The sequence below is a fragment of the Zalophus californianus genome, chromosome 9 (assembly GCF_009762305.2).
Source record: "Zalophus californianus isolate mZalCal1 chromosome 9, mZalCal1.pri.v2, whole genome shotgun sequence".
NCBI classification, from domain to species: Eukaryota; Metazoa; Chordata; class Mammalia; order Carnivora; family Otariidae; genus Zalophus; species Zalophus californianus.
The window spans coordinates 76427437-76499304 of NC_045603.1; the positions used below are offsets into that span (position 1 = coordinate 76427437).

Genomic DNA, 71868 nt, shown 5'->3' on the forward strand with positions numbered 1-71868 from the left:
CCCTCTCCCACTCCCCTTGCTTGTGTTCCCTCTCTCACTGTGTCTCTCTGTCAAATAAATAAGTAAAATCTTTAAAAAAAAAATCCCTCTTTTGAACTTGAGGCACTTATTGATGGTACCACTCATTTATTCCATGGAATCATAGATCCACAGAATTCTATAGGAGTTCAGAGGTAGCAAGCTTTATATTGTAAATAACGTCTGTAATTCACTGAAATAAAATTTTTGCTTTTATTTTTGTGAATACCATCATTAGTGATGGGGAGTTAATCTATGAAGTATTTTGAACAATCTTTGGACTTACTCGTATGTGTCGAGATTTTTCTGATGTTTAGCAGAAATTTACATTCTTGTGATTTTCAAAACAAATTTGGTTCCTAGGCATAAAAGAACAAGCAACAAGCCCATTCTTTTTACTAATGCTGGTCCCTCAGATTGTCGAAGACTGCTCTCTTATACAATCAAAACACAGCCCCTCCTTCAATTACTGTTTTTATGCTGTGGTTTTTAGCTCCTTCATCATCCTGATTTACTCTCCTGTCAACTGACTCTAGTTTGTCAATGTCCTTTTTTTAAATTTTATTTTAATTTATTTATTTGACAGAGAGAGAGAGAGCACAGCAAGGGGAGCGGGAGAGGGAGAAGCAGGCTCCCCAATGATCAGGGAGCCCGATGGGGGGCTTGATCCTAGTACCCTGGGATCATGACCTGAGCCAAAGGCAGACGCTTAACCGACTGAGCCACCAAGGCGCCCCAGTCAATGTCCTTCTTAAAATAAAATTACTTTTGTTACCAGTAATTTTATTTTTTTAAGTACACTATTCAAATGTCATAAGATGGTAGTATAAGACTTAAAATTTCTATAAATTTAGAGGTTCCTCTAAGAATAAATTTGTGATGATTCTTTAAATCTTTAAGTTCAAAAATTTGAAAAGCTAACTTTAATTAAGTAATAGATATATTTTTCTGGCAGCTGTCAAACGGTTGTTGGAGGATTGCTTAGATCACATAACCAAATCTATTCCTTATAGCTTAAGATTATCTGGCTTGCTCTGACCACTTGCTAGTTGAACTTCAAAAGAATTTAAACAAATAAATAACAAAATACCACGCTTGTTTTGGTGTGAGGAAAAAGTTTAGTCCTATGGCTATTACCTGCTAGGAACTAAACCCAATGTTTAATAATAATAATCAGCTCTTTCCTGGGCTCAACAAAATGTTTGATGTGGTTGGTACAAGCCTCTGATGAGGGTATTAGCCTTCATTTAAAAACGATCATTAGTTTGAGTTGGCATTACAAACATTACTAAATTGCTGATAATATCCTTCATTACCAGGCAAGAATTGTCCTTTTCAGTCCTGTACATATAATTTATCATCCATGCCAAGAATATTATAAGAAATTGTAAAGTAGCTTAATCGTTCAGTCTCAAAAGAAGGCAATGAATCCTACAGAAGAAAAAGTAGCAAATAAAATAGAATTATATAGAAATAAGTTAGAAAACGTAAGGAGGGCTTGAGCTCCTCTACTTCTGAAATGGTTTTACTATCTGGCACATAGTTATGATCATTAAATGTTTGCTAGATGAATAAAAATGTTCAAGCGCTAGGAATAATTCTACAGTGGGGACAACAAATTATAAGGAAGGTAGTTGGCTTAACCAGAATATCTTGTAATTTATTTTCAATTTCAATTTCAATTTTTACTATTTATTTTTATTTATTTTTAAAGATTTTATTTATTCATTTGAGACACAGATACAGAGGGAGAGCATGAGCAGGGGGGGAGGCAGAGGGAGAGGGAGAAGCAGGCTCCTCGCTGAGCCAGGAGCCCGACGTGGGGCTCGATCCCAGGACCTTGGAATCATGACCTGAGCTGAAGGCAGGTGCATAACCATCTGAGCCACCCAGGTGCCCCTACTATATTTTTAATTTCAACATTTTTGAGAACTCAATATGAGTTCAACATAGCACTATAGTCATTAAAAATACTCAAATATTTTAACATTGTGTAATTTAATCTCTTATTATCCAAATTTATATATTATAAATTACTTCTTTTTTCTCCTTCCTTCTTTCTTTCTTTCTTTCTTTCTTTCTTTCTTTCTTTCTTTCTTTCTTTCTTTCTTTCTTTCTTTCTTTCTTTCTTTCTTTCTTTCTTTCTTCCTTCCTTCCTTCCTTCCTTCCTTCCTTCCTTCCTTCCTTCCATCCTTCCTTCCTTTCTTTCTTTTTTCTTTCTTTCTTCCTCCCTTTCTCCCTTTTTCTCTTTCTTTCTATGAAAAATTCACTTGGGATATTTAGGTAATAGTATTTTAAAGTAGCCCATAAATGAGCTATTGGACCTGGATAGAGACGGCCATAACAACATGTTCAAGCAACAAAATGAACAAAAGAACCTTTGGAATGTATCTGGTTGTTCAAAAATAGGAGGTTCTTTCTTTCCTTTTTTTTTTTTTTAAGGCTCTAAGAAACTAAAATTCCTCTTTAAGGATTTTGTTGCTACCTTTCCTACAAAAAATTACCCAGATTACTTCTTGACCTCTACTTTGAGAGCACAGGAAGTCTTGCTGTACAATATTAAGTAACTTAGCTCTGAAGCTTACAGGTAGCTTTTTTTAAAATTTTTAATTTCTTTTAAAGATTTTATTTATTTATCTGACACAGAGAGAGAGAGAGAGAGAGAGCACAATAGGCAGAGAGGCAGGCAGAGGGAGAGGGAGAAGCAGGCTATCCACTGAGCAGGGAGCCGACCCCAGGACTCTGGTATCATGATCTCAGCTGAAGGTGGCCGCTTAATGGACTGAGCCACCCAGGCACCCCTAGGTAGTTTTTTATCTGAATAGTATATCCTAAATACTGTATGTAATTCCTGAATTGCTTGTACATTTGAACCTATTCCATCCCTGGATTATAGTATATATTCCTTACATAAACTTTTAAGAGAAAAGGCATTCAAGGTACATTTTTATATTTTATATACATATATAATATATATATAGATATATCCTGTAAGCAATAATTGAAGTTTGAAAAATATTATCACACTTGCAACTTTCATACTTGGAAAAGCATATACTAATTTGAAATTATTTTTGAAAGATCTGTCATAAACCAAATAAGAATGTGAGAATCCAGGACAACTTATAAAAATTTTCTTCAAAAAGAAGTTAAGTGTTTATGCTAAGGTCCAGTTTGTTACCAAAGAAAGCCCAGAAACAGCTAGGAAGCCTACTCCACTTTATTTATTATGATAAGAACCATTTGAGCATCATAGGCATCATATTAATCGAGGTGATCACTATAACTTCCAAACTCATTTTAGAGTAAATACAAAAATTCTACACTAAAGTAAAGCTGTTTTGACTTGAGATAAGTCTGATAAATAACTTTGAAAATGTCCATCAATTTATTATTTTACAAGCAGTTTTTCAATTTTTCTGCTATGCACTGTTTTAGGCACTGAAGTACAAAAATGAACACAATATAAAATTCTTGCCCTAAGGGAGTTCACATTTTAGTGAGGGGTATCTTTTCTTTCTCTTTTTCACAGGTATTTAATATGTAGTTTTCATATACAGTTAGGGAAACAGTATGTTACAGGACCCAAAGAAAAAAAAGCAGCATTAGTTGAAAGACGTTGGAAGTGGGTTTGTCTTGACTGTACTGTGAATTGGTTGTTGAATTAAATTAGCGTTTCAGAAGTATCTATTTAAATCCATATTGTTGACATTACAGTGAAAGCAGTGAAACTTGTCAGCAGATGATTAAGTTTTATGGTTGATGTCCACACTTTTGTAGCTTGGGAACAATATCAAGTTTCTGGGAAAAACATCCTTCCTCTCTCCCCACCCTCCCTCTATCATTTCATCAGGGGCTCAGTCTGTTGGTGTTAGGTGTGTTCTCCAAATAAAGGTGTATCACAAGTATTCTTTTTTCATTTTTCACTTAAAATGAGAAGAGTGACTTCAATTTCTCAGTTTTTTTTTTCTTTCCTCCCGGGACAGGAAGCTTTTAAATTGTTGGCTTATTATATATTTCATTAGGCAAAGTCTGCACTTGACTGGCTACTTTTGCCATTCCCAAGACCACCAGTTAGTGGTATTAGTTCTGGGTGAGTGGAACACCTTTAACAAGCAGCTGGAGAAGGTATGCATGTTCCTAGATTACTGACTTTCCACCGACTAGTCTTTTAGGAAAGCTACACTGTTCCCACGGAAATTAACAACCATTCCACTCGGACAGGCTTGAAATCTTAAGGCCAAAGTGGGGAAAAATTGGATCGTTATGGGTTGGGTTACTGCTTGAGGAGGGCAGGCGGGAGTTAATGAATGCAGAGTGTCAAAATGGGACTTTATTAAACGTCTCATTAAAACTGTAGGAAAAACGAACCTCTCCTGGTCCCAGAGGACTAAAAAAAAAAAAAGCTTCAAAAACCCAACCAAACAAAATTTAGGAAATACAGGAGGCATAAATTCATTCTGGTTGCTTGGAAGACCACCTCCCCTGTCGCCTCCAGCCTGAAAGTGGGCACAAGTGTGACAATTTTGCAAAAACAGCTTCCAAAACTATTTTTCAACGAGAAACGGTGCGCCCCAAGAACTTCAGGGTGGAAAGCACGTCACTCAGCCAAACGTTCTCCCTCCGCCGCTAACCTTTCCGCCTTTCCCACCCCGCCACTCCCCCTCCGCCGCAGCCTCCAGCCAGGGGGCGTTTGTTTACGTGACGTCAGCCGTAGTAAGCAGTCCCCGCCCCCGTTTCCCTCTGGCCGCCTCGTTTCCCGCGCCGCGGCGCTTCTCCCCTTAAAAGGACAATAGAGGCCCCGGGAGCGCGCGCGGCCGCCGGGCCTTCTCCCCTCCCAGCCCTCGACGCGCGCGCGCCCGTATGCAAATAAGTTCGATTCAGGAGAATTTTGTACCGGGAGACGCGCGTGCGCAGAGGGAAAGCGGAATCTACACCTTCTCGGCCAGCGGTAGCAACTGCAGAACTGCAGGAGACAATCTTTCTAGACAAGGCAGTTGAGGAGGAGGGAGCGATTGGAGGGGGGGTTGGCTTGGCGTGCACTCCGCACCTCGGGAACGTTATTGCGTGTGGAACGGCTGCCTTTGGAAGGTGAGTGACTCTAACCATTACTCTGGTGCAAAACTGTCTCATGAGGCTTTAATTTCAGAGTGTTTTTTTTTTTTTCTCTTTTCACCTCCCCCACCTCCCCCAGTCCTTCCACACACATACGCACACACACACGCACGCACAGGAAGTTTTGTCTTGGAGATGGCATTGCTGGGAGCAATGTTCTCGTGATCTTCAAACCCCGGGTTCTTTTGTATACACGTTAATGTGTCTTTTTAATTGGGGAGGATAGTGGAGGCAAACCGAAAGTGTTGGGGTGGGGGAAGTGAGTGGAGGCTGCTAACGAGTGAGGAGTCGCCGGAGTTGAGGGATCCACGTTGAAGGTGACAATGACTTTTCTCAGCCCTAGTGTTCTCTGGCGGAAAGGAGCTGGGTGGCTGGAAGGCCCGAGAGAAAAACGACTTGCTGGCAATTGCGGAGGGGCCCGGGGCTGGTGCATCCGCGTGGGCGCGCGCCCCGGGAGTGGTCGGGCGCCGTGGTTGAACCTCGTGGTTTAGTTTCATTGCAGCCCCCCGCGCGTTTGAGAAGGGTGGACAATAAACGCCATTCGCTCGGAAACTTAAGTTGCCGTCTACTTGCGAGCTGGCGGGCGTGAGGGGGTTTTAAATCGGCCATTTGGGTCAGCGCCGGGGTGGCCGGGGTGCACGCGGCGTGGCGTTGTTTGCCGAACTCCGGAGGGATGCGGATGCGACAATGAGAGCAACACGCGGCCGCTCCGAAGCAGCCCGGCTCCCCAACGCCTCTTCCCCCGGGACCGCGCCCAGGCAGCGCGGGGGGCCGATGTGTCTGTGGAGCCTCAAGTTTTGTTCGCAATTTATTCACCTGTAGCGTAGATGTGGGCGCCACGGCGGGGGCTTTCTGGGGTAACCGTGTGCGGCTTAAGATGGCCAGTCAGAGCCAAGTTGACTTGGGGATGGAGGCAGCGGCGTTGTCTGCGCCGAAGGAGTGAGAGAACTCTTGAGGGCACTGCTTTTTGTGCTGAACATGACAGACCACGTGCTTGGGGCTGCGACCCTGGTTTTCGCCGGAGGTCTGTGTTGAGTGTCCGGCTCCGGGCCGGCAGTGAGATGCGGGTGTTGTTGGGGCCGGCCGGCTGGCAGGACAATGTGATTTGCTGATGATGGCGTCTTGCCAGTTTAAAAAGCAGAGTGAAAGTCGCCAACTCTCCGCTGGTGCGGGGCGGGTAATCGGGCGTTTCTCATCAAGGACACTGAAAAACTTTGATTAAATGGGCTTGCTGCTGAGGGGAGGAAGGGGGGACAGGCTCCGGGCTCTCAGGGCGCGGGGCCCGGACCCTTCGCCAGGGTGATCGTCAAGTGTCTCGCCTCTGAGAAACAATCCGACATCCCTGATGCTGCACGTAGGCAGCGCCCGGCTGGACAGAAAACAAAGAGCTGCATGTGCCCGTGCGGGCCCCGCCGGCGCTCGGGGCGGAGGGCCGTGCGGGCCCGGCCCCCCGAACTTCGGGCGAGTTTCGAGAGGGGCTTTTGTTCCTCAGCCCCTCGCGGGGAAACTTTGGCGGCGCTGCTGGTGTGAGGTGCCATGCTGGTGCGCGGGGAGGCGGCGTGCTCCGCGCTCCGGGCGGGCAGGGAGGCGGCGGTCTCGGGGCCCCGGCGCTTCAGGACGGGCGCCGAGTGCCGCGACGGCCGAGGGGCCGGGAGAGCGTGGCCCCGAGTTCTTGGCCCGTTACCCGTGGCCCGGAGCCTGTGTCTGGGAGGTCTGTGGATTCGCCTTTGAAGTCGAACTGTTGCCATGTTTGAATTACGTCAGGGCAAAGCCATGAGGAGGAACAAGCCCCGGCAGCGCGGCGTGCGGGAGGCGCGGCCTGCGGGAGGCGCCGGGCGGGCGGGCGGGCGTGCGCGGGGGCCCGTTGTTCCGGCGCAGGTGAGGGAGGAAGCGGCGAGGGACTCGGGTCACCTCCTGCCGCCTTCGCCCGGGCGAACAGCTTTCCGCAGGAACTTTCTTCCCGACCCAAGTTGTTCTATTTACCAACAAACCCACCGGGGAGCGTTTCTATTTGCTGCCGTGGTGCCTCTCTCTCGGCCGTCACCGCGTGCCGAGGTCGGGGGGGCGCGTTTGGGGGGGCCCGAGGGCCGCGGGAGGACTTGGGGAGGCATCTTGCTGCTTTCTGGGAAGCCGGTGCGTGCGGCGGGCACCCCCAACCCCCCGCAGCCGAGCCGTGGCCCGCACGTTAAGGGGACCCAGCCCCGACGACGCCCGAAAAAACCACCGTGAGGAAGTTTCGGGGCTCCCCGTTGTCCTACAAGGGGAAGTGAGGACTGTAGCTGAATTGTGCGTGCCGCTGTTTTCTTTGTGTGTTTACGTGTGGGAGGGGGATCCCGGAGGGGCGAGGTTTGTTTTGGTTGCGGGTGGGGTTGGTTTCTTGGGGTGGCAGGGCGGTGCAGTTTGTTCTGGTAACTAGACCTAGTAGGTTTCTTTGTTTTTATTTTCTCCGTCTAACCTGGGGTAACTCACTACAGGCACTGGGAAGGCTAGGAATTACTGATTAGACCAATACGGACCCTGTGTGAGGCAGTTTTACCTCAGCAATACTCCCCCAGTCCCCACGCCTCACGTTGTCCTAAGGAAGGCTGAAAAAACTTTTTTTTTCTTTTTCTTTTAATAATTAAAAATAAGAATTTGACCTTGTCATTAAAAGTACACTGAAAGCACCTGTTTTTGAACAGGAGTTTGCCGGACTTGAAAAGCCTTTTAATGATGTGGGTCGCAAAACCGAACACGTTTATTTAGTTGCTCAATCTAAAGTCTGGGAGTTTGTTTCTGGTGGAGTTGGAGAAAAGCCTGATGGCATTTAAAGTATTTATATAACCATTTGGGGAAGGGGGAAAATCTCTCTTAGGCCTAAAGGTATGCCTGGCTCAATGTTTGGTGATTGTTCACTGCGTTATCTAGGATGACCTTGAAGAAGCTAGCTCGTAGGGAGTTGGGCCTGCCTTGGAGATATTATACGGGGGTTGGGGAGGAAGCTAATCAGGGGGATGACAGGGTAAAAGGCTACAGCTATCCCTGCTAGCTGCTTCCTAGTTCCTGTGAACTGGGGTTGACCTTCTGGTTACCCCTCTTAGATTTTCTTTTCAAGCCAACTTTTTTCTTTTTTTTTTTTTTTAATGTGGCCCCAGGCATAGCTCAAAAATTATGCTGGTTTGACACATGGATGCTTCTTTGGTATTTGGGGTTTGCTTGCAGTCTAGACAGCCGATAAGCAGCACCGTATCTGCTGCTTCTTTCCTGATTTCTCCTGCGCTTGGATCATGTTTAAGGGTTAGAATCTAAAAGTGGTCTTACCAAAAAAATAGTATCCTTAGATGCCACGCCCAACAACAACAACAAAAACCCTCTACAAATTGTGCTTTTCATTGTTCTGTTATTAAATAGACATGTTTCTCCCAAGTTTTGGTTGACCAAAGTACAAATACTTAAAGGCAGCCAATACTAGTAACAGTACATTTCTCAAGTGGGTAGAAGGAACATGTCAAGAAAATGAAAAAGTTTGTATTCAATAACTTTATGAATTTCTTTTGTGCAGTTATTTCTCTGGGTTATTTAAGAAGCATAAGAGATGCTTTGTAAGTACACTAAGATTCTTTGATTTGTTTTTCTTAATTAGTATTTTATATCTGGGATACAGCTAGAATTTCAGTGTTCTGGGAGATTTCAAATACAAAAGAGCTTAACAATTTTTATTTCAAGATTTTATTTATTTGACAGAGAGAGCACAAGCAGAGGGAGAGAGAGGGAGAAGCAGGCTCCCTGCTGAGCAAGGAGCCTGTTGTGGGACTCGATCCCAGGACCCTGGGATCATGACCCGGGCCGAAGGCAGTCGCTTAACCGACTGAGCCACCCAGGCATCCCAACAGTTTTTATTTTAAATATCACATGATATGTGCAAGGGAGATTTGATTTATCAAGGTGAATGAATGGAGAGTGGGAAAGACTGACAGACAAGGTCTACCGCCTTTCTTTTTGCATTACTTTTTGAGGGAGTTTGGAGATGAAATAGGTAGTGCATTCTGGAACTTTGGTGGGCAGCAGGCCTCAAGACTGCTGTTGCGTTGTATTCTTAACTCTACAGGTCTGGAAGCTGGATGGTCAATTTATTTTCCCAGTTGTAATCAGGCCCTGGAAAAACCTGGCTCGTGGGGCTCAGACTCCAGCAGATTTATGTCAGAAAAGCAATTTGAGAATGATTTTCCATGTAAAATAAGTTTTTCACTGGTGAAAGCTTAAGCTTATTTGAGATCTAAACCAACTGCATCAGCTGTTAGGAGGACAAATTAATTTACCATGCTAACACATAGTAGGTTGTTTTTAAAATATGACCATTTATTTACTTATACTTAAAGGGAATATAATTGGCTGAGAAAGAAGGGAACCCATTTGTTGAGGCACTAGGTTGGTTGGTCGGAAGTTGGGTTAAAATGCCTAGGTTTCAAAGCTGTGATCATGTTAAATAAGTCACTTTGTGGTCCAATTTTCTCCTCTGCAAAATAGTAATAATAATACTTAACAAAGCTATAAATAGTTAAGTAATGTACTTGGTAAATATTGGCTGTTCTCACAACTTTGGGAAGTAGACATTTTACAGGAGGCAAAACTGAGGCCCGGGGCCAGTAACATTGCTGCAGGAAATATTCAGTAAATGTTGAGTGGAAGGAATGAGTGTCTTTGGCCCTCTCCCCCCACCTTCAGAAACTGGTTCTGGGAAGACATTGTCTTCTACACCAGGTTGCCTGTCCAGTTCTGATTGAACCATTTTATATCAAAAACTTGTGGAAATCAAGAAAATGCCATTTTCTTTCTTCCTGATTTCTCTTGTCCACAGGAGTCCTGGATTTCCCACACTTAGTTTTGACTCTGGAAGATAATGAAAACATTTCATTGTCTTTTGGCTCTTCGGTTTCTTTTTTATTTATTTATTTAATTTTTAAAAGATTTTATTTATTTGAGAGAGAGGTAGAGAGCACAAGTAGGTAGGGAGAGGGAGAAGCAGACTCCCCGCTGAGCAGGGACCCTGACGTGGGGCTCGATCCCAGGACCCTGGGATCATGATCTGAGCCACCCAGGTGCCCCCAGTTTCTCTTTTTTTTTTTTTTTTAAAGATTTTATTTATTTATTTGAGAGAGAGAGAGAATGAGAGATAGAGAGCATGAGAGGGAAGAGGGTCAGAGGGAGAAGCAGACTCCCTGCCGAGCAGGGAGCCCGATGTGGGACTCGATCCCGGGACTCCAGGATCATGACCTGAGCCGAAGGCAGTTGCTTAACCAACTGAGCCACCGAGGCGCCCCCCAGTTTCTCTCTTAATTGAGTCTATAACTAAGGTTTTCTGTATTATGGAAATAATCTGGAAATGCATCTAGTCCAAGAGAAGGCAGTTTGTTTTCAAGGAAGGTTTTCTTTTTGCACCAGAAATATGAGAGTTGCAATTGAACTAAAGTAATTCATTGCTAGCTTTTTATTGAGTTGTTTCCACCTATTATAAGTTTGATCTGTCTTAATGTAATTTTAATTTGGTTCATGTTAATGTATGCTGAGTTTAAATAGCTCTCATTTTGAGATTTCATTTTGTTCCACACTATTCTCTTAATCTTTCCTTCCTCCCCACATACCTGCTTCAAATAAGAAATATTTTTCTGCTGATTGTTATGAAAGCATTGAATTATTATTAATCTTCTCTAATTAGAGTAATTCACTTGGTTTACATTCCCTGGAAATCTTTGAACCTCACAATTTTTTTTTTCTGCAAAAGTCTATAGACAGTGTTAAAAATGAATCCATTCAAAATACCAGTTTTTTAATACACCTTTTTATTGTGGATGCCATTTCCCATCTGTGCCCTCAAGTATACCGTTCAGATCTGTTTTGCCTATCCCACTCTTCAGGTGTTAGCAAATTCTTTGTTTATCTGTGTACCCTGTACAGGCAGCACCTGGTTGTAATGTAAGACAGTTCCTGCCCTGCAACAGTTTACCATTGAGAGGAGGAGATAATATAGCAAACAAGTATGTAAAAATCCTATGTTAGGTATTATAATACAGGTATAGACAGCTTTTGTTAAAAATATATATATATAATTTCCTGAGTTGAGGCGATGGAGGTGAAACCATCCCAGACAGAGATAACAACCTGAGTAGAGATGTGGCTAGTTATTAAAGTTGGTTTTTGACACTCCTGGAATATCAGGATTCCAAGTTGGGAGCAGCTGGTAGGCAGGACCAGATCCTGAAAAGCTTTGCATTTCGTGCCAGGGAGCTTAGATATTATTCTAAAGCCCGTATTGATAACTTGGAAGAGATGATTAATGTTTGAGCTTTAGGAAGACCACCTGTTTGAAGGAACAAATAGGCAGTGAGCACAGAAGGGACATGAACCAGAGAAGTGAAGGAAGAAGTAAGGACTTCATAGTAGAAACATGTTGGGAGCCAGGCAGAGGATAAGGGAGAGCCCAGTTGACTTCCAGATTTTTTGTGTGACTGTATAGGTCATAACTAAGGTGAACACCAGAAGAGCATGTCTGGAAGAGAAGATTATGGAATTAATTTAGAGTATTTAAAGGTTAGGACTTGCCAGTCCTTGTGTTGATGCTTTGTAGGTACTATTGAGAAATGGAAGGGTCAGAGAGCTTAAGAAAATTTTCTGAGGTTTGGGTCAGACCAGGTGTACGCTACCATATCCCGTTTCTTACCGTTTTTCATAAGTTTGGAAATACGACAGCTTCACAGAAAAGAATATGGTCCAATTTCATGACCTTAAAATCTCCCTGAAAAGACCAAGTTCCTCTTTTCCCACAAACCTGGGCTTAAAAGAAAACCTTCAGAAATCAGGATTCTATCCTCAGTTTAATTTGTTGGACATGTCCTGGGATAGATTGAGCTTATATTTCTATAGTGTGCAACTTTTTTTTTTTTAAAGATTTTATTTATTTATTTGACAGAGAGAGACACAGTGAGAGAGGGAACACAAGCAGGTGGAGTGGGAGAGGGAGAAGCAGACTTCCCGCCAAGCAACGAGCCCGATGTGGGGCTCGATCCCAGGACCCTGGGATCATGACCCAAGCCGAAGGCAGACGCTTAAGGACTGAGCCACCCAGGGACCCCTATAATGTGCAAGTCTTATAAATTCAAGGAAATAGATGGTATACAGACACTGGTATTTTCATACTCTTGCTTCACAGCATCCCTGGAAAGTAGAAGTGAGATTTCACCCTAATATTGCAGAGGGGCAAATAAAATTAGAAGTGACTTCCTATTCAGTTGTAAAGACAAAAGCAGAAATAGACTCCAACTTGACTCATTACAGTGCCTTTTTTCACCAGACTCAACAGTAGTTACATTTCTTAAATGATGATAATCATCCCTTAGAAGCAGTCCCCAACCTTTACAATTTTCTCATCCATTGGAATCACTCCTAATCTAGAATTGGGATACCCAGTGTTTTTTCACACTATTAAAAATGGGAGGACCTAGTATTTTTTTTTTTTTACACTATCTAAAACTCAGAGACCTGGATTTTTTTATTTTTATTTTTAGCTTATGCTATTTCAGTTGAAGACTTTATTTTTGAGTTTGACCTCTTTCCTGTAGGATGAGTTCTAGGTTCTTCTGCTAAGTGTGGATTCCATAGGCAGCCATAATAAATACTTAACCATATAATTTCTCAGAGACTGGGTGCATGTGTAAAGAAGCCAATGGCAAACAAGTGGGGTCCACAACCCTTTCTCAGTTTTCCTCCAGGCAAGTTAAAATTTGTCCTCTAAAAGTGGATAAGTAAATTCAGAACTTTTGATGTTGGGATATGGATTGGTATCAAGGAGGTAAGAGGGAGTAATCATGTTCAGTTGCTCCATGGCTTTCGCTTTCCTTAATTGCTGATGAAACAGGTCTCATTGTGGGGGAACATTGCAGCCAAGTGGCCTAGCAGCATGAGAACACAAAACACACTTAGTCGTATTTGACTCCGTGAAGTGTTGCTCCAGTTACACTGTTAGTGTTTACTGGATCCTGTACTTACAGGTGATTGAAGATAGCATACCACTGACTAAAAATGGTGTCAAGGGTGACATTAACAGTTACAGCAACTAAAGGTTGCTCATAACTTTTGATCACGGGTGTTTTTCAGTGTTTATCTCTCTTCCTTTCCCATCATCCTGTCATTTAAGAAATGCCATCTCCTTCACTTCAAAGTTGTCTTTGGTTGCTTGGTTCCTTTTGTCTTTGTTCACCGCTGCTTCCTTCCCACTTTACAAATCTTTTGCTTGTCTCTTCTCTGCAGCTTCCTTCCCATTCTGCTCCATGTCTGTTCTGTACTCTCTCTGCTTTAGAGCATATTTCCTAATGGGTATCTCTCCATCTTGTGTCTTTGAGGAAGTTTGTTTAAGCTGCCTCGGTTCTTTCAGATCCCTCTTTAGTTAAGTCAAGGTGTGCAATGATAACTAAGGTTTTGGGGCGTGGTGCTAGAAAGAGGAAAGTGAAAGTAAGTTTCTTTCATTCTTGCTCCCCTCAGAGGCAACCACTAGTTATTGTTTTTAAAAACCTTTTTTTTTTTTTAAAGATTTTATTTATTTGACAGAGAGAGACAGCGAGAGAGGGAACACAAGCAGGGGGAGTGGGAGAGGGAGAAGCAGGCTTTCCTCTGAGCAGGGAGCCCGATGCGGGGCTTGATCCCAGGACCCTGGGACCATAACCTGAGCCGAAGGCAGACGCTTAACAACTGGGCCACCCAGGTGCCCCTAAAAACCTATTTTAAAAAGCCAGTTTATTTAAGGTCCCATTTTAAAAACACTCTATGGGATTGTACTGTGTAACTGTTACTCGCTTATTTTACAGAACAAGGTATCTTGGGATAGTTCTCACGCTGTACATGTCACAGATCTCTGCATTCTTTTTAGGGGCTGAAACTGTGTTCTGTAGTATGAAGACATCATTTTTTTTATTTAAGATTTTATTTATTTATTTGACAGGGAGCACAGGCAGGGGGAGTGGGAGAGGGAGAAGCAGGCTTCCCGCAGAGCAGGGAGCCCGATGTGGGGCTCGATCCCAGGACACTGAGATCAGGACCTGAGCCAAAGGCAGATATTTAGCGACTGAGCCACGCAGGCGCCTTGAAGACATTATAATTTAACCAGTCTAAGAATCCATGGACATTTAGGATGCTTCCAGTATCTTGTGTATTTTTTTTTTCCTTAAGGTCTGTGTCAGTTTTTAAGAAAAAGTGATGATTAGAAGCTGTAGGATTTTGGTCTATTGAAAATGAAAAACACTTTAGGAATACTTTTTTGGGAGGTTGCACCGTAAATGTGTTAATCAGAATTTCATTTCCCTAAGTGGCATGGACAAATTGTGACATTAACTATAAAGTTGATTTCTCACCCTTGGCATACATAACTTCTCTTTTCAGTTTTCTTCTATCCAGTCCATTCAGTGGCATTTTGAGTTTTGAAAGGTATTTTTGAAAATAAAAAAACCCTGGAGTGCCTGGGTGGCTCAGTCCTTAAGCGTCTGCCTTCAGCTCAGGTCATGATCCCAGGGTCCTGGGATTGAGCCCCACATCGGGCTCTCTGCTCAACGGGAAGCCTTCTTCTTCCTCTCCCACTCCCCCTGCTTGTGTTCCCTCTCTCACTGTTTCTGTCAAAATAAATAAATAAATAAATAAAATCTAAAAAAAAATTAAAAAACCCTTTACTTCCTGAAAGGAATCTAGAAAGTGGAATTGGGGAAGTTATATTTAGGAGGAACTGTTGGTGTCCTTCAAAGTGTACCAAAAAAGGTGAGCCAATTAGATGTTGCATTTATCATAAGAAGATAAATCTCTATTTTTCTAAATGTTAAATTAATACCCTTGTAAGATATAAAAGACAAGAATACTCTGTAGAATTAAGTTTTTCACCTCACTATCTCCAATTCCATATTAAAAAGGGTACTAAAAGCTTTAAAATTTGCATTTCACTATTCTTCATACTGTTTCCTGATCAAAGTCAAGTTTAAAATTAGTATTGTTAAAAGAGCCTCTTTAAGGCTAGAATTATTTATCAGAAAACTTTTCTGAAAGAGCATCCCTTCAGTATTAGCTGTTGCTGTGAAGGTTCCTTTTCTTTCCCATTTATATTATGTTGCACTCAGTCTGCATGTTGAATTAAGTGTAAAATAGATACCATCCCTGCTCTTCGGCTTCGTAATCTCATTAGGTTAGATTAGAATTGGTCCTTTTGATGGGGCTCCTGGCTGGCTCAGTCAGTCAGTTGAGCATTGGACTCTTGCTCTCAGGGTTGAGTTTGAGCCCCACATAGGGCATAGAGATTACTTGATAAAGAATAGAATACCTTTTGTATCTTTGATACACAGTTGACCCCACTCTTTCCTTGTGTTAACACTAAGGTTGCATTCCCCATCCTTTAATTAATTTGATCATTAGATTTTATATGAAGTGTGCAGATTTAAAGTGGGGAAAAAAACCCCGGGAAATTAATCAGATGTTTAGAATTAATTGTTGCATTTTTTAAAATTCACTTTTTGTTGTCTATATGATATTTTGCCCATATAATTACAGTTACTTCTCTTATGGTTTTTGCTGACTTAACTATTAACTTTAATCTTTTTTTTTTTAAGATTTATTTATTTATTAGAGAGTGAGAGAGAGCATGAGAGGGGAGAGGGTCAGAGGGAGAAGCAGACTCCCCACTGAGCAGGGAGCCCGATGTGGGACTTGATCCCGGGACTCCAGGATCATGACCTGAGCTGAAGGAAGTCGCTTAACCAACTGAGCCACCCAGGCACCCTTTGGGAGATTGGATTAAGTTGGACAGAACAGTAAAAATTTGTGGCTATTTGGCTGACAGCAGCCGAAGAAATAATGTTAATGAAAGTGCCTTATAAAACATGAAATGCTGTATAAACAGCAACTTTTTAAAAGAAATAACTTGTTAAAAAAGTTTAATCACATTTATTGAGTACTTACTAAGTGACGGGGATTCTAGATGCTGAGGTTACAAAGATATATAAAGACAGGAAAATTCCTAACCCAGTCTGTTTTCATTTTTATTTTTTTATTTTTATTATTTTTTTTAAAGATTTTATTTGAGACAGAGCATGAGCAGGGGAAGAGGCAGAGGGAGAGGGAGAAGCAGGCTCCCCGCTGAGCCAGCCCCCCCCCCCCCCAGGGCGTGGCTCAATCTCAGGACTCTGGGATCATGACCTGAGCCAAAGGCATACACTTAACCATCTGAGCCACCCAGGCGCCCCTGTTTTCATTTTTTAAAAGAAGCTTTTTGAGATATAATTCACACACCATAAAATTCACTTTTAAAGTGTACAATTCAGTGGTTTTTAGTATATTTACAGAGTTTTGCAACCATCACCACTATTCTAATTTTAGAAGACAAATGGCAGTTTTTAATAAGCATTTTGTCTTTCCTGATTTTTGGCTTTATCTCAAAGCTTAATTTTCTTCTGCTTTCCCCACACACTTAAGAGCAAGATTGTATGGTGCCCATTCTCTTCTGTAATTATTCATCAATTAGGAAGCAGATGGTATTAGCTTCCGTCTCTGAAAACAGTGCCGAATGATGTGACTCCTGTGAGAATAGATGCAAAAGTCACAAATAGTTTAATAGCTTACAGTGTCTTTGAACAAATAAAATTGTTCTGGAGGAATCGTTTAATATTGCACAAATGTGGGACTAGGAAAGAAGTATTCCAAGGAACCACCAGGTTTGTTGAAATAACAAATTCCAGGTCTAAAATCTAGTTGTGTCACACCTACCTACCACCTTCTCAAATATAAAAAGTAAGTTGGTTTTAGAGCCATTTTGTGTCCTTTTCCTCCAGACAGTGGGTAGGTTTTTTAGGGTTGTTTTTGTTTTATTTTTTAATTTTTTAAACATTAGCGGGTCTGTAGATTCTGTGAAAATACTTTCCTTAATTTCTGGGCTCCCCAAAGCACAAAATGGTTAAAACACCAACCACTGCTTAACTGGGTTGCTGTAAACAAAGCCCAAAATGAAACCCCTGTGTATTTGCTGCAGATTCCCAGGTGCCTCTCAAATGCAGGAATAAGCGCAGAAAAGGTTTAATAGGTTTAAGTGATCCATTGAAAGGTTCATACACTACTTGTGTGTTGCATCAGGTGAATGCCTTGCACCTTACTGCATTTAGCACTGCCTAGAAAAGCATGGACCCTAGCATTTACTTCCTCTCAGACATTGAAGCAGAATTGTATCAGGACGAACGTAAGGTCTCAGAGCTGCGTAAAGGATTGTCAATCAGAAGATATCAGGCGATTTCCCCTGATATCTAAAAAAATATTACTCAATCTGAAGACTGGGATGTCTTGTGGGGACTGTTGGGTAAATTTTGTGGAGATCCCCACCAACAAAAAAATCATATTGAAGATGAACACTTGATTCACAATAGCTGCTTATAAAATGGAAGGCCTCAGTATTTAGCTGTAACCCTAGCATTCCTTAAAAGCTTGCTAGTGTAATAACTAGCACAAACTGTGTTTCTTGGTCAAATCCAGCCTCATTGAAGATAGTTCCTATCTTGGAGATGACCCGAATGCTGTATGGTTTTGATGGTATGTTTATTTGTGGAGAGGGAAGGGGATTGTAAGTGGAGAGAGGAATCTATCTGTTGTAATAGGATTTGGTCTGTGTATTAATGGAATGAACTGGCCTTTCTTGCTGTACTTCCTTTGTCCTTGCTGAGAAGGGAGGCTGAAGTTTCCTAGAGCTATTGATGAAGCTGGCGACTGTAAGAGGAAGTGTGGACTTTTGACCTTGATGGTAATGGAGAATGTTAGGGGAGTTTGGAGAGCCCACAGGTTAGTTGTGAGGACTGGAAAGAGTAACATTTTTGCCTCAAAACAGGAATACACAGTCATTTTCTTCAGGACACTTTTTTCTAAGATTTTATTTATTTGACAGAGCAAGAGAGCACAAGCAGGGAGAACAGGAGAAGGAGAAGCAGGCTCCCCATTGAGCAGGGAGCCCAATACAGGACTCAATCCCAGGACCCTGGGATCATGAACCCCCAGACGCTTAACCAACTGAGCCACCCAGACACCCCAGGACATTTTCTTTTCATTTATCATTTGGGTTTGTTGTTTGGGGAAAAACTATCTCATTTCACAGGCCTTACTTACTATACCTCTTCCTACTATATAGAGTATCTTCCTCATTTTTTCTCTCAAAAAAATCAAATTCCTAAGTGCTCCATTTAACAAAAATAATCAACTAGGAATATTTTGTTTTCTTGTTTGAACAATTCTTGAAATAACTGTTTAGGCTTAATTATTGAAATGCATCAGTGGCCTTCTGCCCCGCCCCATCTCCCTTCTTTGCCTGCCTCCCTCACCAACAAAAACATTAAAGAACACTTGATAAACAATAGCCCGTTTAAAAGGAAAGCTTCAGTGTTTAGCTAATTGTTTGCTCATAAAACATTTTCTTAAACATAAATCATAAATCCTCTGTCCATATTTCAGAATCCCTCAATCTCAGACACACACACACAGCCTGGATATTAGATTATTTCTGTGAATTGCTTTTATAAATACTTGCTCTGGTATACTAACCAGACTTGAGATGGAATGGGATCAGATAGATCATCCAAAGACATACCAAAGTTTTTGTTTTACTCTTATATTTCATTGTGTTTCTAAAAGACCTTTAAAAGAGGGTGTTCTATGGTTATGACTCCTAAAACTATGGGCACCAATCTGATTGGTATTAATAATTTTCTCTTACTGATGCTGTATGTGATGCTTTTGTGATGATTTGTATTTGGACTCTTAACACCCACTGGGGTTTAGTTTCTATATTCATTGCCTTTTTAGTCCCTCTCTTAGGGGATACCATAAAAGAACACCAGATGTTCTGGTGAAACTGGCCCTTGGTTTGGATATTCTTTTTTTTTAAGATTTTTTATTTATTTTTGACAGAGAGAGTGTACAAGCAGGGGAAGCAGCAGCAGAGGGAGAGGGAGAAGCAGGCTCCCTGCTCAGCAGGGAGCCCGATGCGGGGCTGGATCCCAGGACCCTGGGATCATGACCTGAGCCGAAGGCAGGTGCTTAACCGTCTGAGCCACCCAGGCTCCACTGGTTTGGATATTCTAAATTTCTTCTAAGATGGTTATTTACTGCCAGCTACATTTTTGTTTGCTACATGTAGCTCTAGAGTTGTGTCTTCCTTGCTTGATGTTGAGATTTTTTTTTTATCATGAGAATCATAATTTATCTCACCCTACATTTCTTGGACATCTGCCTCTCACTATTTATTACTGCTCTCAGGCACAGGGCTTCATAGAAGAGCTCCAGAAACTTCTGTAACAGCTGAACTAGACCAATGGTCAAGAAATATGAGCTTGTTTTTAATTCATTTTAATGATTTACAAAATTATTATTCTTAAATCCTGACCCTGGATTTTTGTGAATTTTACATCCTGCTTTCAGTAGTTTTAATTCAGAGTCAACTTGCTGGCTTAGAACTTCCCATTTATCACGGAAGAAATCCCCTCTAACTTCCCATAGGGCAAAGTATTGTGGATTGATGCATATTGAGCTACTTGTGTTCTTAGTATCAAATAGTGGTCATGGTAAATGCTCAGAACTTCCCCAGCGGGGAATCATATCCATGCAAAGGTGCAAAATAGAAGGGGGGGTGCCTTATCTTAAATTTTAGGATGTGTCCTTCATTGTGTATGATTCCATCATTTTATAGTGGGGAGAGTTTGTTATAATTTCTACTTAAAAAGTTGATTTCTAAAAAATGCCTCCCTCCCCTCATTTTTGGAATGAGTGTTGCCAGTGGGGTAGAAGGAGGTGTGGTAGAGGCCTTTAAATAACTGAGCTATTCCGTGTGTTTTTATGCACTTGCCATGCTAGTGCCAAGAATGGCGGTATTTCCGGGAGGTCTTCCCCAGAGCCCTCCTGTCTGGCTTGGTCATGTAATAGCAAGTTGCTGGGGGTGGGGTGGAGCAGAGAACTCTCCTTTTAATGGTTCCCTGTTACAGCCCTAAACAAAGCTGTGTCAATTCCCTTGGCTTTACAGACTATTGCCCAGAAGAAAAGATGTTTGGTTTTCACAAGCCAAAGATGTACCGAAGTATAGAGGGCTGCTGTATTTGCAGAGCGAAGTCCTCCAGTTCTCGATTCACTGACAGTAAACGCTATGAAAAGGACTTCCAGAGCTGTTTTGGGTAAGATCATCTGATGTTTTTTTACCATTCTTAGAGTGAAAAAGATCAGGCAGGCAATTGGAGTGACGTGCTAATAAATTAAAATCACTTGCATTCTCATCTAGGCTATTTTAAGGCTCTTGCTTTGAAAACGAACCAAACAGTACTGATTACTTAACCCTTTTCCAGATTATAAGGAACTACTGTACTGTATCGGAAGCCCCTTAGTTATACCAAACTCTTTTGTTTTTAACTTCAAGATATATAGAGACTTTACTCTTATTCTCTCTTAATAGTCGTTGTCTTCCGATAGTTTTCTATTCTTTGCTTTGTTTTTCTAAATTATGGAAATGTATTTTAACTCAGCCTCCTGAGGATAATAACAGGACTTAATGTTCTGCCCTGAAGTCTGTCAGGGTATGTTTCATTTTATAATTTTGTTCTTCACTTATCTTTTTTCTTTTTAAGATTTCTTTATTTTGGGGGGGGAGGGGCAGTGGGAGGGGAAGAGAGAGAATCAAGCAGACTCCCCGCTGAGTGCAGGCAGTAGGTGGGGCTCCATCCCAGGACCCTGAGATCATGATCTGAGCTGAAATCAAGAGTTGGACGCTTAACTGACAGAGCCATCCAGGTGCCCCTCATTTATCTTTTGACAATAAACCTCTGGTTATTAGAATGGAATTTACTTTCTGACAAACACTTGGGTAAAATACTTAGTGTTGAACCATTTCCCATATTAGAAGTTATTTTTACCACCTTTTTTAAATCAAAATACCTGGTGATTGTTTATTAATCCTGGATTTTGTAATTATTTTGAAGGTTGTCAAAGAATTTCCCCTGACCTTCCCTTTTTAAATTACATTTTTCTTTTAATGTTTCCAGTGGTATACATGATAAAAGTTACCAGTATTTTTCTGTATGTATTTGTAATACAGGAAAAATGTATTAAATCTGTTTCTCAAAGATAAAATTTAAAAAAGAGCTTGGTGACTAGTCCTATAGATTTTTACCCCTGTGCAGATGCAATCATTTTGAAAAAATTACAGTGCTTCTCCAGTTAACGTGTCTTGTAAAACTAGAATATCATGATACATTATTTTACTTAAAAGGTGACATTTTGTTTGTGGAAGTACCTACACACTTCAAAAAGATTAATTGGACTACATTGTTTGAAACCATGGTGACGAGGATCTTCTCTAGGTCTTAAATTTTACTATTATTTAATTTTAAAAACATTATTTTAGGATGACCAAATTGCAGTACATAAAATTGGTTCATTGGATCAAGGATTTAATAAAAAGTACCACAGAAACAATGGAACTGGGTCATCCAGGACAATTAGAAATAGCATCTATAAACTGTAATCGGGTGTATTTTTTTCTAAAAGAAATGTAATTGCATGAATTCTTTTTTTCCCCCTAACATTTTATTTTTATGTAAAGTCTACACCCAACATGGGGCTCAAACTTAAAACCCCCAGAGCAGGAGTTGCATGCTCTACCAACTGAGCCAGCCAGGTGCCCCTGCATGAATTCTTTAATGTAAATGAGACTAATAAAGGTTTGATTGTTTTCTTATCAGGTTGCATGAGACCCGTTCTGGAGACATCTGTAACGCCTGTGTCCTGCTTGTGAAAAGATGGAAGAAATTGCCAGCAGGATCAAAAAAAAACTGGAATCATGTTAGTTCATCTTTTGTCTTTGTTAGTTATACCTCTTTTACATTTAAAGTAACTTCAGTTTTCCCCCTAATTTAGGAAGTAGTACATCCCTCAGATGGAAAAGTGGAAAAAAAATAAACGGTTACTGCTCAGATATAATTACTTAACATTTTGGCATGTTTAGAAGCAAAATAGCTTGGTGTAACATTTCCCTAAGGCTGTATCCAATATCCTCATTTTGGAGATTCACAGTGTACATTCACATATTTTTAGGTTTAACACACATTCCTCCAGTTAATTAGACATGGATCCTTTTTTCATCTCTTAGGATAACATTTATCCTAACTTACTGTGGTACCATCATGAGCGCATGGGGTTTAGAATCAACTGGATTTCAATCCTGCTGTTACCACTTAGTAATTGTGAACTTTGGGCAAGTTACATTTACTTATAAAGTGCAAGGATAATAGCTATCTCATAGCTCTTTTGAGAACTGAATGAGATTATATATGTAAAGTCTAACACATAGTGATCAATTATGTGGAAGCTATTCTTATTCTCTATATTTAAATCTGGTTGAGGTTATACTGGTATGTAAATGTGTGTTCTACTTGCTCATGGTCACTGGTTTTCAATGACCAAAACAACACTGTTAAGTCTTACTTAATTCTTTTGTATGCTAGCTTTTAGAACGTTTATGGCATTTATACAGAATACTTGTTTTTAAGCAGGCAGACATTTATTCTTTATCTTTTCTCCTTTTTTTTTTAAAGATTTTATTTATTTGGCAGAGAGAGACACAGCGAAAGCAGGAACACAGCAGGGGGATTGGGAGAGGGAGAAGTAGGGAGTCCGATGCGGGGCTTGATCCCAGGACCCTGGGATCATGATCTGAGCCGAAGAAAGACGCTTAACGACTAAGCCACCCAGGCGCCCCTCTTTATCTTTTTTCCTAACAGTAGCCTTACATTGTTGTTTGGTGACCATGTTACATTATTATAGGTTTTTGTGGGTCTTATGACTTATAAAAAAGTTATTTAAAAAGTGAGTTTTCTCTTAATAATAGCTTATCTAGAGACAATCCAAATTGTGATTTTTGAAGGTGATGGCAACCTTTTTATGGGTGGAAATGTGCAAATAGTAAAGGTGAATGAATTCATGAGAAGTGGTACCAGGCAGGGCTGGACCAGTGCCATGCTAGGCAGTGAGAGAACATAGCATTGCCATGTAAATGACCTCAGGGATAAAAGCGTATAGTGAAAAGAGCGTAAAGCGTAGGTGTGAAAACCTTGATTTGGTCTTGTACCCCTTTCTACCCATTCTCGCCCATTTACTATCTTAGTGAAATAAAGCAAAAGAGAATTTCTCTTGTTTTTCTTCACCCTAAATTGGAGTAACAAAAATAGTCCCCTTACTACTTTGTAGTGAAGGTAAAATCAAAAGTGTATGAAAGCTTTTTGTAAACCTTAAAACACTGTCTTGTAGAAATGTTAGTTGTTGTTAGGCTTGATTTTCTTTAACCTCTTTGGTCATTCTTACCATATATAAATCTACTTCAGTTTTTTATTTTTTAATTTTTTATTGTTATGTTAATCACCATGTATTACATCATTAGTTTTTGATGTAGTATTCCATGATTCATTGTTTGTGCATAACACCCAGTGCTCCATGCAGAATGTGCCCTCTTTAATACCCATCACCAGGCTAACCCATCCCCCTACCCTCCTCCCCTCTAGAACCCTCAGTTTGTTTTTCAGAGTCCATCGTCTCTCATGGTTCGTATCTACTTCAGTTTTTTGTACAGCACACAGTATTGCCTGCTTCAAAGGAAAAAAATACTAGATGAACTGTTTATTCTTTTTTTTTTTTTTAAGATTTTATTTATTTATTTGACAGAGACACAGCCACACAAGCAGAGGGAGTGGGAGAGGGAGAAGCAGGCTTCCCGCCGAGCAGGGAGCCCGATGCAGGGCTCGATCCCAGGACTGTTTATTCTTTAAAATCATGTGATGATTAAAAGTTCATGTGGAGGGGCGCCTGGGTGGCTCAGTCACTGAGCGTCTGCCTTCGGCTCAGGTCATGATCCCGGGGTCCTGGGATCGCTCGGCGGGAAGCCTGCTTCTCCCTCTCCCACTCCCTCTGCTTGTGTTCCCTCTCTTGCTGTGTCTCTCTCTGTCAAATAAATAAATAAGATCTTTAAAAAAAAAAAAGTTCATGTGGACTCTCACACACTCTGAGTAGAAAACTGGTTCTCAATTTTGGCTTCTTCAAATAGGCATTTATCTGAACCAAAGGAATACACGAGGTGTCATTTTTTAAATGGTATTAAATATTCAGTATTTTCTTCCAGGTGGTAGATGCAAGGGCAGGACCCAGTCTGAAGACTACATTGAAACCAAAGAAAGTGAAAACTCTATCTGGAAACAGGATAAAAAGCAACCAGATCAGTAAACTACAGAAGGAATTTAAACGTCACAGTAAGTTTGATATTGAAATATGGGTACTTAAGAATAGTTGTTTGGTTTTTATTTTTGTCTGGGGGGGTGGCCTATGGTATGTATAGAGTTCTTAAATTTCTATTAAAAAAGTGAAGGCATTGTGTACTGTAGAGACATTTCTATGGACTCTTGAAACTCTAATTTTGATACCATCAAAGTGCTTTGACTAGCCACTTATTCAGATTGTGTGGAGACCCCTATGACCACTCTGATCTCTTTATTACCATCTGAAACTTTCTAGAAGATGCGGTTTTCAAGTTTGTTCACTTGTTTTTTATGCATAAAGAAATTGAGGTCTGGAGATATGCAGAAAAGGTATGTAAATAATTAGTGGACAATATGAGACCAAAGCCCAGGTTTTCTGGAAAGTAACTTTAGAAATCATAACTCACATATTGCAGTAAAGCTAGCCTCAGGACTTTAGGTTTCTGGGGCAGTGTGTGTTGTGTGTGATGGAATGGGAAAGGAATGACAAGCTAGTATTAGGTTCATATACTCTTATTAAAGGAAGTTGTTGAAGGAGACAGCACCTGTAGTGGCACTTAAATATTTCGGAGTTTAGAATTTCAGGGTTTGAAAAGGAAATGCAGTGCATATAATGTTGTTATATGTAGCATTTGCATCAAGTGGGAGGGTTTCTAAGGCAGCACTACTGAATCAAACACATTAGTGTTTCTTTTTTTTTTTAAAGATTTTATTTATTTATTTGAGACAGAATGAGAGAGCACACGAGAGGGGGGAGGGTCAGAGAGAGAAGCAGACTCCCCGCCGAGCAGGGATCCCGATGCGGGACTTGATCCAGGGACTTGAGGATTATGACCCGAGCTGAAGGCAGCCGCCCAACCAACTGAGCCACCCAGGCGCCCACATTAGTATTTCTGTAGCACAAATTTAGGAGTATTCACATAGGTGGAATAAATAAAACTTGCATGGGCTAGTCAGGTTTAACTACCCTAATTTTTTTTAAATAAGATTTTATTTTTATTTTATTTATTTGAGAGGGGGTGTGGAAGAGAATGAGACCGAGAGCACAAGCAGGGGGAGCAGCAGGCAGAGGGAAAAGCAGGTTCCCCACTGAGCAAGGAGCCCGATGTGGGATTCGATCCCAGGACCCTGGGATCATGACCTGAGCCGAAGGCAGATGCTTAAGCGACTGAGCCACCCAGGCATCCCTTAGCTACCCTAATTTTATAATTCAGGTCAGGCCAGATTTTGTGGCCGAACTTTCTGTTTTCAGAGCTTTTTCAAAATTGTAGGTAGGGGTTGTGGACCGGTAATAGAGTTTTCAGGATTAAAAGAACAATCTGTTGGGTCCTGTAGGACAAATATAATAACAGTTTGTAGGACAAAATATTACCAGTCAATGCTTGTTTTAGAATAATGGTAAAAGATAGTTAAATATACTAATAAGGTAGAGTGAGGAAAGGAGAACTATCATCTCTTGGGCGTTTTGGTATATATACCAAGCACTTTACATACATAACTATCTCAATAATTTGTTTTAGAGATTAGGATAGGAAGTAGAGTGGTGATTTAATCTTGACCCAGGTCACTTAGTAAAGGTGGTAGAGATGAATTCGACCTCTTGTTTGTCTTGACTTCAAAGCCCTGTGCTCCACCTGTAATAGCACCCTGCTCTCTGGGGTAGTATAATCAATACCCACGACTCTGAAATCTTTGCAGATCTTCTGCTAACTTTCTGCTCTTTTAAGTAGGTGTTACTAGTCCATGGTTATTCTGATGATATATTTAATCTCTGGCTAAAATATCTTAATACTTTAAAGTAAAATATTTAGGTAATATCAAATCTGTGTGTATTTTAATTATACGTGTTCTTTTTTATTTAAACAATGTTTTTTTCCCCCCAAGTTTTTAAATTCCAGTTAGTTAACATACAGTGTAATATTAGTTTCAGGAGTAGAATTTAGTGATTCATCACTTACATATAATACTCATCACAACACGTGCCCTCCTTAATATCCATTCCCCCATTTAGCCCATTCTCCCCCCGCCCGCCCTCCAGTAACCCCTAGTTTGTTCCCTATAGTTAAGAGTGTTTTCTGGTTTGCCAACCTCCTCCCGTTTATCTCTTATTTCTTACGTTCCACATATGAGTGAGATCATATGGTATTTGTCTTTCTCTGACTTATTTTGCTTAGCATAATACTCCCTAGCTCTATCCACATCATTGCAAACCTTTTGTGTAATATTTCTGCACGTGTGTGTGCACATATACATACATGCTCACCCCCCATCTTTGTTTATCTGTATAGATTGACACTTGGGTTCTTCCATACCTTGGCTATTGTAAATAATGCTTCAATAAACATAGGGGTGCATACATCTTTTCAAATTAGTGTTTTCATTTTCTTTGGGTAAATATTCAGTAGTGGAATTACTGGATCACATATTTCTATTTTTAGGTTTATTGAGGGAACCTCCATACTGTTTTCTACAGTGGTTGCACTGGTTTGCATTCCTAACAACAGTGCACAAAGTTTCCTTTTTCTTCACATCCTTGCCAACACTTGTTATATTTTGTCCTTTTCTTTTTTTGGGAAAATGTCTATGAAGGTCCTCTGCCCATTTTGTAACTGGATTATTTGTTTACATGTGTTCCCTTCTTAATCAGCTATCACCTGGGGAATAGAAAAAGACTAATTCTGTCCTCTATTCCAACTAAGGTTTTTTTTTTAATTTTATTTATTTATTTGACAGAGAGACAGTGAGAGAGGGAACACAAGCAGGGGGGAGTGGGAGAGGGAGAAGCAGGCTTCCCGTGGAGCAGGGAGCCCGGTGCGGGGCTCGATCCCAGGACCCTGCGATCATGACCTGAGCCGAAGGCAGACGCTTAATGACTGAGCCACCCAGGCGCCCGTATTCCGACTAAGTTTTAATGAACATTTGGAAAATAGTAATTTTCTTCTACCGCTTGACGATTAGAGGAATTGATTATTCATATGTATAGTCTTAGCTCCTCCCTTTAATTATAGGGAAAGTGATACCTGACTCAGTTTTGCCTTACCTAAGGGAATATTTCCAGTGTAATTTTAGATTTTTATTATAAAGCTGTGTTGTGGAGGGAGGGATTGGAGACTGAAAATAAGTCCCTTTGAAAAAGGTGTGTGGGCTTTGTAGGCTTAGACTGAAGCAGGGTTTTCCTGTGTGCATTGTGAATTGATAGCACCTGTGTGCAACACAACAGTTTTGAGTTACTTGAATTTTTATACATCACCCACTAAATGGTGTTCCCACCTCTGGTCATATATTTGCTTCCATGCATCCTGCGTGTACCTGACCTTTATTTCTCTTTCTGAGATACTCTTTCTTTTGTGTGATATACTGGAAAGGCATTAGACCTAGAGCTTAAAGATCTGGATTTGAGTTACTGTTCTTGAAACTTAACAAATATGTGACCCTCGTGGCACTGAACATTGAACCATATTTTTCTAATCTTAGAAATGGGGATAATCAGGTTAAAAAGGGTTTTGTAAAACAAAACAAATTCCTATATAAATGTTATTTTTGTCATTTTTTTTTTTTAAGATTTTATTTATTTGACAGAGACACAACGAGAGAGGGAACACAAGCAGGGGGAGTGGGAGAGGGAGAAGCAGGCTTCCCGCCGAGCCCGGAGCCCGATGCAGGGCTCGATCCCAGGACCCTGGGATCATGACCTGAGCTGAAGGCAGACGCTTAATGCCTGAGCCACCCAGGTGCCCCTGTCATCCTTCTTAAAATCTACAATGAATTCTGGTTGCTATGGAATAAAGTTGAAAATCCCTAGTGAGTCTTTTGGAGGTCCTATTTTAGGCAAAGAATATTTGGGCTGAGTCAGTTCCCTTCCTGTGCATGGTGTATTCTGCTTCCACTGCTTTGCTTATCATCTCTACCTATCCCATGCTAGCTAATTACTCCTTTGTGCCTTTTCAAATTCCACAGTTTTTAAGATTTTAAAAATTGTAGTTCTTTGAAGAATTTCCAGGCCTGCATTCTAGAAGAGAATTTTCTTCCTTACTGCATTCTTACATAGTTAGTTGTATTCTAGTATCCCAAGTGTTAGATTAAACCATATGAAATTGCCATTTTTATAGGTAGAAAATGGTCTAATAAACTGCAGCTTCAGAATTGTTTCTTAGATGCTAAGCACTTCCTGTGATAATGAGTTTTCTTCAAAACCAGCATTGAGCTGATTGCTGCTGCTGCTGATTGTTGGGGAAGTCTTTTAAACATTCCAGTAGACTTATTTCTTAAAGTCTGCTATTCTTGAGGATTTTGTAGGTAAACTTTTGTTAATACAAAGCACTATAAGCTCTCTTCATAGGGTTTTTTTTAGTCTGTTTCTTGCCATGTAGGATATGACATGGGGTTTGATATGTAATAGGTACGTCCTTACTAAATACTAATTGGGGGGCACCTGGGTGGCATGGTGGGTTTTGTGTCCTTTTGGGTTGTGATCTCTCAGGGTCAGGAGATGGGAGTCCCCATTTGGGCTCCATGCTCAGCGTGGAGTCTGCTTGACACCCTTTCTCCCTTTCCCCCGCCCCTCCCCCACTTGCATACGCTCTCTTTCTCTCAAATAAAAAAAAATCTTTAAAAAAAAAATTGGTTCCTGGGGCACCTGGGTGGCTCAGTCATTAAGCGTCTGCCTTCAGCTCAGGTCATGATCCCAGGGTCCTGGGATCGAGCCCCACATCGGACTCCCTGCTCGGCGGGAAGCCTACTTCTCCCTCTCCCACTCCCCCTGCTTGTGTTCTCTCTCTCTTGCTGTCTCTGTCAAATAAATAAATAAAATCTTTTAAAATAAAATAAATAATTGGTTCTTTTGAATTGGAGGATTGCTGTATCCACCTATCCTGGGAGGGGGGAGTGTGGTAAGCTTGACCCTTATTTGTGATATTGTTGTGACGGGAAAATAGCAGCATGAAAGCCTTAGAGCATGGTGACCATCAACCAAAACATTTATTTTCTGGCTTGTAAATTTGACTTGTCTTTTAAGGGCAAAAATACTAAATCATGTTTAGCTTGTATCTGATGAATTGCCTTATTCCTTTTGAAATCAAGATCTTACTGTTTTTCCTTTATAGGTAAGGTATTGTTTTTCTTTGGCTTTTAAGATTTTTTTCCTCTGTCTTTAGTTTTAAGAAATTTAGTTAATTAAAAAAAAAGATTTAATTAATGGTGTGTCTTGGTATTGATTTCTTTGAGTATATCCTGTTTGGGGTTTGCTCAGCTTCTTGAATATATCGGTTTATGTCTCTTGCTAAATTTGGCGAGTTCTCAGCCATTCTATTTCTTTTTTTTTTCTTTTAAAGATTTTATTTATTTATTTGAGAGAGAGAATGAGAGCATGAGGAGGGGGAGGGTCAGAGGGAGAAGCAGACTCCCCGCTGAGCAGGGAGCCCGACGCGGGACTCCATCCAGGGACTCCAGGATCATGACCTGAGCCAAAGGCAGTCACCCAACCAACTGAGCCACCCAGGTGCCCCTCAGCCATTCTGTTTCTTTGAGTACATTTTCACCTCCACCCTCTCTCTCTTTCCAGGACTGCAGTGGCACAAATGCAGATTTTTTTTTGTTATAGTCCCAGAGGTCTCTAAGTCTCTTTTCAGTTGTTTTCTCTGTGGTGTTCGGGTTGGGTAATTTCTGTTGTTCTTTCTTCCAGTTCATTGATTATTTCCTCTGTCCCCTCCATTCTGCTGTTAAGCACATCCACTGAGCTTTTTATTTCATTTACTGTTTTTTTTTTTTCCCCAGTTCAAATTTCAGTTCCACTTGGTTCTTCTTTATAGCTTTTATTTATTTTTTAAACTTGAGATATATTCATGGAGACTCTTATTTGTTTCAGTTATGTTCGTGATGGTTCACTGGAGCGTTTTTGTCATAGTTGTGCTAAAATTTTGGTCAGTTAATTCTAACATCTCTGTCATCTTGGTGCTAATATCGGCTTACCTTTTCTTTCAGTTTGAGATCTTGGTTCTGGATATGGTTTTTTTTTAAATTCCTCTTTAATGTATGTATGTATGTATGTATGTATGTATGTATGTATGTATGTATGTAAACTCTGCCCTGGGTGTGGAACTCGAACTCATGACCCCAAGATCAAGAGTCGAATGCTCTATCAACTGAGCTCTACCATATGTTCCCCTATAAGGGATTCTCTTTTTTTTTTTTTATGATTTTTTTATTTGAGGGAGAGTGCAAGGGAGGGGGAAGGACTGAGGTAGAGAAATCCTCAAGCAGACTGCCTGCTGAGCAGAGCTCTACATGGGGCTTGATCCCAGGACCCTGAAATCATGACCCTGAGCTGAAATGAAGAGTCAGACACTTAACCAATTGAGCCACCCAGGTACCCCTCTTTTTTTTTTTTTAAGTAGTCTCCATGCCCAGGGTGGAGTCCAAAGTGGGGCCCAAACCTACAGGCCCTGAGATCAAGACCTGAGTGGAAATCAAGAGTCGGGCCTTAAACCGGCAGAGCCACCCAGGTGCCCCTGAGGCATTTTTTTATATTGAAACCTGCAGAATTTAAGAAACAAAACAGAGAACATAGGGGAAGGGAAGGAAAAATAAAATCAGATGAAAATAGAAAGGGAGACAAACCATTAAGAGACTTTTAACTCTAGGAAACAAACTGAGGGTTGCAGGAGGGGAGGTGGGTGGGGGGATGAGGTAACTGGGTGATGGGCATCAAGGAGGGCACTTGAAGTAATGAGCACTAGGTGTTGTATGCAACTGATGAATCACTGAACTCTACCTCTGAAACTAATAATACTGTATATGTTAATTAAATTGAATTTAAATAAAAAATCGAAACCTGGACATTTAAAAATTATGTTATGGATCTTATTTAAACCTTTGATTTTACTGGGTTTTTTTGGACACCCCTGTAGCAGAGATGTTAAAAGTTACTGCCCAGTGGTGTTAAAAGTCAGGTTCGTTCCCCCCTCAACCTCCATTGACACCTGAGGTGGGAGGAGCGCCTCATTGCTATGGGATGGGGGTGGGAGTTAAAGCTCCCACATGGTGGGGATACTCATTCCTAGTGGGCCGTGGTGAAAGTCCTGACTCTTCAACAGGCTTCCTCTTGACACCCTGGTGGAGTTGTTGAGGGTTTCATACCAATCTTAAAAGGATGGAAATCTTAGGCTCCCCACTTGGCCTATGCTGGGGTGGGTGGGGTTGGGTCCCTTTTTTTTTTTTTTTATGGTGCTTGAGTATAGAGTGATTATTATCTAATAAAAGTTTTCTGTCTTGTTAGGGTACCACTTTCCTCCTGGCCTTTTGTTGAGAGCAGGGTTTTGTTGGCACTTTTTTTTTTTTTTAATCTATACCCATTTGGCATTTCTGGGTTGCTGGCTTCTCTAGCTCCAAGACGGGGATTTATGAGGCAAAAAGAAAACCCATAAAAGCTAGGGAACTCACCACCATGTCTTTCCTTGGGTCAGGCTCTCTAACTCTTGCCAACTTTTAGAGTCTTTAAGATTGTTTTATATGTAATATCCAGGGTTTTTAGTTGTACTTATTTATTAGTAGGAGGAATGGGGAAAAAGTATGTCTGTTCTTATCTTCATAGAAGCTTATGTCCTCATTTTCTTTTAGAAACACTTTAGTACAAATGTCTTCAAATACCAATAGTGAATAGAAAATAAATCCTTTTACTAATTCATTCACAGTTTTTTATGTTGAGCCTTAGTTGCATATAATGAAATTCTACATTTCTTTTCTCTTTATTGCAGATTCTGATGCCCACAGTACCACCTCAAGTGCCTCCCCAGCTCAATCTCCTTGTTACAGTAACCAGTCAGATGATGGCTCAGATACAGAGATGGCCTCTGGCTCTAACAGAACGCCAGTTTTTTCCTTTTTAGATCTCACATACTGGAAAAGGTAAAAGCAGCAGAAAATATCTCTCTAACCAGCAAACCTTCTTAATTACAGGCAATGGTTTCACACTTCCTTAGCAATTAAATGGCATTTGGCAAACAGCTGGTAGCACACATGGTTGTAGGTGGATTAAGCAAGAATTGAGCTGAGAGTTGGGATTTTGTATACTCTTCCTATTAAAATTGATGTAAAATAAAAATCATGTTAGGGAACCTAAATTTCCTATAATGGAGTAGACTAGGTATTCTGACCAGTTCTCTCACTGAAAAAAGTAAAAGGTAGAAATATATATTTTTAAGTCTTTAAAAATAGCATTGATAGGTGAGTAAATTAAAAAGGAATAATCAAAGACCAAAATGCTAAGTGAATGTGGGGCCCCCAAAGTCAAAAAAGAGAATAGACCAATAAAGAGAATATTCAAAGAGAAAGTGATTAAGGGTTTTCTTTTTCACATATTTGGGGAAGACTAACAAAAGTGAGATAATAATCATTTATCTTATAGTAGAGAAAATTCACCCATAGATGACTTGTTACAGTGAAACTGTGGAACATGAAAGACAAAATAGATCTTTAAGCAGTGGGAAAATAAAGACATTATTTTCAAAGGAACAACAAACATACAAAGCTGAGTTCTGAGCATGAACAAAGGAAGCCAAAAAACAATAGATTAATACTTTCAATGGACCAAGAGATAGAAATCCTCAACCTAGAATTATATATATGTAGCAAAAGTATCCTTTGGGGCGCCTGGCTGGCTCAGTTGGAAGAGCATGTGACTCTTGATCATGAGGTTGTTTGAGCCCCACATTGAGTGTAGAGATTACTTAAAATAAATAAACTAAAAAAAATTATCTTTTATGAACAAGGGTGTAAGACTTTTTGATTGGGGAAAAAAATTTGAGAACTTGCTGCCAAGCTGACCCTAAATAACAAAGTTCTACAGGCAGAAAAAGAGATCCTAGATTAAAATTCTGAGGATAGTTAAAGTAGCAAACATTTAGGTGAATTTAAACAAACACTGACTCCTTGAAATAACAATAGTTGTGGGATAAAAAAAAAGCGAATTACAAGACAGTAACATAAGTCTAGGCAATAATAGTGATAAGAGTTAAGGTATCCTAACATCCTTTGCATTGTTGAGAATAAATATATTGAATAACTTTGGGACTAGATTAACTATGTCACCACTAAAAGAATAAAAAAAAAAGAGTGAAAACCTCCAGAGTTGAGAAGGGCCGGGCAGAAAATTTAAAAATATACCTAAATATACCTAGCAAAACAAGATGGAAATAGAAAACTTATATATATTTGTAAATCAAGAAACTGAGTCCAAAGAAGAAAATATAATATAAATGAGAAAACCTTTATAACTAAAGAACAACTGAAAAATACCACGAATCAGAACAAATGATAGGAAGTTTCAAAGAGTTGGAGGAAAAGTTAATGCATTCATTCATTCATTCATTGATTTATTGGACAGCGTACACAAGAGAGAGCATGGAGCACGTGCACAAGCAGGGGGATGCACAAGCAGAGGGGAGTGAAAGAGGGAGAAATAGGCTTCCCACTGAGCAGGGAATCTGATGTGGGTCTCCCATCACAGGACCCTGAGGTCATGACCTGAGCTGAAGACAGACGCTTAACCGACTGAGCCACTCAGGCGCCCCAAGTTAATGCCTTTAATGCTTAGAAAAGAATGACTAAAAGTAAATGAAGTGATATGTATCCAATTTAAAGATTAATGAAGCCCAATACAAAGAAAAATGAAAGCAAGGAGGTCTTAAAGATAAGAGTAGAAACAAATGGAGTAGAAAACCAGTATGCAGCGAATATGATCAGTAAAGATACGAATTAGATCTTGAAAAAGACCTGACCAAAAAAACTACTTAGAGATGAAGCAGATAAAGAAAAAAGAGAATACACATAAGCATCTTGGATAACGAAAGGGAGATTTAGCTATAAATAAACCAAATTTAAAAGACACATTATAAACAACTGTATGCCAATAAATTGAACATATAGGTGAAGTGGATACATTAGTAGGAAAAGTTTACCTAAGTTGTCTCAAAAAATAGAAAAAAAAAATAGAAAACCTGTATAGTATAATAAGTTGATTCATTGGTCAAAGTCTTCCCTCCAAAACCCCAGACCCATTTAGGCGAGTTCTGCCAAACATTCTAGAAACAAATGATTCTGATCTTGCATTGGCTTTTTCAGATGATGAGTAAAAGAGAGTATAGACTCCAAGCATTCTATGAGGCTAACATAACTTTGATAGCAAAAGAGTATATCATGACCAGATTAGATTTATTCTAGGGATATAAGATTGGTTTAAACATTAAAAATCAACTGATAGAAATTTGCCACATTGACAGTTTGTAAAGGAGGGGAAAAAATGCCTACTATCTTAGCAGTATTTTGAAGATGTTTGATAAATTTGAATGTTTCTTCAAAACTTAAAACCTTTAGTAAATAGGAATACAAGGGAACCACATTGATAAATAATTGGCATTTTTGAATAAACATGAACATGTTTCCATTTTGTATCCCAGCAACCTAGAAAACGTTTAGGCATGCATTGATGCATATAGCATATTTGTAGTAGTGGAAGTTGTCCCAGTAAAAGGAGAGTGGATGAATGTATATTTACATGGTAGAATTCTATACATAAAATGAAATAAAGGCTCTGCTTAACAATAGCTATGGACCTCAATGTTGAACAAAAAAATTGCAGCATAGAGTATGATTCCATATATATGTTTCTTTTAAATAGGAGATAACCAAGCAATATCTGTCGAGATGCAGATGTGGTAAAACTATGAAGTGTAAAGAAAAAAGTAGTGATAGGCTTAAAATTAAGGAGGAGAGAATGAGATGGGGTAGAGTGGGATTGGAGAAGGGCATACAGGGGTCCTTCATAAAAAATGATTTTTTTTCCCCCGTAGAGTATGTGATCCATGGATATTTTGTTGTACTGTCATTTTTTATGCCTTTTTATGTATATTTGATTGTATATATATTTACCAGTTGTATCAGCCTGTTTATGATGGCGGTTTTTGTTTTTGTTTTTGTTTTTTTTTCCAAGAGTCAGTGATTTTTAGAAGAAACAGTTTACAATGTTAGGAGCAGCTTCTGAAACTGACTGCTCTCTCTCAGAATGACCCCTGCCCCCCTTAATATATGATAAGATTCCAGTGTGAGATTTAAGGGACCTGGGTATTTCCCATAACTTAGCTAATTGGGGATCTCTCTAGGAGCCTTTCATTTGGAATGCTTGCTCATGTGGTACTTAGTTATAAGGATGGAGATTTTTTCCCCCCTTTGTTTTCTTGTATTACTAGTTTTCTAGCTTATTAATCTGTTTCCCATTTTTTTCTTTTAGACAGAAAATATGTTGCGGGATTATCTATAAAGGCCGTTTTGGGGAAGTCCTCATTGACACGCATCTCTTCAAGCCTTGCTGCAGCAATAAGAAAACAGCTGCTGAGAAGCCGGAGGAGCAGGGCCCAGAGCCTCTGCCCATCTCCACTCAGGAGTGGTGACTGAGGTTTAGGTAGAAGGGGAACAAAAATGATTTAAATTTTGCAAAGAAAACAAAGCAACAAAACCCTCTTATTTTTAACTCTGATACCTGCTATTCTGCCAAAAGACAATTTCTAGAATAGTTTTGAATGGGTGGTTATTTCTCCTCCAGTTCCATAAACTCTGAAGCCAGTGTCTAGCTTACTAAAAGAAAAAAAGAAGTGTACATAATATTTAAGATGCTGAGTATTTCATAGGAAAGCTGAATGCTGCTGTAAAGTGCTCTTTAAGTCTTTTTTTTTTTTTTTAAATCCCCTTCTAATGAATGAAACTAGGGGAATTTCAGGGGACAGAGATGGGATTTGTTGTATGATAAACGTATGTAGTTTTAGTCTTTCTATATTGAGAAGCAGTGGTTGGGGCATTTTTTAAGATGGCTGGCTATACTTGTTTTCCTTCATGATAATAAATTTGTCATAACTCAGTAACATGGACTTGCCCCTAGAGGTAGTTGTTAATAATTTTGCAATAATAAGGTCTTGCCAAGGTTCTGATGATTCAAACCTGTACTACTGAATATGAAGCAGGACAGACTAAGCTCTCTGGTGCAAATACCTTGAAGGAGTAATTTCTAAATACACAGAGTGGTAACTTGACTGTATATGTTGCATCCTGTGTCACCTCCCTCCATATTGATATTTGATAAAGATTTTAATCTATATTGAAACTTCTAAAGCAGAATCAAAGCTCCTCTGGGGAAATGTCACATTTTAGGATGAGCAATCCTAAATGAATAGTACCAAAGCATTACCACATGGTAGAGATCACATTCTATTAAGAAGGTTAAATTATCTGAAAAAATGTGCAAGTCTTCAGGATGGCACACACAAATAAACAAAGGTTAATGCTTCTTGGGGCACATTTCTTAGAGGGCTTGCCTAGTGTGTAAATAATTGACTTTTGTTTGTGTTACAAGACTGGTGACTTCATTGAAAATCTGCACAATTCAGTTTTAGCTCTGGATTACTTCAGTTGACCTTTGTGAAGGTTTTATCTGTGTAGAGTGGTTGTTTGACTTGTTTTAATCTATTAGGGTTTTGGGTTTCTTTTCACTCTATTAAAGTAAAATTCTAAAAGAAAAGAGGTGTGTGTTAATGCTGAGTGGGTTGGTTTAGGTTTGGCTTCTTACGGTCAGGCTTTGTGAACCTTGAGATATTAGATGATAAATCCTGAACACAGAGCTCTTCAGTTCTAAAATCTTCATTTGAAAGCCTTTTACTTGAACCCAAACCAAAGTACTCTCATTGCCTCTTTTCTAAACATTCAGGAAGAACATATCACCAGTTCAGACTTTTCATAATAAGGGAGGATCATTTGCCTACCTTACACTAACATGACTCAGTGCTTATTTTTAAAACTGGATTTTTAAAATTGGATAGTATAAATAACAAGGAGTGAGCCACTTTCTATGGGCACCCTATAGTTTTATAGTTCTTAATCTAAACTTAAAATTTTATATTTCTTACGGCACAGACTACAAGCCACCATATGCACAGACTACTCAGTGAGTTGGGTTGGCTCTCCCACAGCCTTTGAGGTGTATTCCAAGAGTCCCAGCCATTACCATCTTCCTCCCGTTATTTTGAAATGGTTTTTTTTTTTTGTACATTTTGGCTACAGTATTGGTGGTAGAATATACTATAATATGGATCATCTCTACTTCTGTATTTATTTATTTATTACTAGACCTCAACCACAGTCTTCTTTTTCCCCTTCCACCTCTTTGCCTGTAGGATGTACTGTATGTAGTCATGCACTTTGTATTAATATATTAGAAATCTACAAATCTGTTTTGTACTTTTTATACTGTTGGATACTTATAATCAAAACTTTTACTTAGGTTATTGAATAAATTTAGTCTTACTAGAAAATAAAAGAAGCTGTTTTGTGGCTTTCTTTAAAAGGTGTTCTTAGGTAAGAATAACTAACATTTTTGGCCTTTACAGATACTCAGTTTAACTCCCTAAGTTTTATAATAAGCCATGAAGGAAAAAAGTCCTCTAGAAATACTTTAAAATAAAAGACCTTTTAACAGACATGCCCAGGAACTAACCTTAGTAGATGAGATTTAATAATGAAGGACAAACTTTCTCCAGTGGTTGGTTGGTTGGTTTCTTTTTTTCTTTTTTCTTTTCTGCTCTTCTGTTTTCTATTTTTATTATTTTTTTTGAAATGTCTCCAGTGTTTTAATGTCCATGATGTGATTTTATTGTTACTGTCTATTGGCATAATGGGAATCATCATTGAGACTTTAAAGAAATTATAAAAACTGGTTATAGGGAAAGGTGGATTTTGGCATTGGAGTCAGACGTGGTCTCTTAATTTCTGGCTCTGCCCTTTTATTAGCCATTTGAGTCACTTGTGAGCCTCCAAACTTCTGTAAAGTAATTAACAAAATTACTTCATAGAATTATGAGGAATCTAAAGGGGTGTAATCCATATCAAAGTTTTGTGGGGTTTTTTTTAAAGATTTTATTTATTTGACAGAGACAGTGAGAGAGGGAACATAAGCAGAGGGAGAGGGAGAAGCAGGCTTCCCGCTGAGCAGGGAGCCCGATGAGGGGCTCGATCTCAGGACCTTGGGATCACGACCCAAGCCGAAGGCAGGCGCTTAACGACTGAGCCACCCAGGCGCGCCTGTGGGTCTTGTTTTTGTGTTTTTTTTCTTAAAGATTTATTTGAGAGAGCACAGGCGCGGGTTGGGGGTGGGCAGAGAGAGAAGCAGACTCTTGCTGAGCAGGGAGCCCTACATGGGGCCCTGGGACTCCATCCCAGGATCCTGAGGTCATGAAGCTGAAGGCAGACACTCAACTGACTTGAGCCACCCAAGTGCCGCCATATCAAAGTTTTAAAAGTAGATTATTAGTTGGGAAAGGTGGATCCTGTGGGCCAAACTTTCTATGCTACAGCTAGGGCTTTTTTTTTTAAGATTTTATTTATTCCGGCGCCTAGGTGGCTCAGATGGTTAAGCGTATGCCTTCAGCTCAGGTCATGATCCCAGAATCCTGGGATCGGGTCCCGCATCGGGCTCCCTGCTCCTTGGGAGCCTGCTTCGCCCTCTGCCTCTCTCTCTCTCTCTCTCTCTCTCTGTCTCTCATGAATAAATAAAATCTTAAAAAAAATTATTCATTTGAGAGCGCACAAGCAGGGGGGAGGGGCAGAGGGCGGGGGAAAAGAAGACACCACTGAGACGGGAACCCAACGTGGGGCTCCATCCCAAGACCCTGAGATCATGACCCCAGCTGAAGGCAGACGCCTAACCATCTGAACCACCCAGGTGCCCCATACGGTTAGGGTTTAAATTTGGTTTGGGATAGTCCAGATGAGTTGCCAACACCTAATCCAGTTACTGTGAAGTTACCAAGTTAACCTGAAGTTAAGCTCAGGTTGTTGGCAGAAATCATTTCCTGTGGCTTTAGGATGGAGAGCCCAGATTCCTCACCTGGCTGTAGGGCTCCTGGGTGGTTCTGAGGTGGCTGCTTCCTGCATCATGCTGGTGGGTCTCCAAAGCCAGTTGGCTAGCAAGTCCGAGTCTCCTCAGGTCCTGCCCACATTCAAATGAAGATTACACAATGAACACCCCCTACTGGGGTGTGGGGCACATGAGGGACATCTTGGAGTGTTGTCTGCCACAGCACCTCATTTTCTTTTCTGACTGAATCACTTGAAATTGGGCCTCTTTGCCCTACATTACAAGTGCTTTCTGTAGCAAGTTAAAAAAACAAAAAACAAAAAACGCTCCCCTACTGTGGGTCAGGCGCTTTTAAACATTGTTTAAACAACTGCAAAGTTAAACAACCAAAAACCTGTTCACGGGTTAAGTGGAGGTGCCAGGAGGTCTTTTGTAACTTAAATCGAATTCCCAGATTGCAAAGCCTTTCCTCACTGAATTGGCCCCTGTCCCTGCTCTAGCAGTGGTACTGTCTTAACCTGCATTTGGAGGTGGTTACCTTCCTCTGTTTTGAAGGCTGAAAATGAGAGGCAAGTGTTACCCTTGCTGAATGACTTACTCAGTTTAAATCAGTTGATCAAGTTTTGTTTCTTTAATTTTGGTGTACCTATTAATATACTGTCTTTTTGTGTAGTGAAACAACTGGATATTCTAAAAATCAGTGAAGGTAGCCAGAGCTCATGGCTTGCTCTGCAGTGAAGGATGGATGCCCAGGGAGCCTCTCCATTCAGCGTTCCTGTAACACTTTTCCTAATGCTCCAGATTTAGCATTGTGGTACTCTGGCAATCATTTTTGTGTGATGTTCAGTGAACTGGGAAGGGAGGAAAAAGCCAAATTGGATCAAAGATAGATAATTTCACAGGCTTAATGTTCTCAAAGAAAGGGATCTGAGGATTCTAACAATTTCTCGAGCTGTGGAGTTTGGTTACTCATTGTGATCATGAGAATGCTTTGGGTTTCAGATATCCTGCACCCTGGTTAGAAGCTGCTTGTTACTGTATGTTGAGTTAGGGGGTCTTGGACATACTTAGTTGCAGGCTTCAGTGTAAAACAGCTTAATCTTGTAGTTTAGAGAACTGAAAAGATTTTGGCAAAGCCTGTCCATTGTTTAGTGCTTGAAACGGGGGGAAATAATTAGCTCCATTTTAGAACTTCAATTCTCCATACTCAGCTTACATTAGCTTTAACATTGCCTGGGGTTTTTGTTTTTGCTTTTTTGTAATTACAAGAAAGTGGTTTTAAATATCAAAAATTAAGACTCAAAAATCTCAAAAGATTATTCAGCAAGTCATCGGTGGGATTAAAATAGGAACCTGAACAATTATGTCCGTCCACCCCCCGCCCCACCTTTTTAAGGTAACAAGTGTATTCTTTGCCTCCAACCACCTTTACAATCCACTCCAGTGTTGATTCTGTACCCACCACTCCAGGGACCACTGATGGCTTTCTCATGGGGAATTCCAGAGCCCTCAATCTTTTCATTCAGCCCCTCAACAGCACTTGATATTATGGATAGTATCTTCAAATATTCTTGGCTGATAACACTGCAGCTTCTAGGCTTTCCTATCTCAGACGCTCACTGGCCAGGGTCATCTTTGGCCCTCTTCCTGGGCCATCTCCATTCCCACCATCCCAGATACTATCTGAAATAAGCTGGCATCTCTCAAGCCTATCTTCCAGAGCTTTTTATCAGGGTGCTGGCAGGAAATAGATGACTTACTGAAAATGGATAATTTGAGGAAAGCTTAATAAAGGGAGTTTACAAAGCTGTGCACAGGGTGTGGGGAAATCCCAGGGAAGAATACAGTTCTGAGGCCCAGTAACACTGGGACTGGTAGTATTGGGGTGTTTTACCACCTTTAGGTCTGAAAGGTTGAAGGGAGGAAGTGGTTAATGGAACCAGGAGACCAGCTATGTGGACAGGGTGGGAGACTGGGAAGCAGCAGGAATACATCCTCCTGTCACTTTCCAGATTGACCAACTCACATTATTAGTGCCTTCACACATACTGTTTGGTCCCCCTGACCCATTTCCCCACCACCACCTAGCTAGGCATCACCTACTCACCTTTCAGGTTTCCTGTCAGTACCACTTGGGGAAGCCTTCCAGAGCAGCCACTGTACCCCCCCATCACTCATAATTACATGCTGAGTAGGTTCCATGAAAGCTGGAACTATTTTTCTCACCACTATTGCTCCCAGAGTTTAGCACAGTGATTACTATTATGTAAATAGCACAATACATATTTATTGATTATAATTTTGTATTTTCAGAAGTTCATAGAAGAGTTGAATTTATGCTAATGGTCTGTTTTTTTAAAAAATAATTATTTTAGAGCACACGTGGGGAAGGGGGAGGGGCAGAGGGAGAGGGAGAAGCAGACTCCCAACTGAACAGGGAACCCTATGCGGGGCTGGATGCCAGCACCTGGAGATCATGACCGGAGTCGAAGGCAGAGGCCCGACTGACTGAGCCACACAGGTGTCCCTATGCTAATGGTCTCGATGAATTTCAAGAATTAAAAATACACTAAAGTTGAAAGGGCAGTACAATAGAATAACTTTTCCCTAGATCTGCCAACTGTTAATATTTTACCACATGTACTTTAATTTGTTTTGCTTAATCATTTGAAAGTAAGTTGTGACAACATGGTACTTCATCCCTGGATACTTGAGCATTCATCTTCGAATAAAGGTTTTCTACATAAAACCACAATGCCATTGCCACACCTGAGATAATTTTTTTTTTAAGATTTTATTTGTCAGCGCATGCGCACAAGTAGGGGGAGAGGCAGGCAGAGGGAGAGGGAGAAGCAGGCTCCCTGCTGAGCAGGGATGTGGGCTTGGTCCCAGGATCCTGGGATCATGACCTGAGCCGAAGGCATCCGCTCAAACAACTGAGCCACCCAGGCAACCCGCCACACCTGAATAATAACAATGACTCAATAACATTTAATATGATCTGTATGGGATAATTTGCCTATTATCCCAAAATGTCTTTTTTAAAACTTTTTCCTCAGGGCACCTGGGTGGCTCAGTCATGCGTCTGACTCGATTTCAGCTCAGATCATGATCTCAGGATCCCGGGATCAAGCCCTGTGCTGGGCTCAGCTCATGCGGAGTCTGCTTGAGATTTTCTCTCCCCCCTCCCTCTGCCCCCATCCCTCCATCTTCTCTCTTTCTCAAATAAATAAAAATCTTTAAAACTTTTTCCTCATGCAGGATCTAATCAAGGTTTTTGCATACATTTTAACCTGGAATAGCCCTCCCTGTCTTTTTCTCCCCTATGACATTGAATTTTTTGAAGTGTCCCAGTCAGTTGTACAATGTCCCATCTCCTCGGCTTTTTCTGGTTTTCTTAGTAGATTTGGACTATACTTTTTGGTAAGAATATAACAGGCTATGTGGTTCATTTCTTATTGTATCACATCAAGATGCACATAAGGTCAAGTTGTCCCACTGGTTAATGCTAAGATTGATCATTTGGTTAAGATGGTGACTGCCAGACCTTTCCATTTCAAAGGACATTTTTTTTCCTTTTGTAAATAAACAATCTGTGGGGTGGTAAGTACTGTGAGGTTTTTTAAACAAACTTTCAAGTATTCATTCAGCATCTATGTCAGGACCCTATTACATGTCCTAAATAGTCCCTTTCACTTGAGAAATCATGCCATCCTTAACTCCTTTGAGGATCTCAGCTCACTGAGGGTGTTGGGCTTATTCTTGTCCCTTCATTGCCCTTGACTCATTTTCTTGATTTCTCTGTGGTTTTCATTCAGAAGTAAAGTTGTGGTGGATAAGGTGCAGGGGTTATGTTTGGCACATGAGCTTGTTAGTAAATATCACCAGGGCATACATGAATAAACAATGGAATTAGAGTTAGAAAACTTGAATTCTGGGGCGCCTGGGTGGCTCAGTCGATAAGTGTCTGCCTTCGGCTCAGATCATGATCCCAGGGTCCTGGGATCGAGCCCCACGTTGGGCTCCCTGCTCCGCGGGAAGCCTGCTTCTCCCTCTGCCACTCCCCCTGCTTGTGTTCCCTCTCTCACTGTGACTCTCTCTGTCAAAAAAAAAGACTTGAATTCAAATCTTGATTTTGGTACTTTCTGGCCTTATGATCTCTGATAATTTCTCTGAGCTCATTTCCTCCTCTGTAAATTGAAGGCAATATAGCAGAGCTGTAATAAGAATAAAATGAGGCGCTTAGGTGGCTCAGTTAAGTGTCTGCCTTGGTTCAGGTCATGATCCCAGGGTCCTGAGGAGGGAACCCACTTCTCCCTCTCCCACACCCCATGCTTTTGCTCACTCTCTCTCTCTTTCTCTCAATCTCTCTCTCTCTCAAATAAATAAAAAATAAAATTTAAAGAAAAGAATAAAGTGAGAGAGTGCATCATAAGGGGCCTGCCCTAAAATAGCACAGTGAAAGGTGTGTGTCGTCATTTGTTCTTTTCATCTTTATGAGGTCTGAGTGGTTACAAGAGGAATGAAAACTTTTATAATCTATAGCTATGGTGAACACAGGAAAGGTCTCCAACATTGCACATCAAGACAGCTATCCCCTCAAAAACTCTAAAGCTTTCTTAAGTTTCAGTGCTTACAGGAGAATGTATTCACAAGATGATTATGCTTTGGCAGCACATGAATCCCAGGATTGGGAAAGTGTATAAAGGGCATGCAGTGGTGCCAGATATACAGTAATTAAGCTGCACAAAAGTGTGCTGAAATGCAGGGAGTGGCCAAGATAGGCTCTTGGGATGATTTTTGAAGGGTAAAACTTGGCTGTGTTGTACCAGTGGAACCAATTCATAAAACATGCTGAAATTGTTCAGAATACCTTCTAGCCTCGAGGCCCAAAGCTCTAAACAATTTAAGCCCGGCCAGTTGCCTGCTTCCACCAGCCTGGCCTCCTGGAACAGCTCTAAAGGAGCACCATTCACATTGTTTTTTGTTTTGTTTTGTTTTGTTTTGTTTTTTAAGATTTTATTTATTTATTTGACAGAGAGAGAGCGAGAGCAACACAAGCAGGGGGAGCAACACAAGCAGGGGGAGCGGGAGCGGGAGAGGGAGAAGCAGGCTCCCTGCTGAGCAGAGAGCCAGACGTGGGGCTCGATCCCAGGACCCGAGGGATCAGGACCCGAGCCGAAGGCAGACACTTAACCTACTGAGCCACCCAGGCGCCCCGAGCACCATTCACATTGTAACCAAAATGCTGTCCCCTTTCCCCCATTTGGCTGGTGCCAAAGACAGTGGCACTGGAGTGCAGAATTTCAGGGGTGCTCTTGGCTCTTGCAGCTTGAGACTCTGCTTCTTAAACTCTCCATTAGACAGATTTCAGATTTCTTTGTAATGTTTTCTTTCTTTTCCAAATAAGCCAGTGATGAGAGAGGAGTGCTGCCGGGATAGGTTTGGCTGTTTGTAGAGCCTCCCGGGGATGTCAGTCCGTCAGGTGTTAAGAGGAAGAAATCTGTCATAGTTAAAAATTACAATTTTCATTTTTTTTTCTGAAGAACTAAAACCATTTCACATATTCCCACTAAACTATGAATTATTGAGGAGACTGCCAGGAAGAATTGAGCGACTAAGGCCTTCACTGCTATTTTAACCAGCAACTTTTCTACTCTGGCCATATAACTTTCCTTATCATGTATTTCTATACGAATGTCCACAAGGTGGTGCTAGTCACGCATCATACTTTGAAACGGTTTTAGCATCATCCAGGTTAGCACCCACGTTTTGCAAATGAAATTTACCTAGCGGTCACCTAGGTACATAGTTGTAGAGCTAAAACTGGAGCTAACCCATTGCTTCATCCATAGCTAAGTAGTCATTTAGCTTAAAGGTAAGCCTTAGAAACATGTAAAATGTTTGGAGGCTCTTATTTCTAGTTCCTTTTGGAAGGCAGCTATGCTCACCACTATACCACCAACGCTCTAGTTCCTTTTGGAAAAGACAATTTTACTCTTCAGTAAGAACTAAAGCCAGCCCTTACTATTTTCTGCAATTAACTTTAAATTACTACAAAGGAGAAAGAAAGTGTTCTCCTCTGAATGTCCTTATCCCAGAAGAGTGCCATTTCTGGTGGTTTTTTTTGTCATTCTTATTTCTCCTTTCTTTTTTATTGAGGTATATAATTGACATGTAATGTATTAGTTTCAGGTGTACAACACAGTGATTTGATATTTGTATATATTGCAAAATAGATCACCACAGTAAGTCTAGGTAACATCTGTCACCATACATAGTTACAAAAATTTTTTTCTTATCACAAATTTTGAGATCTGTTTATGCATTGTTTTATGTTTTTTATATATAATGTTAGCACAGTGCTACACTTGCATAATATGTAAAAAAAATGGGTATGTACTCATTTCTTTCCTAATGAAAAGTAAAGAGAGATCAGAAAGGTTTGGAGAGTTGTGTACCTCTCTGTATGTGCATTACATGTCAGTAAGATGGAAACTGTTTGAAGGAAACCATAGAACCATGGAAGGTTGGGGGTGAGGGCTATTTATTTTCAAGTCCAAGAGATGATTTTGATGAAACTGGGTTTATTAAACCGTTCCTAGATTTGAGGGAGAAGGAGGAGGGTCAGCAGCACAGAGCTGTTTTATATTACATGCTTATCAAACGGTTGTTTCCTCTTGCCTTTATAAACACTGTGTTTTTCAGAATGAAATATCTTCCCTCAGGAGTAATTATTTTTTTAAAGATTTTATTTATTTATTCAGGAGAGACAGAGAGAGACAGGCAGAGGGAGAAGCCGGCTCCCCGCTGAGCAGGGAGCCTGATGTGGGGCTCAATCCCAGGACTCTGGGAATCATGACCTGAGCCGAAGGCAGACGCTTAACGACTGAGCCACCCAGGCGCCCAGGAGTAAAGTTATTAAGCATGCCATGTCATCAGTGGAAAGAAAACAAAAACCTGGCTTTACCTGGGGACCTCTGGTTTCTTCCTTTGCCTCCCATTTGATTGGATGCCCACAATTCTTAGCCCCAGATTTTTTTTTTTAAGATTTTATTTATTTGACAGAGAAAGACACAGAGAGGGAACACAAGCAGGCGGAGTGGGAGAGGGAGAAGCAGGCTTCCCGAGGAGCAGGGAGCCCGATGCGGGGCTCGATCCCAGGACCAGGGATCATGACCCAAGCTGAAGGCAGACGCTTTAACAACTGAGCACCCGATGCCCCCCAGATTATTTTTTCTTAATCATGTTGAAACGCTGTAGAAATTAGTGGGAATGGCCAGACTGGTTTATTCATCAAAGATAAGTCTCTACATTTGGGCCAGAGCAGGAAAAAATTAAGACTTGCAAGGCTTTTTAAAGAAGGTTGAGTGGAGAGTAGAAATGAAGTTACTTAGATTTAGTAGTTATAAAAATGAAGTTCTACAGCTACCCTAACAAGAAGGTAATGAAGAATATGAGGGAATAGTAGAAAGTCAGAATATTCTGGGAAAAATTATTAGTGGATGATAGAAACCAAGAAAACTTGTTTCAGGGAAAATAAATGTGATTCCATAATTTAGCAATAAAATAGATGCTGCAAAGTGTCTGAAATTTATTTATTCAGTCATCTGCTTAATAGATATCCAGTTCTTATTCTATGCCAGATGCTGAGCTAGACTCTGGGAATAGCGTATACCACACGGTATCCCAGCTTTTCAAGTGCCTCACAGTCTTGGAAGATAGACAGTAAGAAATGCTAAGACAGAGGTTAGTACAGGACGTGTATTAGCCACATGGCAAGTCCCACTGGTTCAAAGAAAAGTATTGTTACCATTGAACATTTTGTGCCAGGCACTGTGCTAAGCGCTTTAAAAGTCCTTTTATTTCTTTTTTTTTTAAGTTTATCTTTTTTAGTAATCTGTACACCCAACATGGGGCTCGAACTCACAACCGCAAGATCAAGTGTTGCATCCTCTTCTGGCTGAATCAGCCAGGCACCCCTAAAAATCACACTGGCTTTTAAATTCTACTATTGTCCTCATTTTACAGATGAGAAAACAGAGGTTCAGAAAGGCCAACTGATAAACAATTTTGATGCCAATATCAAAAATTTTGTAAGTAGAAATCCGAAAAACTAAAAAATAATTTGCAAAGTATTTGCAGATAAACTTTTTTTTTTTTTTTTTTTTTTGCAGATAAACATCTAGCCACTAAAAATTTAAGCTTCCCTGGGTACATTTATTTTCAAACTTTTCATCAAAGTATAATACAGGGGCGCCTGGGTGGCTCAGTCATTAAGCGTCTGCCTTCGGCTGAGGTCATGATCCCAGGGTCCTGGGATTGAGCCCCGCATCGGGCTCCCTACTCAGCGGGAAGCCTGTTTCTCCCTCTCCCACTCCCCCTGCTGTGTTCCCTCTCTTGCTGTGTCTCTCTCTGTCAAATAAATAAATAAATCTTTAAAAAAAAAAGTATAATACATAAAAAGAAAGGCACTATTGGAGCGCCTGGCTGGCTCAGTCAGTAGGGATTCTTGATCTCAGGGTCTTGAGTTCAAGCCCCACATTGGGTGTGGAGCCTACTTAAAAAAAAAAATAGAAAGGCATTATCATAAATGTATAGCTCAATGACTTTTGCTTACTGAGCACACCCATGTAACTTGCATCAGTTTAAGAAATGCAATATTACCAGGTTTTTCAGAAGCCCCCCAACCCATGCTCCTTTCCAGTCACTACCTTCCCCTGACTTCCAACAATATAGATTAATTTTGCCTATGTGTGTACTTTATATAAATGGAATTGGATAACACTATTCTATCTGGCTTTTTTTGCTAAACCTTATTTTAAGATTCATCTATATTGTGTATAGTTTTAGATCACTCCTTTTCCTTAAAGTATAATTTTCATCATTTGAATGTACCAAAATTATTTCATAGATATTTTGGTAGCTTTGATCAACACTGCAGTACATGTCTTCTGGTGAACATATGGATGCATTTATGTTGGGTATATAGTAGGGCTGGAATTATTGTATCATAGGATATGCGTATGTTCACTTTTCAGAGATACTGGCAAATGATTTTCCTAAGTGTTTGTACCATTTTGTACTCTACCAGCAGTGTATGAGAGTTCCATTTGTTCCATACCCTTGCCAACAATTGCTATTTAACATCTTTTCATTTTAGCCATTCTGGTCATGTTTTAGCTTTAATCCACATCAGCTTGATGACTGATGAGTTGAGCACATTCTCAGGTGTTTATTGGCCATTCATATAGCCCTTTATGAAATATCTGCAATGTCTTGTCTTTTCCTATTTGACTATCTTTTTTTTTCTTACTGATTTGTAAGAGTTTTATACGTATTCTGGATATGAATGCTTTGAGGGATATGTTTGTGTGTGTATGTGCGCATGTGTACATATATGTATTGCAAATATCTTCTCCCACCGTGTAGGTTGCCTTTTAGATCTCTTAATGCTATCTTTCAAATGTTATTAATTTAATTTAATTTAATTTAATTTATGTAGGGAGGTGTGCCTTGCGTGTTCAATTCTAGGTTTGGAGAAACTGAGACCTGAGAACTGTTTTTTATAGTAATTCCAAATACTTTCAAATAGGCAACTCATTACTGGTTTTTTTCCAGCTTTGAGGTATAATTGACAAGTAACATTGTAAGATATTTAAAGTAAACAATGTTATTTTATATTTATATATATACATAATACACACACATATGTAGTGAAAGTATTCCCCAATTGATTAATTAACATAAATGCTCTTCATTTGAATACAAACTAATTTATCACCTTTTTCTTTCATGGTTATGTTTGGGTTATTTATTTATTGATTTTATTGATTTTATTTTTTTTTAAAGATTTTATTTATTTACTTGAGAGAGAGAATGAGAGAGAGAGAGAGAGCACATGAGAGGGGGGAGGGTCAGAGGGAGAAGCAGACTCCCCGCCGAGCAGGGAGCCCGATGTGGGACTCGATCCCAGGACTCCAGGATCATGACCTGAGCCGAAGGCAGTCGCTTAACCAACTGAGCCACCCAGGCGCCCTGGTTTTTTTTTTTTTAATATTTTATTTATTTAGGAATGCCTGGCTGGCTCAGTCGGTTCTGAGCAGGGAGCCTGCTTCTCCCTCTCCCTCTCCCTCTCCCTCTGCTTGTGCTCTCTCTCTCTCTCTCCAATAAATAAATAGAAAGACAGGGAGGAGCAGAGGGAGAGGGACAGACTCCACGCTGAGTGCAGAGCGCAGAGCCCAAAGTGGGGCTCGATCTCACTACACCCAGACCATGACCTGAGGCCAAATCGAGATTTGGAAGCTTAATTGACTGAGCTACCCAGGTGCCCCCATGCTTATGTTTTTTGTGTCTTCTTTAAGAAATCTTTGCTACAGGGGCGCCTGGGTGGCTCAGTCGGTTGGGCATCTGCCTTCGGCTTGAGTCGTGATCCTGGGTCCTGAGATCTAGCCCCTCGTCTAGGATCGAGCCCTGCATCAGGCTCCCTGCTCGTTGGGGGGTCTTGTTCTCCCTCTCCCTCTGCATTTCCCCCCGGCTTGTGCTCTGTCTCTCTCAAAAAAAAAAAAAAAAAAAAAAAAGAGAGAGAGAGAGAGAAAAGAAAAAGGAAAGAAAATACTTTGCTACGAGGTATCTTATGAAATGGAGGCTTGCCATTGATAGGAAGTATGGGAAAAATAGCACCGTGTGGAATGGTCTCTCTCTAATCAAAGAAGCTCAGAAAGCAACATTGCTTGGGATTTGTAGGATATGAAGTGGAACTGCAGAATGTGCTCTCTACAGAAAAACTGCCAACTTGACCCTTACTGTAGTGCATATTCCCTGTATCAGCTATGCCAGACGGCTTAGAGAACCAAGCTGCCTAATGTTTTACTCATCTGAGGGAGAGAGCTTTTAGACGTTAACCATGTTTAAAGCCCACATTTTTATTTTTTCACATTGTGAGAGAACTCACTACTTGGTTAGATATAGGTTTCTTTTTTTATTGATTTAAAAGAATATATATGTATATATTAGGTGAGTAAGTTCACATGATTTTTTCCTTCACTTCAGATACCTCATGTTATGCAGGGTGCCATGGGTGCATTAAACATAACCCTCCTTGCATCAGAACAAATAACCATAGCCACAACGCCAAGCGTCTGGCTTTAGAAAAATGTATTCTCATTGTAAAGATAATGGAACAACATTTTTAAGAACAAAGTAAAAAAATCACTTGTAAATCCAACTTTCCATTCCCAACCCCCAGTGTACTAATAGCCTCGTCTTTGTCCTTGGCAGTGGAGTTCAGTATCTAGTCCTGCTCTATTTGGGAGAGAGAGAGAGAGCACACATAAGTGGGAGAGAGGCAAAGGGGGAGAGAGAGAGAGAGAGAGAGAGAGAGAGAGAGAGAAGCGGCCTTCCTGTTGAGCAGGAAGCCCCACGCAGGGCTCAGTCGCAGGACCTTGAGATCATGACCTGAGCTGAAGGCGGATGCTTAACTGACTGAGCCACCCAGGCACCCGTTTCCCTAGTTTTGTCGGCACAACCCAAATGTCAGCCAAATATTCAGCCATAAAAAGGAATGAAACACTGATTCCTATGGCACCAAAGTGCCACAACATGGATGAATCTTGAAACATGTTGCTAAGTGAAAGAAGCCAGACACAAAAGGCTACATATAGTATAATTCTATTTGTATGAAACCCCAGGGATAGGTAAACCCACAGGACAGAAAGTAGATTAGTGGGTGCCAGGGGATGGGAGAAGAGGGGAATTGGGAGTGATTGGTACGAGCATGGCGATTCTTTTGGGAGTGATGGAAATGCTCTGGAACTAGATGGTGGTGATGGTTGCCCCATCTTGTGAATATACTAACAGTTTCTGAATTGTACATTTTAACACTGTTAAAATGGTAAATTTTGTTTTGTGAATTTTATCTCAAAAAATTTACCAAAAAAATTTGGCTTATAAGGATGTTCACTAATTTAAAAAAAAAAAAGATTTATTTATTTATTTTGAGAGAGAGAGAAAGAGCATGAGTGGGAGGAGCGACAGGGGAGAGAATCTTTTACATAGACTCCCTGCTGAGCACAGGCCCATCGTGGAGCTCAGTCTCACAACCCTGAGATCACAACCTGAGCCGAAACCCAAAAGTCGACGCTTAAACGACTGAGCCACCCAGGCACCCCTGAACTGTTATTTTTAATATAAAAAAAGAAGGAAAAGAAAAAATTTAAATGTTCCATGATGGGATATTCTTTTTTTTTTTTTTTTTAATTTTATTTATTTATTTGACAGAGAGAGACACACAGAGAGAGGGAACACAAGCAGGGGAAGTGGGAGAGGGAGAAGCAGTTTCCCCGCTGAGCAGGGAGCCCGATGTGGGGCTTGATCCCAGGACCCTGGGACCATGACCTGAGCCGAAGGCAGACACTTAATGACTGAGCCATCCAGGTGCCCCCATGATGGGATATTCTTTGAATAAATTGTGCTACAGATATGTGCAAATTTGTAGAAATTAATGTACTGACATAAAAAGAAGTTCATGATATTGAGTAAGGAAGAGCTAATTAGAAAATAATAGTTAAAAGGAATAACAACAAAATAACACAAGAGTGAGAGACTGGAAGGGCATGCACTAACATGTCAGATAGCCTTTGAAAGTTATGTTAAAAACAAAGCCAAAGGGGTGCCTGGGATCGAGCCCCGCATCGGGCTCCCTGCTCCGCGGGAAGCCTGCTTCTCCCTCTCCCACTCCCCCTGCTCGTGTTCCTGCTCTCGCTGTGTCTCTCTCTGCCAAATAACTAAAATCTTTAAAAAAAAGAAAAAAAAAAAAGCTAAAGAGCCAGAAGAACTCTATTCATGCAAAGGTGATCCCAACTCTAGCTCTACAATTTGCTCCCCTAGGTTTCCCTCTACCCTTCTTCTTTCCCTGGACAGATTGCGGTGAAAGAATTGGCAGGAATGGAGGAGTCTAGAATTCTGAAGGTCAGTGCCACCTGGGCTCTTGGGCTTGCCCAAAGCAATGTTTTCCTCGGAGTCAAGAAAACATGACAATTGAAGGGGAAGGAGAAGGGTCTCCAGGTAATAAAGAAATCGATCTAGAAAATGTCATTAGGCAAGTGGTGCCTATAACTGCTAGACTGTCTGCTGCTTGACCATTTCCTCTGGCCCTTCATACCTCCCTAGTGTAGGAGGTAAAAGAGACCAGTGTGTTGGCAGTAAAGCTGTTATAGCAGCACCTGGGAGCGCTACTGTAATTACGGGTCTCCGAGCGCTTTCCTGCAATTCCAGTTTTCAGATGTTTAGAACTACGTTGTAAACTCTTCATCCACACTGAAACTTAGCACCTTCGCCTGAAGCCCAGAGATTTAATTGTTAAGAACACCACCACCTTTTGACTGGAGGGGAAAGAAAAATAGGACTGAACATTTCTGGAGCTTGGAGCATATTCTCCCCCATCATTTTGCTTTTCTAAAATGTAAAACTTTTACACAGTAGTCTTTATTTATTTACTTATTTTTGGCATGGTGGTCTTTTTGTATACTTGGCAGATTTAAAAAACAATATGAAACAGTTAATATTTTAAAAAGGCATTTTTAAACGACTGATTGATGAACGTTGAACATTTCTAAAAACTCCATTAAATTATAAAATAGGTTTTACTATCGGCCACAAGGAACACAGGAGACATTTATTAGCTCTTTACTGGTTGTGTAACTTAGGAAATTTACATAACCTCCGTGCTTCATTTTACTTTCCGAAAAGTAGGGATCATAATAAAACCTCCCTCGCCATGGCAGCCGTGAGGTACACCACTCAGATCTCCCTGCAGGAAGGAACTTGCTGGTCAGCTCTGAGGAGTGCTTTTAGCTCTTAGAACCTTCAGGAGCCACTTCTGATTTTGAGGCGAGATCATGATCTTCCTAAGTAACCCCCCGGCCAGTGACTGAGCTCAGTGGCGTATGGGCATTGTCGTTTCAGCCCAGGATGAGACTCCTCCAGTGGGCCAGTGTTGCTCCAGAGTTCCAGATGGCCAAGGCTCCGCCAGACCACAGCGAGGTCTCAGTGAGGCTCTCCCCGTCCAACCTGACGTTTAACAGATGTCAAATCTGCAGTGTGGTCTGAAGACTGCCTGCCCAATCCTAATTTTTCCACCTTTTATCTTCCACAGGCATTGTCCCCCAGTAAAGCTCCATCTGCTTCTGAGAGGATCCAGCTGACACAGTCATACTGGTTGTAAACTTGAAGGGGGATTGTACATAACAACTGGTACATGATGCCTGGCACACAGTAAGCCCTCTCAATAAATGTTTAATATTACTGGCACTGTGTGATTGGTTTTAAAAATGAGTTTTTATTTTTGATCACCACTGTCTTCTCATTCCTGGTTTGCTTTTCACCATCCTTTTCTGCTGGTATATAAATGTGATTGCATATACACGGATTATGATTTTTAAATTATTTTTTATTTTTATTTAAAGATTTTTATTTATTTATTTGAGAGAGAGAGAGAGCACAGAGGGAGAAACAGACTGCCCGCCAAGCAGAGAGCCCGATGCAGGGCTCAATCCCAGGACCCTGAGAGCAGAAGGCAGACCCCAACCTACTGAGGCACCCAGGCACCCTGTTGTTGTTGTTTTTAAATAACAGTTTTATTGTGGTAAAGAAAAAATTTAAATACTGGCTAGCATTTGGCAAAGAAGTTAAAGACAATAGAACAAAGAGAGGAGAATAAATTGTGCATGAAGTGAATATAATAGATTCTGTGAGGACAGAAAATTTTATTTAATATTTTTAAAATGTTATATGTTGTATTCTCTTAACCACTTACCTGCTTCCTCCACTCCATAAGAATTCGTTTTTGTCAGCATTTAAAAGTTCTGCTTTTAAGAAGATTCTTGGGTCCATAGCTTAAATCTATCACCATCTTTTGCTAAGGTAGGCATTTTTATTTCCCAAATGATTTTCCAGAACTATTGCTTTCATTAGTTTGTCCAGTTCAAATATAGGCTTCTTCAGCTTTTATCCTTTTCTAGTAGATTAGATTGGTTGGATTTTTCTATGTCATTCTCAAGCTTCCTGACCATTTATTTGAAGTCATTTTTAAAATATCTTCTGTGACATGATTTCCATCATTTTCCATATTTGAAACACCTACTGGATACTGATGAATGCAGCTGGCCATCAGAGATTTTAGAAATCTTGTGTGCTTCTTGGTAAATCCAATATGCAAATCCAACATCTAAAGAAGGCAAATATCCACTGCTTGTTTGCCATGAATGTATGCATCAGAGTTTGTCCCTTTTTGATGATAGTACATGCTTTATGAATAAGATCTACCACAGAAGTTGGTCAGGCAGCTTTTTACCCCGAACATCCTTGGAAACTAGTTGGAACATCAGAAATATAACTGCCAGAAATATTCTCTCCAAGAAAAAGAAAGAAAGAAAGAAAGGAAAGAAAGAAAGAAAGAAAGAAAGAAAGAAAGAACGAAAGAAAGAAAGAAAGAAAGAAAAAGAAAGAAAGAAAGAAGAAAGAAAGAAAGAAAGAAAGAAAGAAAGAAAGAAAGAAAGAAGAAAGAAAGAAAGAAAGAAAGAAAGAAAGAAAGAAAGAAAGAAAGAAAGAAAGAAAAGAAAGAAAGAAAGAAAGAAAGAAAGAAAGAAAGAAAGAAAGAAAGAAAGAAAGAAAGAAAGAAAGAAAGAAAGAAAGAAAGAAAGAAAGAAAGAACGAAAGAAAGAAAGAAAGAAAGAAAAAGAAAGAAAGAAAGAAATATTCTCTCCAAAACTATAACTGTAAAGACCATCGATGCAATTTTGGCTCCTTGAGTCTTTGTGACCAATATTAAACATGGCTAGCATTTTCACATTATTTGTCAATCTAAACAGAGCATTGACTGTTTTATTCTTGGTTCTTTTTTGTTTGTTTTTTTCTATAAGATGTTGGTTCTTCTTCACCATGGTTACTGGTCAGAAATATATGTGTATTTGTAAATTGTGGAGTGAGCCATAGTAGTTTATTAACTTGCATGTGTTTATTATAAGGTTAAACAAAATGTGTACACCCACAAAATGTGGATTTGCTTATCTTTTTTTAAAAAGATTTATTTATTTGAGAGAGAGGGAGAGAGCATGCATGCGTGTGCTTGTGCTCGAGCAGGGGGAGAGGGAGAGAGAAAACCTCAAGCAGGCTCCCCACTGAGCACAGAGCCTGTCCTGAGACTTGATCCCATGATCCTGAGATCACCGAGCCAAAATCAAGAGTTGGGTGCTCAACCGACTGAGCTACCAGGCACCTCTCTGTGATCTTAAACATGGACGACAACTGGCTCTTTGGGTATTATGTGGTTCATAATTTTTATGAAATCTTCTTGAAGGGGTGCCTGGGTGGCTCAGTCGTTAAGTGTCTGCCTTCGGCTCAGGTCATGATCCCAGGGTCCTGGGATCGAGCCCCGGATGGGGCTCCCTGCTCTGCGGGAAGCCTGCTTCTCCTTCTCCCACTCCCCCTGCTTGTGTTCCCTCTCTCTCTGTCTCTCTCTGTCAAATAAATAAATAAAATCTTAAAAAAAATCTTCATGAAATCTCCAGCCTTGTTAACCAAGTGTTTTCCAAACTATTACAATGTTGCCTTTGGCAACTAACTTCCTTAAAGATGGAACCATTTGCTTTGCAGAGAAGTGAGCACCTGTTCCCTGGGAGTACTAAGAGGCTGGTCCAGGGATACGACAGTAGGAATAGATGACTGCTCAGTAAACTGTATTACGGGGAACACATTCCCTATCCTTGCAGCATTCAAGCCAAAACGAATTGACCATTTACTAGAATCCTGAAGAGGTGATTTGTATATGAGAATAGGATTGGAGGAAAAGACTGCTAAGATCCCTATATTAAAAAGAACTGTATTTGAGAACTGGATTCATAAAATTGATAATGTTTAATGCTTCATCAAGGGCATTCTTTTTTTTTTAAAGATTTTATTTATTTATTTATTTATTTATTTATTTATTTATTTGTCAGAGAAAGAGAGAGAGAGAGCAAGAGCAGGGGGAGAAGCAGTAGAGGGAGAGGGAGAAGCAGGGAGGGATGCGGGACTCGATCCCAGGACGCTGGGATCGTGACCTGAGCCAAAGGCAGACACTTAACGACTGAACCACCCAGGCGCCCTCATCAAGGGCATCCTTAAGTGAAATGGACTTTTTGTTCTGGCAAGTGCCCGGCAGTGAAAAATACAACGGCTGTTAGTGTAGTTTGGTGTCACTGTGTTGACTTGGGTCAGGTGCTGGCAGTTTTCCCACTGCTGTCTTTTTTGCCATCAGCGCAAGTGTCAACAGAGTGAAAAAGGCATATAATGTCTTATTTTTATTATAAAAACAGAATCATTTTTGAATCCAGTCTAACAACCATTCCCTTTTAGTCTGCTTACAATTAATGTAATTACTAATATATTTGGACTTAAAAATAACATCTTACGGTTTGTTTTCTATTTTATCCAACGTGGTCTGTGTTCTTTCTTCCCTTTCACGTCTTGCTTTCTTTTGGAGTAATTATCTTTTATTCTTTCATCGCTGCCCACTCCTTTTCCCATTAGCTTGTTAGTTATTTTTTACTATTCTTTTAGTGGTTACCCGAAACATTATAACATGAATCCTTGGTTAATTAAATTTAATAATTATTTTTTTTAAAAGATTTATTTATTTGAGAGAGAGCGAGTGTGAGTGTGGGGAGGAGCAGAGAGGGAGGAAGAATCTCGAGACTCTGCACTGAGCAAGGAGCCCAGCGTGGGGCTTGACATCACGACCCTGAGATCCTGGCCTGAGCTGAAACCAAGAGTTGGACACTTAACTGAGCCACCCAGGTGCCCCTAAAATTTTAATGTAAATATGTGCTTTTACCACTTCCTGGACAGTGTGAGGACTTTGGACACTTTTACTCCACTTACCTTCCCCCTGCCTTTACAAAAATTTTTGATTCTGAAAAAATTTTACACCTTCAAAAAGTTACAATAACAGTGCAAAAAACTTCACATAGATTCACCAATTACTGACATTTCTTTCCCTATCCTCCCCCTTCTCTCTTTTAGTTTGCTCTTAAGGCCTTTCATCTGATTTTATGAGGCTCATCCAGATTTTCAGAATAATCTCTTTAACTTAAAATCAACTAACTATAGATGTTAACTATACCTTAAAAATACCTTCACCTAGATTAGTGTTTAGTTGAATAACTGGGGTACTATGGCCAAGCCAATTTGACACATAAAATTAACCAGCACGCAGCATGTCAAGTTTCTTTCTTGCTGTAGGTCAGGAAATATAACAGCCATTTCTATTTTCCATTTGTTTGTTCATTCTTTTATTCAAGACCTGTATCTTTTTTTTTTTCTTTTCAAAGTTTTATTTAAATTCTACTTAGTTAGGGCGCCTGGGCGGCTCAGTCGTTAAGCGTCTGCCTTCGGCTCAGGTCATGATCCCAGGATCCTGGGATCGAGCCCCGCATCGGGCTCCCTGCTCTCGGGGAGGCCTGCTTCTCCCTCTCCCACTCCCCCTGCTTGTGTTCCCTCTCTCACTGTGTCTCTCTCTGTCAAATAAATAATAAATAAATAAATAAATAAATTCTACTTAGTTAACATACAGTACAAATTTGGTTTCAGGAGTACAATTCAGTGATTCAGCATTTCTATACAACTCCCAGTGCTCATCATGGCAAGTGCCTCCTTAATACCCATCACACATTTGGCTCATCCCCCACCCACCTCCCTCCATCAACCCTCAGTTTGTCAAGAACTATATCCTGAGCACCAGCCATTTACCAGACACTGTGATAGATGCATGGATACATATTCTAAGATTCAGACAACTGACTTATAAATGACTGTTAGAATACAACCTACTTGTTAGTTGGGATCCTATTGTATATTTTTAGAGCTATTGCCTTATTTCTTTTTGAGTTGCTTTATTTCCCTCTAGGATGTAGACAAGAATGTATTCATTTTCATGACTTTCATAAATCTTGCATAGTTCCTTGTCAAGTAAATATAAATATGTCTTATCAAAAACAACATTTATACCAATTGTTTTATCAAAATGGTTGAGCTCAGTGGTTACTGAAAAAGAAGAGAGGGGCACCTGGGTGGAGCGGTTGAGCGGTGGAGCGCAGGGGACACGGTTGAGCGTTGGATTCTTGGTTTCAGCTCAGGCTGTGATCTCAGGGTCCTGGGATCCAGCTCTGCGTAGGGCTCCATGCTCAGGGCAGAGTCTGCTTGAGACTCTTCTCTCCCTCTCCCTCTGCCCCTTTCCCACGTGTTCATGCATGCAGGTGCTCTCTCTCTCTAAAATGGGTGAATAAATCTTTAAAAAAAGAAGAAAGAAAGAAAAAGAAGAGAAATCTCAACCTAATTTAGCAGCTTATTTCCAAAAAACAGGAAGGACCAGCCTCTTTGCATAAATGCTTTTTTGAAAAATTTTTATTTATTTATTTGAGAGAGAGATTGGGAGAGCAAAGAGGGAGAGTGAGAGGAAGAAACAGCCTGATTCGGGGCTCTATGGCAGGACCCTGAGATCATGACTTGAGCCGAAGGCAGACGCTTAATGACTGAGCCACCTAGGTGTCCCATAAATGCTTTTCAAGCCGGGGCGCCTGGGTGGCTCAGTCGTTAAGCGTCTGCCTTCAGCTCAGGTCATGATCCCAGAATCCTGGGATCAAGCCCCGCATGCGGCTCCCTGCTCGGCAGGAAGCCTGCTTCTCCCTCTCCCACTCCCCCTGCTTGTGTTCCCTCTCTTGCTGTGTCTCTCTCTGTCAAATAAATAAATAAAATCTTGGGGGAAAAATGCTTTTCAAGCCACTTCTTGCATCACAGTTGCTAATGTCCCATCACTACCCAAAGTAAGTCACAAGGCCAGTCCAGTTGCAAGAGGTGGGGAAATAGAATCAACATCTTTATAGAAGTTGCTGCAAAGAATTTGTAGTTATTTTTGTTTTTTTTTCATATACTACACAGTTTTGAACATAATACGCAGCATATGACAGTTTGCAGCTAGTCAGAAAATCACCCCAATGGAACTCAGCTGGACATATTTTGGGTTATATGGGCTATCCCTGCAATTCTATATTATCTGGTCACTTTTTTTTTTTAAGCTTTTATTTATTTATTTGACAGAAAGAGAGATAGCGAGAGCAGGAATACAAGCAGGGGGAGTGGGAGAGGAAGACGCAGGCTTCCCGCTGAGCAGGGAGCCCAATGCAGGGTTCGATCCCAGGACGCTGGGATCATGACCCGAGCCGAAGGCAAACGCTTAACGACTGAGCCACCCAGGCGCCCCTATCTGGTCACTTTTTAACATAAAGGAAAAAGCTGGGGATTATGTAGTTAAATCGGACAAATCAGCTAATTCAAGCATAAAAAAAAATCTTTGAAACCGGAATTATTGGTTTTCCCATTACATTAACCAGACACCTTGTCAACTGTGCCCCTTGTTTTGAAGATCTTAGATCTACAGTTTAAATTACTGCCTCTTTCCTTTATCCCTATGCACATAACCATTCCATTAACTGTTGGAAAAATACCCAAATGTCCTTCTTTTCCTTGATTATACACCCTCTAAAAGATAGCTTTATCATTTAGATTCAGAATAAAACATTCTACTCACCTGGCAGTACCTTTTTACGTTTTCTTACATAAGTAAACTGAGAGATATACAATATGTGCTATGGTAATTGTTCCCCTGCACACCCCCTGCCCCACGGAGAATTACTTAGTTTCTGCAATAAAACATGCCGTGCTTTAAAATTTGGCAAGAAATAATGAAAATATACCCTTCCACAAAATTCCACTGAGGACACCTGAGTAGTAGTAGTTAAGATACTTAGCTAAGCAGATTCAACCATCAACTTCCTAATTCAACTGTGCACTAACCTTCAGGATCTTGCAATGTGACCCTACTGACCTGAAAGAATGAGTGCACCTTTAAAGAATGAGATTACTTGCTTCCCATCAGCAGGCTTAAAAGCTCAGTATTTTCATGGCTGTGTAATAAAGCTTTGAAAGGAGCACAGTTAAAATAACCACGTAGCCCGAGAAGGAAAGGATTCAACTCAAACATATTTCGGTTCTCTTAAATGACTTCAGCCTGTGGTGTGCACACGCCCTAGAAGAATCCGGCTGTGTTCAGTTCTGATTAACAAAGGGCATTTTTCAAACACCTCAAGAGTGGTATAAATAGTTGAGAAGGGTGTTAATTGCAGAAGTAAGTTGGCTCATCAAGTGAATATGTGAATGAGCTTTGTAAACTCCACAAAATGCTCTAAAAATATTTGTGGTTGTTCTTTTCGTATTTGTGTAAACAATACGTGCACACAGACTAAGACATTCCACCTTCCACAAAGTGGTTTTGCAGTGTGTTGGGCTGAGAATGAAATCATTTTGGTAATGTTCTTCCAAGATCAATGAGTTTTTTATTTTTTATTTATTTATTTGTTTTTATTCATTTATTTAATTGACAGAGAGAGAGAGACACAGTGAGAGAGGGAACACAAGCAGGGTGACTGGGAGAGGAAGAAGCAGGCTTCCCGCTGAGCAGGGAGCCTGATGCAGGGCTCCATCCCAGGACCCTGGGATCATGACCCAAGCCGAAGGCAGTCGCTTAACCGACCGAGCCACCCAGGCACGGCAATGAGTTTTTTTAAATTGTGCTTTTTTGCTTCTAGAATCTAGGCACAGTGTTCCAGCAGTATTTGTAGGTCCTTGAAAGTATTATTTCTGATGAGCTGCATAGTAGACACCCATGGTAGAAAATTTGGAAAATGAAGAAAAGTACAAAAAATAAATAATCACTCGTAATCCCATCACCCAGAGGTAGTAGTCCTTAATATTTTGGTGTGTTTTCTTGTCCTTTCTCTATACATATAAGTATATACAGAAATATGAAAATTATATATTTTACATGATTCTATGATACTTTATATAAGGCTATATAATGTAGTGGTTAACATTGCCAGATAATTTAGGTTTGAATTCTGGCTCTTCCACTTTCTAATTATGGTAATCTGGGCAATTTACTTATTATCAGTTGTAACTCAGTTTCCTTAGCTATAATATGGGATAATAGTAGTGATCCACTTTGTAGAGCTATAGTGAGGATTAAGTTAATACATGTTAATACTTAGAACAGTTCCTAGCACATTATAAAAACTCGGTATTATATTTAAGGTTTAAATAATTTTTACCACATAACACCAGGGCATAAGCATTTTCCAAAATAATTTAAAACATTTATTTAATGAACGTATGACCGAATATCATATTCTATTGGATAGCTATGCCATTATTTACTTGACCCCAGCTCTGTTGTTGAATATTGTGATTCCAAATTGTTACTATTATCAATATTATTTTGATAACTATCTTAATGCCTCAAGTCTTCTCTGCATTTCGGATTTTTGAATAAAGTAGAGTAAGTAGATTCCTATAAGTAGACTGTGGTGACCAGCCTCCAATATGGCTCCCAACGATCCCCCTTTTCTGATATTCTTGCCCTTGTCTAAGTCTTCCCCACCTCCAACCCCCACTAAATAGAGTTTTTTTGTTTAACCAATAGGATATTGCAAACATGGTGAAGGGTGACTTCTGAGGCTAGGTCACAAAAGTCATCGTGGCCTCTTTTTTCCCTCCCTGTGGGATCACGCACACTGGCAGCAGAAAGCTGACATGTTGTGAAGACACTTTAGCATCTCCATGGAGAGATCCTTGTGGTAAAGAATTGAGGCACCTGCCAACTGCTACGTGAATGAATTGTCCTGGGAGCAGATCTTTCAGCCTCAGTCAAGCCTTCAGATGACTGTAGCCCTGGCCAACAGCTTGAAAAACTCTGAGCCAGAACCATCTAGCCCAAGCTGCTCCCAGATTCCTGACCTGCAGAACTTAGGTGAGATAAATGTTATTGTCTATAGTACATATAGACAACAATATTGTATTATAATCCTCAAACCTGCTAAGAGACTAGAACTTAGTTATTCCAACCACTAAAAAGAAATGATAATTATGGAACGTGATACAGGTGCAAATTATCACTGCAGTGGTCATCACATTACAATGTATAAATGTATCAAATTTCCATGTTGTACGCCGTAAATTTATGCAATATTATATGTCAAATATATCTCAATAAAAAATGTGCTATAAGATGCTAAATTTGGGAGTAACTTTGTTATTCAGCAGTAGATTAGTAATATATATATAGTAATATATAGACAAACTGGATTAAAGGGTGGAACATTTAACCATGGCTGATAGTGTTAAATGACTTTCCAGAAAGGTTAGATTGATTCTCATCAGAAGTATGTGAGAGTGCTTATATTATTATACCTTCATCATCACTGACTGTTCAATTTTGTAATCCTTGTTAATTTCATAGAAAAAAGTGGGTATTTTGCCACTTAAAATTTTTGCTTTTATTTGATCTCTAGTAAGGTTAATATTTTTTTCTTATAGTCTTTCTCTAGACTATTTTTCTTTTGAGCAGTTTTAGGTTCACAGCAAAATAGAGAGGAAGGTACAGAGATTTCCCATACATTCCTTTCCCCATATATGCATGGCCTCCCACACTGTCAGCATCTCTCAATGGAGTGGTACATTTTTTACACCTGGGAACCTGCATTGATATGTCATGATCACCCAAAGTCTATAGTTTACACTAGAATTCACTCTTGGTGGTGTGCTAGTTTAATTTTTTCATATTTCTTTTCCATTTGTATTTTCTTTTCTGGGAATCCTCTTTAATTTATAATTTGCTCAGTCTCCTTTTGGGATCTTAGTGTTTTTCTTAGTAATTTGTATGAACTCTTTATATATAAAGGACATTAATCATTTAAATTGTTTGTTATGGGGGCGCCTGGGTGGCTCAGTTGGTTAAGCGACTGCCTTCGGCTCAGGTCATGATCCTGGAGTCCCAGGGTCGAGTCCCACATCGGGCTCCCTGCTCAGCAGGGAGTCTGCTTCTCCCTCTGACCCTCTTCCCTCTCATGCTCTCTATCTCTCATTCTCTCTCTTTCTCAAATAAATAAATAAAAAAAATTGTTTGTTATGTTTTTCAACTGGTTGTTGCTGTTTCATTTTATGTTTAATGATACACCGAGGTTTAAAATTTTTATGCAGTCAAATGGAATGGGATATTTTCTTTTGTGTGTAAATTTAGAAAGTCCTTTCTTATCCAAAGTAAATGTAAATGTTCATGTTATAGTTTTTGTTTTTTTTATACTTGGATCTTCAATTCATTGAAGTTTATAATTGTTTGTATCACCAAATAGCTAGCTATCTTTACAACACTATTTATGCAACAAATAGAACAATTTCCCCTCTTTCCTGTTGATAGTGATTTTTATATATTGAGTTCTGTTAAAGTCTAGTGCCTGTTTCTGTGCTATCTTGTTCCAGTGAAAAACTCTTCTTGTGTCAGTATCACTCTGTTTTAATTATTGTGGTTTATAATGTTTTAGTAATTGGAAGGACTAGTCAGTAGAATGACCTTAAGAAGTGTGACCTCATGGTCTCACAAAGCTGCAGAGCTTTCAGAATGCAATCAAATGCCATTCAAAAATGTTGAAAAGTTGGGTGGCTCTTCACCTAAGAGTATGAAAGAAGGCAAAATTTCATAAAGATCAGAGGTCTGTGGAGCTGGCCAGAAAAACATTTTAACATTCTAAGAGCCACAGAAATGAAAAGTGAAATCAAATGTTTTAGCAGACTAAAGTGAGAGTTGGGGCGCCTGGGTGGCTCAGTTGGTTAAGCGACTGCCTTCGGCTCAGGTCATGATCCTGGGGTCCTGGGATCGAGTCCCACATCGGGCTCCCTGCTCAGCAGGGAGTCTGCTTCTCCCTCTGATCCTCTTCCCTCTTGTGCTCTCTATCTCTCATTCTCTCTCTCTCAAATAAATAAATAAAATCTTAAAAAAAAAAAAGTGAGAGTTGCAGACTTCCATGAGTAAATGGAAGAAAGAAGTCATGCTATGATTCAAACCCAGGGATGTAAATGAGTTTTGCTGCATAAACAAAGTTTGGCCAATAGTTAGTTTTCATATTTGTGTGCTTGTTGGTCAAACTATGGAAAGTAAAATTCCACTGCAAAACTAACTGAGCTTGGAAAACTTCTGTGGATATTCCTTGGATAACTTAAACAATATTCAGTTATAAGTTTCAGGTTTTCAACTTTTGAGTCAATTCTGGCCATTGCAATTTTTCTATTAATCATTCAATCAGTATTCAATTAATACTGAGATTTCTGTTTATCTGCATATACTGATGTTCATTATTTTGTAATAAAACATTTCCAGTATATTGCTCACTTCTTATTTTATTTGTGTTTTTCTCTCCTTTGTGTGTGCATGTTGAATTTGACAGGAAATGTTTATTTTGCTTGTTTTCTTTTTTTCCACCAAAACACCTATTGGATATATCCATTTTACTGGTTTTATTTTCTCTTAATTTAATTCTATTTTCTTTTTAAATATATTAACTACTCTACTTTTATGAGTCTAAATTTTTTTTAAGAAAGAAAGCATTTCAAGTTTAAGGTCATTTACCACTGAGTATAGATTGGTTACATCTCCTAAACTAAGTTTTCTATATATTATTCTCATTTTCATTATTTTGCAAATAGTTTATATTATGTCTATTTTTCTCTTTGCCTCAAGATTATTTTACTAAAAAAAATGAAGTCCCGACTAAGCAAATCACTTCTCTTTACATTCTTTTTTTTTTTTTAAGATTTTATTTATTTGACAGAGAGAGACACAGCGAGAGAGGGAACACGAGTAGGGGGAGTAGGGGGAGTAGGGGAGGGAGAAGCAGGCTTCCCGCTGAGCAGGGAGCCCGAGGCGGGGCTCGATCCCAGGACCCCGGGATCGATCATGACCTGAGCCGAAGGCAGACGCTTAACGACTGGGCCACCCAGGCGCCCCTCTCTTTACATTCTTAAAAAGTAGAACAGCTCTCTTCGTTCCATTCTTCTCTAAAAATAGTTTTTCAAAATTATGCCAGAGAAGAATGTTGGGAAAACCAGTAGAAGTCACTGCATTTGAGTCATTTAGTTTACATATTTGATGCTACTTCCATATGTCCCAGATTAAACCAAATGATTTTGAGGACATACGTTTTATACTATTTAACATTGAAGTAGAGTGTAAAGTGAAAGACTAGGAAAAAAGATATTTTTGACATCAGCTAATTTGTGCCACAGCTAATATCTTGGACCCATGCTTCAAAGGCAGAAGTGTAACTAAAACAGCAGTTTCATTTGCCCAGAGCACACAGGTGATAGATACAGGTGAAGGTTACAGAATGCAAAACCCGTGGGGAGGAGGAAGCCCAGGATTATCATCATTGGGAGAAAAGCAGCTCTGACCCCAGTTGCCGAGCCCGCAGGCCTTCCCAGTGGCCATCCTGGGGGATGAACATCCCTTATTGCCGCCCAGGGCTTTTCCTCCTGATCACTGCAGCTAGTTACTGCAGCGACCTGTGAAGGCCTCAGGGGATCGCAGGAACTCTGGGCCCCTTGTGAAGGAGGCACAGCTTAAAGCATTCTCTGTGCTCTTTTTCTCTGTGACTGGGAAAGATTACTGTCCTACTAAGGGAAAACCTAGCAAACTCGACAAAGTATCTCCATGCTTAAGTACTTAGCCCTTGTATCCTGTCCTCTGGATACAAATCTAAAGGGAGATGAGTCCCAAAGAAATCACCATGGAAAAACAGAGTGATGGGCTAGCCTCATGCACAAGCGGGAGAAAGCTTCTAAGGTCTTTGCAGTTTCCAGGCAAAGTCCCACCCCCTCTGCGGATCCGTGTATTCCTCCGCCCCTGCCTAGCGCCTTCTTGGTCAAGGTTTGGGTCATGGGCTCGGAGGGTCCCCCCGCCCCCAGCCCCATAGAGCAATGGAACCAGGAGTGAGGAAGCCTCAGATCTATCACTGGCTGTCTCATGGACAGAAATTTTCTTTTTTTTAAACAAGCTTTGGTCAGTTTTTTTAAGGAAAATTTTGTGTGATTTACTTTTCACCGGTCTGTTGTGCCATGCTTCTACTGATATATCAGAATCACCTGGATCAATAATAGCCAGTGTGCATACTCTGTAGTATTGCCCACATGCTGTGCCCAATTCAATATTATTGCCACTGTATTGGACACCAGTTTTGGCCAACATGGCATAATATTCTTTTTTTTAAAATTTTTTATTGTTATGTTAATCACCATGGCATAATATTCTATTTCAGATTTTCTCAAGGCTGAGCAGTGGTTGGCGAGGATGAGCAGTTTCGCTTTGCTGTTTCTGATCATTTTCAGAGTCTACTTGTACCCCAGCAAATACTTTCCACTTTTCATAAAGAGCTGGAGTCTAGAGTCGATCGACTCCAGCGACTTTTTCTACAAAGCAAATATTTTTTTTTAAAGATTTTATTTATTTATTTGAGAGAGAGAGAATGAGAGACAGAGAGCACGAGAGGGAAGAGGATCAGAGGGAGAAGCAGACTCCCGGCTGAGCCGGGAGCCCGATGCGGGACTCGATCCCGGGACTCCAGGATCATGACCTGAGCCGAAGGCAGTCGCCCAACCAACTGAGCCACCCAGGCGCCCTACAAAGCAAATATTTAACATGGACCTGAAGGCCTTGTTTTTTTATTATTTAATTTAATTAATTAATTAATTAATTTTTTAAAAAGATTTTATTTATTTATTTGACAGAGAGAGAGCACAAGTAGGCAGAGCGGCAGGCAGAGGGAGAGGAAGAGGGAGAAGCAGACTCCCCGCGGAGCAAGGAGCCCCATGCGGGGCTCGATCCCAGGACCCTGAGTTCATGACCCGAGCCAAAGTTGGACGCTTAACCGACTGAGCCACCCAGGCACCCCAGGCCTTGTTTTTGTATTTTTTTTTTTTTAAGATTTTATCTATTTATTTGACAGGGAGAGACACAGGGAGAGAGGGAACACAAGCAGGGGGAGTGCGAGAGGGAGAAGCAGGCTCCCCGCTGAGCAGGGAGCCCAATGCAGGGCTCGATCCCAGGACCCTGGGACTATGACCGGAGCTGAAGGCAGACGCTTAACGACTGAGCCTCCCAGGCGCCCACTCCTCCCCGAAGGTCTTGTTTTTAACCATCTCAAAACCAGATCTAGCTTTTTGGAAGCCGAACCCTTTAATAAAACCTTGGAAGTCTAGGGTCCCAAGTCAGTGAAAGGACCTCTCGGTTTCCTCTGGGGCCCCTCTGTGCCAGTGGGCATGCTGTCTCCCCTGTTGTGAGTCCTTTTGAAAGGCACATTGCCTCTCTAGTCCTGGTTTCATCATTTAAAAAAAAAAGAGCATTGGGATGGATGATCTCTGAGGTCCCTTCCTGATCCCAAGTCCCTGGCTGGATTTCAGGAGTTTGGTCAAAGAACACAGCCCGGGATCCTGTCATGCCTACTCCCCTGTAATTGTCTTTCTCCCTATCACAATGGCCAACATGTACCAAAGGCTTTTCCCTTGTGCGGCACTATGTTGACTGCCTAGCATGCTGATATGTACTGAGGGCTTGCAAGAATCTCATGCTGTCTCTATTTGACAGAGGAGAAGCTTGAAGCTTCCAGTTATGGAATTTATCCAGCTCATACAGCTAACAACCAGTGCAACTGAGTTCAGATTCTGGTTGACCTGACTTTAAAGCCAAAGTCGTCTTCTTTGCAACACATTACAATGGACTCTATTTCCTGCTTGCTTTGGGATTATTTTGTCCTTGTCTTTACAAGTCAAGAAACTAAAATGAGAAAGAATAGGAAAATGTTCAGATTTTAGGAGTCAATGAAGTTGTTATTTATTTAGTTAGTTAGTTATTTGACAGAGAGAGAGAGTGCACACAAGCAGGGGCAGTGGCAGGCAGAGGGAGAGGGAGAAGCAGGCTCCCCGCTGAGCAGGGAGCCTGATTCGGGGCTCCATCCCAGGACCCTGAGATCCTGACCTGAGCTGAAGGCAGGTGTTTAACTGACTGAACCATCCAGGCGCCTTGAGAAGTCAATGAAGTTTTAAAAAGGAGGAGGAGGAGGAAAAGGAGGAAGAGAAAAGCAACACATATAACTCTGTTTGGGATAGTTCAGAAAAACAGCAATAATTGAGAATTCTACATGGCAAATTTTGGGAACTAGTTCTCCCCACCCCACCCACTCACTCCCAGTTCCTTTTTGAAAGCAAGGGCTTTCTGTAATGACACTTTAGAGAGCACTAAATCAATGGGATAAATCATGTTTAAACATGGTGTTGATAAAGTGTCTTCTATTTTCAAGTTGTTGCCTTGTTTTAATAAATGAAATCAAATCAAGACATGCTAAATTTCTCATAGGTCATTGTGCTGTAGCTCCATTCATTACAAAAGCATTTAAAAGTAACTCTAATGTATTTCTAAATATTGCCTATGTAAATCATGTTTTTGTACTTCATATACCAAACTTGATCATTTTATAGGTCACAGAAGGTTAAAGTTGGAGGGAAACTTACAGATCATAGAGTTGATTTTCTCTCCCTAAATACTAATGTGACATCATATCTGTGAATGCTCTAGAATTACTGCACATATATTTCAATTGTTCTAAAATGTTTGGGAGTGCCTGACTGGCTCAGTCGGAAGGGTGTGAGATTCCTGATCTTGGGGTCATAAGTTCTAGCCCCACATTGGGTGTAGAGATTACTTAAATAAATATTTAAAAAATAAAATGTTTAGGGCGCCTGGGTGGCTCAGATGGTTAAGTGTCTGCCTTCGGCTCAGGTCATGATCCCAGGGTCCTGGGATCGAGTCCCGCATCGGGCTCCCTGCTCCTTGGGAGGCTGCTTCTCCCTCTGCCTCTCTCTCTCTCTCTGTCTTTCATGAATAAATAAATAAAATCTTTAAAAATAAATAAATAAATAAATAAATAAATAAATAAATAAAATGTTTAGAAAGAGGTAAGAAGGAGATTTGTTAAGTTCACCTTAGGATTTTTGTGTAAGGTCTAATCTTTCTTCAATTGAAATTATCCTTGAATTTTCAAAATACGCTTTAGTTTACACGTCTGAAATACGCTTAAGGTCAGAAACTGCGGCTATGTGTGCGAGCATTTATTTGTAAATAGCTCCCTCTAGTGAGAATTATTTAAAATTGAATGGTTCATTTCTGAATCTTTGAACTGGTAAGTTTTGGTTTTTTTTCAAGATTTTATTTATTTATTTGACAGAGAGTGATAGCGAGAGCAGGAACACAAGCAGGGGGAGTGGGAGAGGAAGAAGCAAGCCCCCCGCCCAGCGGGGAGCCCGATGGGGGGCTCGATGCGGGGCTCGATCCCAGGATTCTGGGATCATGACTTGAGCGAAGGCAGACGCTTAACGACTGAGCCACCCAGGCGCCCTATGAACTGGTAAGTTTTTGAAGAGCAGTTTTCAATTTTTAAGAACTACAAATTCTTGAATTGTATTCTCTATAGAGCCCCAGATAACAGGATAATTTTTTTTGTTATTGTAGGGTCTGTTTTGGAAATAATTTATGGTGAAAAACAATCCAAAGACACACATAATAAATTAGCTATGTGTCAACACCATAACTGCAACTTTTTAGAGAAGTAATAAAATTGACTTGAAAGATAAATCTTGGCAGCAAACTAAAATACCAACTGTTCTGGAGATGAGAATTGAGTGGGGAGCTTAACAGAGAGATGGTGATAATGCTACAGAATTCAGGCTGAAAAGAATAAACTTGTTAACAGTTTACAAATTGCTTGCACTTGTGTTTTCATTTGCTCTTTTGGATATCCTGTGAGGTCGGGATTATTCTCTTATTTTACAGGTCGGGAAACAGTCTCAGCAAGGTAAGTGACATGCCCAGTGTTGAAGAGCATTGTGGATGCTGTGGTTTGCCAGCCAGATTCCCCTCATTCCTCCCGCTCCGGGGTTGAGGTTGGGGGGGGGGTTGCGGTCATTGGCGGATGCCTCTCAGCTAGACTGCTTTCTGTAATTGTTCTCAGCCAAAGAAAGACACTTTACCTAAGGTTTTGTGATACCCACCCTGAGCCCCCCCCCCCCCCCCCGCCCGCCCCGGTACCATGCATATCTGATGATTGGTTCATGTGTGGACAAAGACTTGTCCACCTTGCCTCTATGTGGGATATCTTGCTAGAGCTATGCCAGCTTCAGCGCTCCCCATGGGATCTGCCGAGACTTCCCCTGAGCTGCGTTACAGTCCAACCCTTTTGTCTGCTGGGTCTGTCTTTCTTCACCACCCACAGGTTCTGTTTCTGCAAGGACACTCTGATAACTTCTGCACAAAAACCTCAACGTCTTAGAGTCTGTTTCCCGGTAAATCCACCCTGTGACAGCTGATCCTGGATGTGGTCCTAAGGAACTGTCTCTAAAATGGAATCTTGTTTCTGGACCTGGCTGAATGTAATAAAGATGCCCTTGCTGGCTGTAGGGGGACCCAGGCATGCAGTTCCAGAGTGATTGTTAAAGCTTGTACAGGTGAGAACTGAGATGGGCTTCTGATGGAAGGCAATGAATGCATTGGTTGGTGTAACGTCCCAGGGATTGGAGGGTTTCAGGGGAAAATTAAGTAAGATTTGTGGAATTAGATGGCAGTTGCCTGGAGCCACGGATGCAGATGCGTTGGAGAGGAACAAGGAAAGGCTAGGGTGATTACTCACCAATGCAATGGGAAATGTGAAGCCAGAGTGCTGCTTTGGCTGTGTATAAATAGACTCCCAGCTCCTATAGCCTGGGGGCAGTAATGCTAGAGACTTAGAAATGGTAAGAGTAGCGGAGTTCCACAGAATGTTGACTTCTGAACGGTACTGAGTCTGCTGTATCCAGGCCAGGGCCCTGATTTGGAAGAAGTGAGACTTTGGATGGGGACTTCTGGGTTGACGCGCTAAAAAATCTTGAATCTTCAGATTCCCTTGGACCCTCTGGGCCTGCAGACAGGACTCACTCCTTCTTCTTTTTTTTTTTCTTTTATTTTTTAAAGATTTATTTATTTGAGAGAAAGAGAGTGCACGAGTGAGGGTGGAGGGGGGCTGAAAGCGGAGGGGCAGAGGGAGAGAATCTCAAGCAGACTCCCTGAGGAGCGCAGAGGCCCACAAGGTTGCTGGATCCTATGACCCTGAGATCATGACCTGAGCTGAAACCAAGAGTCCCACACTTAACCAACTGAGTCACCCCGGTGCCCAGCACTCCTTCTTTAAAGACTAGTGTAGTGCCAGGACCTCTGGGTGGTTCGGGTGGTTAAGCATCGGACTCTTGATTTCAACTCAAGTCATGATCTTAGGGTCGTGAGATCAAGCCCTGTGTGGGCTCCGTGTTGAGCCTGCTTAAAATTATCTCTCCCTCGGCTCCTACCCCCCTTCCCTCTTAAAAAAAAAAAAAAAAAAAAGACTAGTGACTTTTGTTTATTTGCAGATGATGCAGAGGATCTTGCCTCACAAGAAAACCATGCCCTTCTCAGGAGGCTTCTCTGTCTCCTCCTCTCTTGGCCATTAGGCCCCTAACTAGGGTCAAGTCACAACGCAACCT

General features: G+C 40.6%; 1 protein-coding gene and 1 long non-coding RNA gene across 6 annotated transcripts in view; both read left to right on the forward strand.

The window, feature by feature from the left end:
- Nucleotides 1-4713: 4713 nt before the first annotated feature.
- SINHCAF (SIN3-HDAC complex associated factor) lies at nt 4714-37810 on the forward strand. 5 transcript variants are annotated; one of them, XM_027595341.1, is made up of 6 exons: nt 4714-5109; nt 20189-20336; nt 21897-21996; nt 24326-24452; nt 32210-32360; nt 35740-37810. In XM_027595341.1, exons 2-6 carry the CDS (start codon nt 20209-20211, stop codon nt 35897-35899), a joined length of 666 nt encoding a protein of 221 aa, XP_027451142.1. In that variant the 5' UTR covers nt 4714-5109; nt 20189-20208; the 3' UTR covers nt 35900-37810. The 5 variants fall into 5 exon arrangements, with proteins under 5 accessions (XP_027451142.1, XP_027451139.1, XP_027451138.1 ...); XM_027595338.1 differs by lacking the exon at nt 4714-5109 and adding an exon at nt 5310-5450; XM_027595337.2 differs by lacking the exon at nt 4714-5109 and adding an exon at nt 5991-6157.
- Nucleotides 37811-69662: 31852 nt separating this feature from the next.
- LOC113921383 overlaps nt 69663-71868 on the forward strand; it is a 2302-nt gene continuing 96 nt past the window's right edge. The window contains exons 1-4 of the long non-coding RNA XR_003519664.2: nt 69663-69725; nt 70151-70172; nt 70590-70821; nt 71755-71868. The exon at nt 71755-71868 is cut by the window's right edge and continues 96 nt beyond it. This is a non-coding gene — a long non-coding RNA (uncharacterized LOC113921383). The remainder of the gene's footprint in view (nt 69726-70150; nt 70173-70589; nt 70822-71754) is intronic.

Excerpts from the sequence above, each read along its gene's own strand:
- SINHCAF (XM_027595337.2), top strand. The coding sequence starts at position 6,112 with ATGACAGACCACGTGCTTGGGGCTGCGACCCTGGTTTTCGCCGGAG. Across the intron at positions 21,997-24,325 it reads CAAAAAAAAACTGGAATCAT|GTGGTAGATGCAAGGGCAGG; the intron begins GTTAGTTCATCT and ends ATTTTCTTCCAG. Across the intron at positions 32,361-35,739 it reads GATCTCACATACTGGAAAAG|ACAGAAAATATGTTGCGGGA; the intron begins GTAAAAGCAGCA and ends TTTTTCTTTTAG.